Here is a 72,089-nt window from a genome sequence, read left to right as displayed (position 1 = left end):
CTAGAGGACCAAATGCTAACCATTCATTTCAAAGTCACTCAGTGCAGCTGATTAGCTGCTTTAAAAAAAAAAAAGAAAGAAAGAAATCCTGAACTGAAGAAGATAGTCCAGTTATCTAAAGAACATAAAGTTTTCTTCTGGGTTCTGGAAGAGAGGAATAATATCAGGGAATTCAAACAACGCGATGGAATCAAAGGTATCTGGTCTGCTTTTGCTCAGTATCCCACCATGGGCATGATACAAAATGGGTTCTCTGTATCATTTTATCTTTTTGAATGTTCATCTCATGTTTTAGAACTTTCTCTCATCTAGTTCTAAGTTTGAAATTGATTCCTCCTTTCACTGTATTGGGAGTCCTGAGGTTTAAAACAACCTTTTAAAGGGTTCCTTGCTTTTTTTCCCCCTTAGACCTTATTGCATCCAGAATAACATTTCTTTCTAAGAAAGAAATCCCCAAATCAGGCCTGTCAAACTGGCAGCCCATGGGCCAGATATGGCAAAAAAACATCCTGATATGTCACGATATGGCCAGGGGTGGGATTCAAATTTTTTAACAACCAGTTCTGTGGGCGTGGCTAAGTTGGTGGGTGTGGCTTTCTGGTTATGTTATTGGCTGGGTGTGGCCAATTCAATATCACTCACATCGAGGCACGCATGTCCTCACCTGGCCTCTCATGACTGTGGGGATGCTGCAACAGTCGTAAGTGTGAAAAATGGTCATAAGTCACTTTTTTCAGTGCCATTGTAACTTTGAATGGTCACTCCACAAAAGCAAAGTACTAGCAAAGGACGGGGGGAAAACTCCAGAGAAGTTCCAGAGACAGGAAGTCTAGTCCTGCCAAGAATGTAATAAGGGTTAACAGAGAGGCAGTTTCTGTAAGGAACACCAGAATGTTTCCTTCCTGCCTTCCTTACAGGATTAGATCAGTAATTTCTTCTAACAACTGGTTCTCCGAACTGCTTAGAATGTTAACAACCGGTTCTAGCGAATAGGTGCGAACTGGTAGAATCCCACGCCTGGATACGGCCCGTGATGCAATCGGGTTTGACATCCCTTCCCTAAATTATTGATAGGGCTGCAAATATGCAGTGCTTCAAAATCAATTATATTATGTTATTGTTGATACCAATGTCCATTGTGTGATATTTGTTATTGTGGTTGTATTGTACTTAAGGTATCAGCATCATAAATAAATCGGATCAAACAAAAATATCTATTACTATTACTTAGCAGTGGACTTTTTGTAGCTTGTCAGTGACTTGTGATCTTGAAGAATGCATACAAGTAAAACGCTGGCAGGTGTAGCTCTCATTGCTATTAGAATAGAGCAGTGGTACCTACTAGAGCAGGGGTCTCAAACACAATTTACCTGGGGGCCGCTGGAGGCAGAGTCTGGGTGAGGCTGGGCCACGTAATATTATACTTTATATTATACTTTATATTTATATTATACACTAATATTATACTTTCATATCATGGTGGGGGCCACAGGATATCGTCCTGCGGGCCGTAATTGGCCCGCAGGCCGCAAAAATGAGACCTCTGTACTAGAGGCCTACATCAATGGGGCCTGATGGGTTCCCCATCAGAGGTGGGATTCAGCCGGTTTGTACTGGTTCTGGCATACTGGTAGTAGAAATTTTGAGTAGTTCAGAGAACTAGCAAATACCACCTCTGACTGGCCCTGCCTACCTGCCCACCTGCCATTTTCTGTCCTATATTCCCTTGTTTTTTAGCTCAGCTGATTCGCACAGCAGAGCAGATTGCTGCGCCTCAGCTAAACTAAAAAACAGCTCAGCCCACCAGCTGAGGGCTATTTTTGAGTGCTGCACTGCAAACCGTGCTCTCATACAACCGGTAGGGGGAAAAAATGGAATCCCACCACTGTTCCCCATCCTACATTGAACAGTACCCTCTGCAGAGTTCCTGGTGGGAAAAAAAAACCCTTCCAAATGCATGGAAGCCTTTCTGCTCACACATGGGCAGCTGGATCCTGGCCGTGGTATTTCAAATGTGTCTATGGTCATTATAAGAGTCTGTGCATGGAGAGGTTGTCTAAATATGACTTTGGCTGAAGAATTCCAGATTTTAGAATAATGTAATTGAAATTAGAAATGGGTTCGTTCTGTTATAGATGTGAATAATTGCTTGCTTTGTTCATAAACGGCAGTCTATCATGGGTGGTAGAGTCTGTGCATCATGAATATGTTATGCTAGACTTTGGTCAAAGCCATGACATATCCCAGGAATTAACGAAGGGAAATCTGTTTCTCATTACTCTCTGATGTTCACTGATTTATTTGCTTTCACTAACAAAGAATTTTACCGTGAACTTGGACTATCTACTTAAGCTTGCAGTTAACCCTTCCACGCTGAGATTCCGCTCGTTTGGGAGAAAACGGTGGATTGTCCGGGTTTTCATCTTAGATCGGGTTTCTTGCATTCTTACCATATGTAAGTTAGTGTTAATCAGATTTGTACTGGTAGCATTTTTCACACAACTTCTTGACATGTTGTATTTGGAAGCCGCTATTTTTAAAAAATGTATTTTGACAGTTCTATGGCAGGTTTTTTTTTTTTTTCCTTTTACAATGCACAGACACAAATAATAGAATAAATGGTTGCCTATACCTAAGTCTGTATTTCATTATAATTATATGGGAAGTAGAAAACATTGGATACACCAAATAACTCCAACTGAAGTTTAATTTTTCAGGTAAGGGGTTAGACAACTGCAGTCAAAATCTTATGGCCATTTCTCAGAGGTTGTGCTATACAGGTAGTCCTAACCTTATGACCATAACTGTGAAACTTATGGTCATAACTGTGAAAAATGATCATTAAATGAACTATTATAAGTCAAGGATATCATATAGAAGGTAAAGATAATACATGGAAACTTTCTGATACAAAGTACTAGCTTGATACCTGTGCATCGCTATGAAACTATGTGGTCAGGCTTAGTTTTTGGGGAGGAAAATAAGTGGGGGGGGGAATTCTGCCTCTGCCTACCAGCATCCATCAGTATTCATCTGGCTAGCATCCCGTCAGTGTGTGAGAGAGAGTTGAGGGCTGTTTGGAAAGTGAAACAGTATTTGCTGTGTGAAGAAGGAGACAGCAAGGAGCCTGGGTGTGGCTTAGCTCAACTGTTCTGTATTAAAGCTGGTTGCTGCTGTGAAACTGAAACTGAAACTTGTCTCCTCTGCTTGTGTTTGCATTTGGAACAGATTTCTTTTCAGGTGGAGAAGGGGAGCAGAACTCCTTAGTATCAGAGCATGTTAATCATAATAATAGTATAGGAAATACTAATGCTCTGATGGTCATTTTGAAAAATCTTTTCTTAGTGAGCACCTAGAAGCCAAGAGGAACATACGTGCCAAATTTCAAGTTTGTAGGCTTTACGGTTCTGGAGATTTTGTGATGATGTATGAGTGGTATTTCACTTTTCATGCATGCCCCTATTGTATATATTTTGAAGGGAAGATCCATTGCTTACAACATAGACAGATTACAGGGCTATATTTTTAACCAATTTTAACAATGCCATGTTGTCCTTTATTATTTTTTTCAGGTCAGAGATTAAAATAAGTAAAACAACTAGGTCATGGCTAAAATTTGCTCTTCATTTAGTCAGAAGGAACAAAAGTCATGCCCTATTTTTCAAAAGAGAGGAAAATATGGATGAAAAGTTTATGGGTGGGACAGCTGGGACAGGCAATGTGCTTACAGCTATCTTTGTTGCTAGAGTATTTTTATTCATACTCTGAGTAAAATTGTGAGAAAATGTCATGACTTTTCCGAATTTGTTCTAAAGTAAAATACAATTACCTATAGCCCAGCTGAAGTATGTAAACTCAAGGAAGAATCTGGTTGGATCGCAATGTTAATATGCGTCTAATATCATCATAACCATCTTTTAACAATGCCATAATCGTTTGTGGGGTGGAGTTTGGGCAACCGAATGGAGCTGGCAGAGTGTTTAATGGTCTAATATCGATCTATTTAATTTAATTCAATAGATTGTAATCTAACAAGATAATTCAAATGATAATTGACAATTGATAATTGACAGTTGAAATCCAAATTCAAAGGTAGAGCAGTAGGCAATTAGCTGCAAAGATTGAAACATAATAGTCAGCAAGCAATGGGACGCCTGAAATATTTTATAGACTAAGAATTACCTGAATTTGGTAGACAAGGTATTTGTATAATTCTGCCCTCTCTTTTTAAAGTAGGTTTAATTTTATGCCTGATTTTTTGTTTTTGTTTTTTGATATCTTATTTGTAATTCAGATTATTTTCAGTTTTGCAGGCTATTTTTAGTTTTTCTTGATTTGGTTATGTAGGCTGACCAGAGAACTTCTGTTATAGAGTACCTGGCAGATTTAACATACAAAATAAACAAACTAGGTTGTAGATAGTGCTTGGAGAATGGATCTCTTGGAAATTTCAAGATGGAAAACTAACTGGAAATAAAAAAAAATTACTTCTCAAAATAAGACAATAGTAAACTACCTTTGTCGAGTTATTAAGAAAACAGTGTGGGTGCAGTCAGTAGGAATCAAGCCCACCTTTACAATGGAAGCAACACGGCCAAGGAATAATCAATACATTTGCTCCTTCTCTACCTTCCAATTTATCTTGTCATAGATAAAGTGGAGAATTCCAAAATTTAAGCCCAGCTTCAAATCTCTATAACTACAACCCTGATTTTCTGAATGGGATGGCTTTTAAATTGAGGGTGGTTGTGTGGGTGGGTGTATTTTGTTCATATTCTCTTCAGTGTTAATGGGCACATTTATACCAATCTTGTACATTTGGCATTCTTCTGGCTTGTGGGGGAGGGGGCGGAAATAGCTCTATTCCACCAAGTTTGGTCCTTCAACAGTTCTTGTGAATTCTGCAACAGGCAGTAATGAATTGCTTGAACTCAGATGAACGTTCATGAAATTTTCCATGTCTATTTGAAGCCTGAAAGAACCTCCAGATTATTCCCCAATGCTGAACAGAGGATTTCCATACTTACCGGTAGCAGTTTTCTAAATGGAAGATGGCAAAGATCTGGAGACCAGTAGATATCTAATCAGAAGTCTTAATTCTGGAATGTGCAGAGATGGATAGGTTAACCTTAAAAATCAAAGAAAAAGAAGATTCGGAATACTTCGTAACATGGGAACTATTCTATAAATGGTTAATGACAGATATTGAGGTAAGAGGAGTGGAATTAGGTGAAATACGGTTTATAGGAGAAAGAAAAACACATGATTACATATTTCTGATGATTTTATAATCAATACTATAAAGGAAGATAATATGTTATAATATGATCGATCATATTTGTTCATTATCATATTTGTTTTTATATATATATATATATATATATATATATATATATATATATATATATATATATATATATATATATATATATATAGGATCATAATGACAATGATGATGTTAACACCTTCGACACCTAGAGAGCACACTGCTCAACATAGAAAGGAAATGTATGATATAAAACCATAAAAAATATTTCAAAAAAAAGAAGTCTTCGTTAATGCCATATTTATTTAACAGAATAACAGAATAAGAGTTGGAAGGGACCTTGGAGGTCTTCTCGTCCAGCCCCCTGCTCAAGAGGGACACCTTATACCATTCCAGACAAGTGATTGTCCAGTCTCTTCTTAAAAGCCTCCAGTGATGTAACACCCACATCTTCTGAAGGCAAGCCATTCCACTGGTTAATTATGGTTAATTTGTAGACTATTTGGTTATGTTATTCCTGAAAAACAATTACTACCAACCTGCCTTTCATCAAGGACCTGTATACTGCATGAGTCAAAAAGAGGGCTGTGAAAATATCTACAGATCCCTCACATCCTGGACATAAACTGTTTCAACTTCTACCCTCAAAATGACACTATAGAGCACTGCACATCAGAACAACTAGACACAAGAACAGTTTTTTCCTAAACTCCATCACTCTGCTAAACAAATAATTCCCTCAACACTGTTCAACTATTACAAAGTCTGCACTACTATTACTGTTAATCTTCTCATCCCTCCTTATCACCCATCCCCTTCCACTTGTGACTGTATGACTGTAACTTTGTCGCTTGTTTCCTTACAATTTACATTGACTGTTTCCTAATATGATTTGATTGCTTATTGTACCCTATTACTATTATTAAGTGTTGTACCTGTTGACCAGGGGTGGGATTCAACATTTTTAACAACTGGTTCTGTGGATGTGGCTTAGGTGGTGGGCGTGGCATGGTGGTCATGTGACTGGGTGGACATGGCTTGGTGGTCATGTTATTGGCTGGGTGTGGCCAACTCAATATCACTCACATCGAGGCATGCATCTCCTCTCCTGGCCTCTCATGACTGTGGGGATGCTGCAACAGTCGTAAGTGTGAAAAATGGTCACTTTTTTCAGTGCCATTGTAACTTTGAATGGTCACTCCACACAAGCAAAGTACCAGCAAAAGAGGGGGGAAAAAACTCCAGAGAAGTTCCAGAGACAGGAAGTCTAGTCCTGCCAAGAACGTAATAAGGGTTAACAGAGAGGCAGTTTCTATAAGCAACACCAGAATGTTTCCTTCCTGCCTTCCTTACAGGATTAGGCCAGTAATTTCTTCTAACAACCGGTTCTCCGAACTGCTTAGAATGCCAACAACTGGTTCTAGTGAATAGGTGCAAACTGGTAGAATTCCACCCCTACTGTTGACTCTTGACTCTTGACTTTTGTATCTTTTCTTTTATGTACACTGAGAGCATTTGCACCAAGACAAATTCCTTGTGTGTCCAATCATACTTGGCCAATAAAGAATTCTATTCTATTCTATTCTATTTGTCAATAGATCATTAAAAGAAATCCAGAAATCCACAGTTGCTATTATATAGGTTTGGTCCAAATATTCCTATTACTCCTAACATGCATTTTACACATTTATCATGAATACAACTTTCATTGTCTATGTTTATTTAAACACAACTTAAACCTAAAATTTTTATTACTAACTTTGCAAATATACCCCAATTTTGACAATCATTTCCAGTTAAGAATGATCAACATCAGCTGACAGTCTGTTACTGCCAGTTGTGCAGAGATGGGAGTGTTTAATGAAGCACAGCTCTTGGACTGAAAACAAACAAACACAAATGCCATTTATATCCTTTGAGGATGAGAATGTGCAATTCTGCACAGAGCCAAAGTTCTTCACATACTTAGAACCCTTAAATTGGATGTATCTGAATATAGCCATCAAATAGAATAGATCATGGTTATTTGTTTCACTCCATGGCTAAAAAGTTAACAGAGTAAACACCATGATTTTTAAAAAGCAGTATCAATATCAGATGAATGGCAAGAGCAGATCTACAGTACCGTGATGGATGTTGCGGAAATGGAAGGATTGGTTCTGATAGGATGGTGGGTGGGGATGGATCATGGAAGGGATATAAATCCCCCGCCCATCAGAACTGATGATGCTTCTTGGATGAAATTCTTCTTCTTCTTCTTCTTCTTCTTCTTCTTCTTCTTCTTCTTCTTCTTCTTCTTCTTCTTCTTCTTCTTCTTCTTCTTCTTCTTCTTCTTCTTCTTCTTCTCCTTCTCCTTCTCCTTCTCCTTCTCCTTCTCCTTCTCCTTCTCCTTCTCCTCCTTCTCCTTCTCCTTCTCCTTCTCCTTCTCCTTCTCCTTTTTCTTCCCCTCCTTCTCCTCCTTCTTGCCTTTTGAAGAAAAAAAGAAGCACCTTTGAGACAACAATGACCTAGATAACTGAGAATCTTCACAGATAGTACCTGTGGTTCCTTATCAAGCCTGTGTAAATACTTTCACGGAATGAATGGATGTCAATCATGAAGTGTTATTAGCCATGTTTATATTAAGCTAACCTCATTCTCAAAAGGAAAAAAAAGCCCTACTCTTCCCAGGACTGCAGAAATGGAGGCATTCTGAAGTGTGTGGCCATTTTCTAACAGCTTGATGTTTCTGAAGGTATGTTGCATAATGCCTTGAGTACATTTGATGAAATAGGTGGAATGAGGGGATGTTCAGCATTGTGCCGGTGCATGCAGAATCACGACCCTCTATCCTTGCACATTGTAGCAGAAAAAGAAAAGCATGCAGGTAGTCCTTGACTTATGAAAAGTCACTTAGCAACCATTTGAAATTACGACGACAGACCCCGATAAAGCTACTTGCAACCCAGATTCAAAGTTCCCAATGGTTGCCCCCTTCCCGCATGGTCATGTGGCTGCCTTTTCAGCACTTAGTACTAGCCCACATTTACAGCTGTTCACAGCATCCTATGGTCACTTGACTGCAATTTACTATGTGTTTGCCGGGAATTAGTTTATTTCCCATCCCCCAAAAATTTCAAGATGGATTTGCTTAATGGCCACCACATTTGCTTAACGACAGTTGAAAAAAGATCATAGAATTGGGTGCAGTCACATAGTGAGCTGCTTAACAACTTAATACTATAATTTCAGGCTCATAAGTTGAGGACTATCTGTATGTGAAAGCAAGCACCTCTTAGGCCAGGGCTGTCAAACTCCCAGCCTACAGGCCGCATGTGTCACATGCTGGCCATGCCCACACTTAGTTTAACAAAGGGGGAAGAAGTCCCAATATGTCATCTGATGCCACCGTGATGACATGAGTTTGACACCCCTGTCCTAGGCTCATCTCATTTTTTTTAATTATTTTTTTTATTTTTCTTCTATTTTTCTTTTCTTTTTTTTATATAAATTTTATTGGTTTTTTAAAACAAACATAAGGCTCATCTCCTCATTTTTAAGCTATTCCAGCACTACAACATTTTTTTAAAATGAAAAATTAGATCCCATACCTGATTAAAACAAGAAAGGAAAAAAGAAAAAAGACAAGAGTTGCTACGTATTTGATTCTTTCCTTTCTCATATTGTAGATCAGGGGTCCCCAAACTTGGCAACTTTAAGACAACTTGTAGACTTCAATTTCCAGAATTCTGGGTGTTGAAGTCCACAAGTTGTCTTAAAATTGCCAAGTTTGGAAGCTTCTGTTGTAGATCATGGTAAAGAACTTGAATTCCTTGGGGGAGGGGAGTATTTTTAACCACTCAGCTGAATTTTCAAAAGAAATGATCCAAAATATCTACAGCCTACTAGTATTGGTTTACAAATGTCATCTTACTGAACTAGCCTGGGCATTTATAATTCTGGACAAAGGTGATGGCCATGCTTTTGGCATACAGAAATTTTAATCCTAGACGGTCAGGGTTATGGAAGCAGCTACACAACATTCACTTTCTTTGACATTTTGACCTATAACTTGCTTTAAAAAAGAAAAAGAAAAACAGTCATCACTGTATGGATATATATTTTTTTTCTTCAAGGAGCATAGGATATAGTTCGTTTCAATTCCCACACATAAATAGATTTCCTGTGCATACAAGGCTTACCATAATTTTGCAAAACAAAAGTAGCCAAATATTGATGTCAAAGCGATGCCATATTTCTTGTGATCAGTTTTCCACTTGCTTGCAATTAGACCAGACTAGATGGCAATTATGTTCTTTCTGAAGAATCTTGTGGTTTCTTGCTTGACTTTCATTTTAATACAAACCATAGATGCACATGCAGAGTGTAAAAGATTTTTCAGACTTCTGGTCCTTTAAATAATGGGTTTGTACTAAAATAAACAGTTGACCTTAGAGGAGGATAGCAACCCAAAACAATAGTCCTTGTTCAAGAATGCAATTGTTTGCTTCATGCCTAGAGAGATTATACTCCTAAAGGACTGGGGGGGGGACCCATTGTCAATGTGGTCACCATATTGACTCATTGCCAAATCCAGACTGTACCAATGGACTACCAAATAATCCAGAATTTCTTCCAGATGTGACTGAGAATTGATGCGATCACATTCTGCCTCTGTACTATATATTTGATTCATTTTTAAAACACCCAGATGGATAGAACAGCTTTATGGAAGAAAGTAGGCAAGAAATAGTATGCATTCACACATCTCTATTTGGATTTTGCATCACACTCTCTCTTGGGGAAACCACAGCTCAATCATAGAAATATGCATCATATGCAAAATTTGGTAGGTACAAACCTGGACTTTTCCAAGTGTATTGATTGGAAACACTACATGAAAGAATGGGTCATAACTTTCAATTAGTATAAACAACCATAGGCTAGATCAAGATTCTCCAAAATGATCAATATCAACCCACTCCCAAGGGGACTATCCATTATTATTGTGATTTGTCACACTATTAAAGTAATATTATTTTCAAAAAAAAATTGGAGGTTGATGAATAATCTGAGACTTCGTGAAGGGGTTAATGAGCTGAACAATTTGGGAACCCCTGGGCTAGATGGATCAATGGCAGCTTCTCAAGTACTCTCCCTCCACTATAATGTCCGGTATCATTGTGCTGCATTTCTGTATTTGATGAGAACAAAGTAGCTTTCTTTTGAACAATATAGAAGGATGCCAAAGTGACAGTGTGCTAAGCATTCCTTTTACTCTGCTGCTTATCATTTTGACAATCTGGAATGAGGTTCTTTTCAAGTAGCCAGAACTATTGCAGTCTCACAAGGCCCTTACAAAGACAGCTCCGGCCTGGTTTTGTGTGCACCCTGCTGCTCTCCTGAAGTCAATCCCAGCCCAGGATTCAGGAGCAGAAATGGCTGGCACCAATTCTATTCCTGCTAAGAGTTTGCAACAGGAACTGTCAGGACACATTGCTTCAATGAAGAGTAGCATATGGTAAAGTTCCGTGTCAGCAGCCTTCATATGGAACCCTTTAAACCTTCTTAAAAGATCCACTGGGGCTTCTAATTATTGTGAAACATCTCCTAGCAGAGCCAGTCCTACCCCTGCAAGAATGCACTGTAAAAATAATTAGATGATGAGATTTAGATCAAAACCACTAACTGGTGATTTAAGAGTTTTACTTGTTCCACATATATGGAGCTCAAGAAAAGGAAACACTGAGGGGAAAAGGCCTTTCACATAAAAGAAGAGCAATCTTACTGTGGTTTAAATTCTGTGGAGAACCCAAAATACAACCCCCTCCCGACTGTTAATATTTGGTTTCCTGTGGTTAGCTAAGAGGAGAGAGAATCTCCCCCCACTTTATCCCTTACTACAAAAATCAAAAATTACTGCATTTGAGAATCTCCCCATTTCTAGAAAGTCCTGCTATTAAAAGAGGAGCTCACTTTAAAGATCATTTGAGGAGCTTGCTTTAATCAAGCTGAAACTTGTTGTTTTTTTTTAAAGAAAAAGAAAAGGCAGATCACATTTTAAGTATGTCCTGGGCAAGCCAACATGTAGTCAATTAGGTGACATCACTTCTACAAAAGAAGCAGCACATCTTTAGTCAATCAGACACAAACAAACCCGATTACAAGCTTAAAGCTAAGGGAGGGGGAAGAAAAGAAAAAGGGAAGAAGTACAAAGAAAAGAACATGCATTTCAAATGCATAGAAACAGAAGAATGGATAAAACGGCCATTTACAGAGAGAAATGTGGCTGAAAAGCTAGAGCGGGGAGCAGAAGTAAGCTTAGAATAAATCAGGGGCGAGCAACTCTTTAAGACAGTGGGTAACAAAATTAGAACTATGATTGTGTGTACTAGCCAAGTCCTTATATCTTCATCATGTTGCCAAGGTTGGGAAACAGTATTCTTAAGTTATTGATAAACATAGATAAAATAAAATAGAGTTATTGCTGACCCAACCATTACCATATAATGCAGTCAAACAGTATGAAATATAGTCAGATCTGAACAGGTAAAAATCCACCTGACAATTCAGTGAATTGCTGCAGCAAGTTTAGTTGTGCCTACATGGTGCCTTCATTCCTACATGAGCACCATTTGGGGATACAGCTGGTGCAGACTTTAATGTGTTTATTTCTCTAGTGTGGTTAAGGTGCTGGACTAGGAATGAGTGGACCCAGATTCTATTCTATCATGAAAGCTCATGGGATGACATGAAGACAGCTCCTGACTCACATACCAATCTAATTCACAAAGTTGTTGATGTGGGGGGGGGGGGGGAATAGGAGGAAGAATTGCTATGTACTCTTCTTCTGGGGGTAAGGCAGGAAATACTTATTACTAACATCAATAATAAATACAATAGTTAAAACCTTTAAAATAGCATGAATCCAATTGGAAAGTATTATACTTTTTTAAAAAAAAATAGATTTAATTGATTCTCTTGTATTATTTAATAACTTTGAACTTAAGAATTGAATAGTTCCAACAAACAATTTTAGCCAGATTATTAAATGAGATTCTTTCTCTTATTGCTTACCCCAATTTTCAATCAAAAGCAATTAGCAGTATTAAAGAAATGCAATGTTTGCAAGTGAAAAGAGAAACATTCCTGCTTTCTTTGTGAAGTTGTGGAAATCTGTATTAAATTTTTTAGCATAAGGAGAAACTACCTGAAAATTGTAATGTTCATTGATAAAAATTGAATAGATATTGATAGTAAAATAGTTGGACAACCAATTGTTTTGTCAGCATTATAAATTATTTTATTATATTTTTATATCAGTACAGTACAAATATGATTATAAAATCATATTTTAGCATATAAGACTTTAAGGAATATGATAGTTCAATAGAATATTCTCCTTTTTAAAAAATTTCTAAACCTTGAAATATTTTTTTATCTTTCCCTCCATATGATTCATGCATGCTAATTTGAACCTAACTTCTGTTTGCAAAGATGATTGTATTCTGCAACTGAAATAAAATTGGAAAAGTACTGTTACTAGATCCTCCCCTCAGGTTATAATTATTAATGAAGAACATTTTGCACTAAAAATAGGCAGTATTTTTTTTAATGGTGACATGCTGTCATATGTTAGGTTTCTATCTTGTCTAATGGGAGTCATTGCTTTTAAATATGTGTGTGTGTGTGTGTGTATGTATGTATATGTATATGTATATGTGTATGTGTATATATGAGAATAGTGACTTATTTCCCATAAAGATATATTCAGCATTTCATTATAAATGCATATACTCACCACAGTTTACGTTTGTGTTTCTCAGGAAAATGGGAATATTTAATGGAAGCAACTACCGTATTTGCCGGCGTATAAGACGACTTTTTTGCCCTGAAAAAGATGCCTCCAATTGGGGGGGTCGTCTTATACGCCGGATCGTCTTATACGCCGGCAAATAGTAATTGGGAAGCACTGCAGCTGCCCGCGGCTGAGGCACTTTGCGACTTTTTGCCCTGATTCGTGGAAGCGAATCCCGTGAAGCCGAAGGAGCAGCCAGCCTTCTCCCAGCTCCCAAGGAAACGAGGCTCGCACCGCCCGAGCTCCGCTGAGGTATCCAGCTGGGGCTGTCAGGAGTTGTTACCGCTGGCGCGGCTCGCGCTGCTCCAGTCCCGCGTTGCCTCGGGAAGGGAAAGGCAAAACCAGGAGCCGCTGCTGCCATTGCAAAGCGCCGCCGGCTCTTCCTTTTGCCTTTCCCTTCCCGAGGCAACACGGGACTGGAGCCGCGGAGCCGCGCCAGCGGTAACAACTCCTGACAGCCCCAGCCGGATACCTCAGCGGAGCCCGGGCGGTGCGAGCCCTGCTTCCTTGGGAGCTGGGAGAAGGCTGGCTGCTCCTTTCGGCTTCACGGGATTCGCTTCCACGGTAGACAAAAGTGCCTCAAAAAAAAAAAAAAGTGCAAAAGTGGAAGGCGTGCGGAAGAGGGGCGAGTATATAACAAACTATATTTTGAGTGGAAATGTTGGGGGTCGTCTTATACGCCGGGTCGCCTTATACGCCGGCATATACGGTATTAATAATTACATAGTAAAATACCTAGATTTTTTCAAGGGCTCAATTTAGCCTAAAGTAATTAAAAATACAATATTGGAGCAGAATCATGATTGATTGTCCTTAAAAAAAACTGCAAACTTCTTGTTTGCAAAACTATCCTTTGTTTGTTTGTTTGCTTAATTTATGTATCCAGTTTGTGCTTTATAGCCACTCATTTTAAGGCCACAATTCCTGGAGGCACTTCAGGTTCGCACTCTTGAATTGCCAGCACAAAACTTACTCCAAATAACTTTATAAGTCATTTTTACCTTGCACATGAGAAATTACCGTTCTCAATATCATTCTCAAATACTTTCACTGATATCGTTTAGCAGAAACCCCGAAAATTAGTTCTCCTTCACTCCTTCAGCCAAGGAATAGTTTTAATTACTTGATTGGTGTTGTTTTTAGAATGGAATGTTTAAGTCTACAAAACAGATTTGGCAGGTTTCAAAAATTCCCACCCCCGAGTACCACAATGTGCTCTCTGTTAGACAGACTAGATTTGTTTATGTGATGGTCATATTCTTTTATGCTTATGCATCCTCTAATTGTGCTTCCTGCTTGAATACTTTTAGTCCTAAGGATAGTTCGGCTGTCTCTGTACCCAGATCTCTATCAACATCTTAGAACATGTACATCTCACATGTCTACACTAGCCCCCTTAGTTTGATTCAGGGATGTGCAATGTAATGTTCCAGGGCTATGTGTAATCTGCAAACTCTTGTCAGTTGTTTCTAAGGCTCCTCTCAAAACTGCTGCCAATCTGTTATTGTTAATGTGACTACTATGTAAAATGGCTAAAGGTATTGATAATGATCATATTATTATTTTTTTTGAAAAAATGGCACAACGATATTTTAATTTATTTTTTCCAACCTTGCCTACTTTTATAGCATGCTAGTCTAAATCCAAAGGGCCACAATGGCTCAGAGCTTGTCAACTGGATAGGTGACAGCCTGGGTTCGAGACCTGAGCACTGCATAACAGGGTGAGCTCCTGTTCTTGCCCCGGCTCCTGCCCACTTAGCATGTAAATGCAAGTAGATTAATAGATACCACTTCAGTGGAAAGGTAAAAATGTCCTATGCAGCTTTGGCTTATAGCTGGCCACTTGACCACAGAAAATGTCTTTGGACAACAGTGGCGGTTGCCCTCAACCAAGAAACGGAGATGAGCACTGTGTCCTAGAGTCCAACATGACTGGACAGGACACATGACTGGACCATTTTATCTAGTCTAAATTCTGACATAGGCCTGAGTTGCAGGCCCTTGCTCTAAAGTAAGATACATCACCAGGGTGGGATGGTACCGGTTCTGCCCAGCTCTATAGAACCGGTAGCTCTGAAGAGCAGCAGACACCAAACTGGTTCGGTGTCTGTTGCTGTTTGGCCCACCTGCCCGCCCGGGCTCTTACCTGTCCTTTATTTCCTGCTTTTTCAACCTCAGCTGCTTTGCGCGGCATAGCTGAGATTGAAAAAGCAGGAAAAAAGTGACTTTCAAACGCTGTGCACCCACGTGCAGCACTTTTTAGCTGTCCGGGCGGCACAACTTATTGTGTATTATATGCGCGTAGTAACACCGATTGAATCCCACCCCTGGACATCACTGTACATGCAACCCTTTCCCACACATTCTTCCCTTTGCTGTAGAGATGCTCCATGTGGATGGAGGAACTTCATATGTCCATCAGAGTTCCCACATCTGCTAACAGTTATTGGATCAGGATTAAAGAGTTCATTTTAAATTGGTAAAATATGAGCTATTCTGCGTAAACTTAGGTATGGCTTGCATTTTAAGTGATTCTACGTAGTTCACACTTTCTGGACCAATATACAGATTATACGGTTCTCTGAATTTTGCATGGCCAAAAAAATATTTCAAAAGTATGTATAGTAGAAAAATACGCACACAGGTATGTATATTTAGATACATACCTATGTACATATACACATATATAAAAAGCTTTTTTTATTCTGCAAACAGTGATATATCTTTAATTTACAATACCTAATCAATTAATAATTAACAGTTTTCCTGTTCTCTATATTAGACAGAAAGATATGTTCATGTCATCTAACATGCAAATATCCCCTAAAGTATAGATTGTATGAATTATATTAATACATGTATTTGAATAATTGGAATTTTAGCCAATATATCAAATTTGCATGCTGCATGACCCCACTGATATAGTTGGCTCAACAATTGCCCTTTATCTTTTCCAAATCAGTCAAGAAAGGAAAGAAACTAAAATAATAATAATTTACTACTATGTAAAAAATAATAGCATAAATAATAGTTTTCTTACATACCGTGGATCAAAAAAAGCTGCCTAAACTGATCAGTCCTTGAAGCTCAATACTGTTTCTAAATTTGGGACGTCATAATCAAGTTCAAAAGTTGAGTTGGTCTTGTCTGACCTTGAAAACAGAGAGTTAAATGTGGAATGCGGTTTTCATTTGGAACCATGGATTGTGGTAGTTTTTAAAGATTTTTATTCTATATTTGTCTTTTTTAACCATTGATTCTTTTGTGATTAATTATGATGCTGCATTTATTTGTTTTGAATATGGATGTATGAACATGGGACAGAGGCACAGAGTCAGCTTCGATCAGAGCAGCATATAAACCTTACAAATAAATGTTGGGAGAAATAGCTTCAAAATAAAATATTGGTAATCTATTTTCGAGTTTGATAGAATTAACGGAATAACAGTTGGAAGGGGTCTTGGGAGTCTTCAAGCAGCAGACCCTATCCAGTCTCCCCTCAAAAGCCTCCAGTGCTAGAGCACCCACAATTCTTAAGGCAAACCATTCCATTGGTTGATTGTTCTCACTGTTAGGAAGTTTCTCCTTAATTCATGGTTGCTTCTCTCCTTGATTAGTTTCCATCCATTGCTTTTTGTCCTACCTTTTGGTGCTTTGAAAAAACAGGTTGACCCTTTCCTCTTTGTATGAGTCCCCCAAATATTGGAACACTGCTATAATTGTCACTCCCTAATCCTTCTTTTCACCAGACTAGATGAACCGAATTTCTCCAACCCATCTTCATATGTTTTAGCTTCCGTTCCCTTAGTCATCTTTCTTGATCTTCTCTGCTTTCCTTCCAGAGTGTCAACATATTTTTATAATATGGTGACCAAAACTGGATGCAGTATTCCAAGTACTAAGACTTTAGGAATTAAATGACTCCATTCCATGTTTACTCTCAACTGTAAATTCATTAAACATCCTGATTCACATTATTTGTGACTTCTTCATATTCAACATTAACCCAGATTTTTCACCTTCCATTTTCGCTTTCCTAATAAGCTCTGCTAAATCTTTACTTTCAGCTTCCAAGGGGTGTGGTCTACAAGTATGAAGCTACCATTGTTTCAGCTTCCAGTTCTGAACCCAACCTCTCATTTCTTCTTACCATATTTAAGTGTGCTGGACAATGAAACGTGGTGAAAACATGCATCCTTCTGTCACCAGCCTCTTGGTACTTCAATATTCACATCTTCTTGTCCGTTGTAAAGGTCCTTTTCTTCCCATAATAACTGACATAATTTAAGTGTATCAATCTATTCCTTACACTGTTTTTACATTCCAGCTGTAAGTCATCCAGAATAAAAACTGATGGCACACTTATTCTGTTGAATGTTCTAAGTTTAACTCAGTTATCATGAAACAGTAAATCATGATCTGTTTCACAATCTACTCCTTGTAGTTTCCTGGCTGACTGGATTGCATTTCTTCACCTGCGGCGTCCTATTATACAGTATGATCTATTTGGTTCCACTCCAAGTGCAATTAGTTTAGTTTGTGCTGAAGAAGGAGATAGAATAGACAAGAAACTTGCTTCAGAAAATTCTACCCAATTCCAATCTTCCTATCCTTCCAGGCTTCACTTTTTGCCATTCCAAGCATTTATTAACAGCATTTTGCCTTTTCTAGATGTCCCACTTTTTTTGGTCATTTGCCATAGAATTCCCCGGTATCTTTTATTGCCGCACCTAAAGTATAGATATCAATCGTCTTGTGTAATTTTAATATTCACTCATGCAGGTCTGCAGTATTCTGATCAAAAGTGGAGAATATCCATTGGATTTGACATGGGTGTATTTGTTCTGCCTCTCAGGCTTCTGAACTACAGCTGGGTGGCACAGCTACCTTGTAAGATCAGAAAAGTGTACTGAATCTAAAGCACTGAATCTAAAGCAGGGGTCTCCAACCTTGGCCTCTTTAAGACTTGTGGACTTCAACTCCCAGAATTCCTCAGCCAGCTTTGCTGGCTGAGGAATTCTGGGAGTTGAAGTCCACAAGTCTTAAAGAGGCCAAGGTTGGAGACCCCTGATCTAAAGCAATTTCTCCGCTTTTGATCCAAGCATCTGCACATCCCTATTGATTAAATTCCCACTGATTTTAATAGACATGTTCTTCTCGTGTCTTGGGTTAGAGCCAAGCACATAGTTAGAGATTGTTTTTAAAGTATTGTTTCTATTTCATTCCTTCATATAGTCTCATGTCCTGAACAGTATATTATTTGATAAGCTCGTTAAAAGTATCTTAACCTAGCTTACTTAAATGCATTTAGTCCTAAAGGTTTCAGTGTAGCATGTTTCCATTCCACTTTGTCAGTTTCAAGTGTTCTTTAGTTTATGCCCTTTCACATTCTACTGGCCAAATCAACTGCCAAACTTCTTGAAACTGTGGTCAGGCCACATCATCACTTCCAGACCCATTCATGAAAGTTCAGTGTTCTTTTTCCATAGCTTAAGAAGTGTCTTCTGGTCATCTGGCACCCAAATTTGTCTAAGCAGTTTTCTTGACAACATTATGGGAGTGATTTTCCACTGCTTTCTTTGATTCTGGAATTCTTCCCGATGGATTGGATTCCTTTGCCTGTAAAGACCTATTTACCTCCATTGTGGGTCAATCAGAATAGAACTGGAAGGGACCTTGGAGGTCTTCTAGTCCAACCCCCTGCTCAAGCAGAAGACCCTATACTATTTTAGACAAGTGACTGTTCAGTCTCTTCTTAAAAACCTCCAGTGATGAAGTGCCTACAACTTCTAATGCAAGCTGTCTACTGGTTAATTGTCCTCATTGTTAGGAAGTTGCTCCTTAATTCCAAGTTGCTTCTCTACTTGATTACTTTCCATCCATTGTTTCTTGTCCTGCCCTCAAGTGCTTTGGTAAACAAGTTGACCCTCTCCTCTTTGTGGCAGCCTCTCAAATGCTGGAATACTGCTATCATGTCACCCCTAATCTTTTTCACTAGACTAGTCAAACCCAAATCCTGCAGCCATTCTTCATATGTTTTGGTCTCAACATGTTTTTGTATAATGTGGTGACCAAAACTGGATGCAGTATTCCACGTGTGACCCAGTGGTGGGATTCAATTTTTTTTACTACCGGTTCTGTGGGCATGGCTTGGTGGGTGTGGCAGGGGAAGAATACTGTAAAATCTCCAGTCAGAGGTGGTATTTGCCAGTTCTCCGAACTACTCAAAATTTCCATTACTGGTTCTTTAGAACTGGTCAGAACCTGCTGAATACCACCTCTGGTGTGGCCATATTAAAGCTTTATAAAGTGGTACTAATACTTGATGTGATTTTGACTCCTCTGTTTAGTCCTAGCTTCTTCCTTTTCAAGTTGATCTTGTCAGAAAGAGGGGAGGAACTCATGTTCTTCCACACCACACATTCATCCTCTCATCCCATGAAAACACAGTATTATGTTAGGTTTGCTCTGTAGACATTGGTCAACTGAAACACTTCTATTTAGAGCTAGGTTTTTCTACTCTTCCTTCACATTGCACATTCATTGCAGCTGCTGTAGACTAACAAAGGAGTTAACCATCGAAGAAGATGACCTGCAATGCAACTCTTATTGATATGCTCTCCTATATTGCTATTTACATGTCACTGGGAAGTCAGAATATAAATTGCTCCAAGCAGATAATGGGTAATATATTTACAAAATATCAGTTATATTAAAATATTGCATTTTGCCTTTTCTTCTGTATCACCCCTTTACTTCCCTGCATGCCCAATATTGAAAAATCATAAAAAAGAGAGATAGTACCATCTGGTACTATGAAATTAAACTTCAGGACATTCATTGTGGTCAGAGTATTAATGGGCTTTTCAAAAGAAAGGAAAAGAAAATCTAATGCTTGTAATTTTTGAAAAAGCAGCACTTTAATGAAAGGTCTACGAGTGCACTTGAAAAGACTCTGTAAAGAGAATAACACAAATATGTAAAAACAAAATTGCCTGATATAGTGGATGAAGGCCGAATATTCCCATTAGAGCAATGGAAATGGAAAAACACAGCGATAAGTTTGAAGTGCAGCTGGGGAAACATAGATTAAGGATTATATAAGAATTTGATAGACAAAGAGTCAGGCTGAGCAACAGGTTGCCAAAAGAGCTTGAGAATTTCCATTGCTGGTGACGTTCAAGGCTAGGCCACCCATCCATGTAGGAAGAGGAATGATTTAGTAATCAGGCATAATCTATTTTGCCACAATGCAGAGAAAGAAAATAGATGCTTGAGCAGTAGCTACTATTCCAGCTTTGCTAAGCTTGTGATTCATGGGGATAATAAGTCATTGGAGAAAACTTCTGGCAAAAACATGTATTTAGAGAGTATTAGTTTCAAATCAGGCACTGTTTTCATCTTCTTGCTATACCTGTTGACTCATAAATATCATTTTAAGACTTTTTGAAGAACAGGGAAACTTGGATATAAATTTTATGTCTAAAACTTTCTCTTATTGTGCGGCCAGCAAACTGTGGTCCACATGTGGATTAGTAAGACTTATTTCATCCTTCATGGGGGCCAAGATAAAATCGGGAGTATTTAGTAATTCCTTTATAAACTTATTATGATGGAATTATTCCTATTATAATGGCATTACTCTTTCCCCTTCTTTATATAATAATTATTTTTGTATCAATCATGTCCAAATGAGATGCAAATTCTGAAAAATGGAGTTTATAAATACTCTTGTCAACTATTTCAATATGAAAAACAATCGTTGAATGATAAATACTATTCTAAATTTATAAGATATGACCCTCGGTTAGCAATAGCAATAGCTCTTAGACTTACAAACTGCTTCACAATGCTTTACAGCCCTCTCTAAGCAGTTTACAGAGTCAGCCTATTGCCCCCAACAATCTGGGTCCTCATTTTACCTACCTGGGAAGGATGGAAGGCTGAGTCAACCTTCAGCCAGTGATACTCGAACTGCCAATCTGCTGGCAGCTGGCAGTCAGCAGAACATGCAGTATTGCATTCTAACCACTGAGCCGCCACGGCTATTCTCTTAAACCTGTTCTAACTTACAGTTGTTTAATAAAATTAGGATAGCACTTTTTCATTTTGTAAATACTGAAATTAACTGAAGCTTGAATCAAAGTGGAGGCCAGCACTCTCTATATCCTGCAGTGTTTGTATACAGATACAAAGCTATGTTTGGATGTTTTGTAGATTTAAAACAAATTGCATCTTGTAACTTGCATCTGTTTTGTCTTGGCATGGCAGTGTTCTTGGGTAACTTATTCAGGTTCAAGACAGTACCATTTAAGGGCTGGTAAGCATAGGCTTATTTTTTCATGAAAATGCTATGCTTTGATATTCCCTAGTTGGAGTCAATACAAATCCATCATGGAAGCAAATAGATGGAAAGTGATTGCTCTCCTCCCACCAAGGCAAAGATCTCCTTCCAAAATGTCTTCAAGGATCGGGATACTCTACTGAATGATCAACTCAGTAAAGTTTCAGGGTCAGCTTTTTCCTTTCTTCAGGAAGTCATCTAAATCTCAACCTAATGATATATATCTGGAAGAACCAGTAATTCCAATAGAAAACCATATATATAGTCCAGAGTTGAACTGAGGAATCTTTGTTGCTCTCAGAGCCTGGTTGTTTGACTGCAGCCATTTCATTAACCCGACTAGGTAACATTGCTAGTGAGTCTGGCATTTGCTCCTTGCTTATATACAGTAGCTTGCTTGTTAGTAGTTTGCCCTGCCCGGCTGATTTGACAGAGACATCAGCCATCAATAGACACATAGAAATAAACCAGGGTTATACATCGTTAAAAAAAAATATGTAAAAGCTAAGAAGGAAAAAAATGTAGTACATCCTCTGCAGCAGTCGATAGCCAGATAAGCAGGGATTAACACCAGGCAAACAATTCAAGCAAAAAAACAATACCCTAATCAAGGAAACAACGAGAAATATCACACCAACAGGGCAAGCTTCTGATGATGTTACCTACTTGGGTAATGAAATGTCACAATCAAGTTCAGAGAGGGACTGAGTGTTAGGAATATTATTTTAGGCTAGGATAGTTGCTAGTTGCTATGACATGTTAGATAGCAATATCTAGCTGTAGTTGAGTGAACTTTTCCCATAACCCCAGGGCAAATTACTTTACACATGCACACATACACACACACACCACACACACACACACACACACACAATGCATCTTGTGTATGGTGAGACTATCAGATGAGAATATCCCAAATTAATTTATTTATGGCACAGTCATAAATAAATCCTGATCTATAATGAGTGACAAGGAATGGGCGGGGGTAGAATTTTGATAGTAGGAGTCAAACAAGGTTACTGTGTTTGAAAGTGCATTCATATTCAAGCAAGAGAGTATTAACTTTTCCAGAAGTGCCTCTAGGCCTCAGGCTTGCTGGTTTATGGTCAAAGATGAACGTTTACAGCTAGTGAATATCATTTGTCTTGAAACTGTTGCAAAAATGCATCTAATGTTCAGCCATTTCTCCAACTCTTTTACCATCCTGTCCTGCCAGCAAGATTGAAAGTGATAGAAGGCTTTAGAGGGATTTCAGCAATCTTTCAAAGTAACAGTTTATTTAATTCAAGCAGAACCATTAAGAATAGACAATATTTTCAAAGTACCATAGCAACAGGTGATTGAATCAGTGCCCGGAACTTAGAGAAAGAGGTTGGCCAAGGAAACTGAATTGTAGTGATATCTTTCTTACAACAAATGGAATAAATCTAATATTGTTTTGGACACACAACACTGAATTACATCATGACATGAAATCCTTTATGTATCTTTCACAGTAGATGATGCATGGATGTGTATGCATCTTCCATAAGCAAAATAAACAGTTCTCAATCTCTTTTATAGCTTGGTTCAGAGAGAAACTGAGATGATTAACTGAGAATACATGCTTAAGTTAATCTCTTCTTCTGAATGTGAGGGATAACAGAGACATAATAGGACATTGACAATTATTAATGGATACATGCAGTGGTGGGATTCAATAATTTAACAACCGGTTCTCTGCCCGAATGGTTTCTTCCAACAACCAGTTCACCAAATTGCTCAGAAAGTTAACAACTGGTTCGCCTGAACTGGTGCGAACTGGCTGAATCCCACCACTGGATGCATACAGTCTCTCACGTCATAGGAAAATTTTTGTACTAATATTTTGTTTGTCTTATGAGCACATCTCAACTGCCTGAAATTGCAGTTATGCGCAAACTGTCTCCTGTAAAAATGTTGTTCAACTCAGGACCCCATTTTGCCCTTTTTCTTCTCCTAGTTTTCCTCTTTTTTCACAATGAGAAATGGCCACCTCCGAAACTTCTAACTCTTTTTTCTAGAACTTATTCTATATCTTGATCACTAGTTTTGCAACTGTAACCAAGTACCTGTTACGAATGCAGGGAGTTTTCTACTAGAACTTTTTCTGTTAGGAAAGGTAAGCTTTTCTCTAAAACCTGTGGGTATTTTTTTTAAAAAAAAAAACTGTTAACTGACTAAAGCAGTCTGGATATCTAATTCTCCATTAGAAGTCAGTGCAATGGAAGGGATCAACTTACTTCCTGGTGTTCTTCAATCACAACAGTCACAATTCTTCCGCAGAGAACAAAAGGTCATCCTCCTCTCTCCAACCTGCTAATGTATCTTAATTATAAGGATATTTGAGACTGGCCAAATACATGAGGCCCAATAACTATTTAGACATTTATGCCTAAAGCTATGCTTTAGGAAAACATTCTTCGTGATTTCATTCTCCATTGACCGCAACAGGCTTTGAATCAAGTCTTCTAGGACTTAACTTCCTTCGTTTAAAATCCGGCTGGTAATTGTATAAATTTATTTCCTAAGAGCTAGCTGCCTCATTTCCATTTCATGCAATTATGGAAATCAAGAGCCTTTGTCGCAGGGATCCTTCAGGGCCAAAGTATTTTTGAGATGTCATTTATTTGTCATGCCGATTTTTTTTAATGCTAGTTATTGCAAGTTCATGTCTCACACAACAGCAACAGAGAAACTCTATAGCCTTTCCAATTAAAACAATGCTGTATGGTGGTTTATTGCCAGATTTTTGTCATCCTTCTTTAATTCTGCCTTTTGGTTACATGATACCTCTTATGGGATATGTGCAACTTCTGATGTTAACAAGCAACTTACAAACAATATTTATACCATCTGTATTATTCCAGGCATAACTCAACACTGAAGTGAAATCCTTTTCTCCAAAAACAGCAACAGAAACTCTGATGGCATCTTAAAGAGTAACATATTTAGTGTGTCATGAGTATTTATGAAGTAAAGCTGCCTTCACCAGACCTGCTTATAAAGTATATGGTCCACAAAAGCTTATTCTAGAATAAATCTAAAGTGCTGGAAGATTCAGGATACAGATAGGGAGATGCAACCATTCTAACTGCTTACCATGATTGTCTTATCTTCGTAGAGAAAGGTAGAATTTCCCAGCTTAACAGTTGCACAGGATATCTGAGGTTATCTGAGAGACCATCTCTTGCTGGTCACATACACACTAGAACAGAGAGGCAATGAATGTTGTGGGTCCCATCCCCTAAGGAGATAATCTGGCAGGACCCAGAAAAAGGGCCTTCTCCATATGGCTCCCTTCCTCTAGAACATTGTCCCTCTGGAAATTAGACTGGCCCCCACTCTGACACTCTTTCAGAAGGCCCTGAAAATGTGGTTCTGTCAGTGGGCCTGAGGAAACCAGAGCAAGATGGAGTCCATTTAAATGGCTGGTATGAGTGTGTGTGTTGTGTGGGGTGTGTGTGTGTGGAGGAGGGTTATTATTTTATTATTTTTATTTCTTTTATGTTGTGTTTTTATTTCCTGTAAGCCGCCTTGAGTTGCCTTGAGAGAATGGGCAGCAATGTAAAATTTCCAAATAAGTAAATAAAATATGTCTTTTCAAGTACACAAAAAAGGGTGATATGCTTGTTCACTCTTTGAAACGTATCACCAAGGTTATAAAATTCAGAACCCGGGAAGAATCACAACAGAGAAGAGAGGGTGAAGCAGAACGATGATAGAAGTGATGGTGAGGGAAAGCAGATGTTGGCTGAAATGTTTCAAAATTCAGGAAAAATTGCTCTATGAGTCAATTTTCTGTAGATGAAGCCGCATTACCTTGCTCAAACAATAGTTGTAAATCAGAGATACATAGAACTGTCAACATGGCATTGTTAACCAGGACAGCTTTTTTCTTGATAAAAGGCTACAGAGGTATAGAAACTTTTATTGCATGCACAAAATGGAAATGTAACATGAGAGAGGGCGGGGGGAGAATATGTTGATAAAACAAAATGTGAAAAATTGCCTTATGATGATTCAGACTGCTATAAATTGCATAGCTGAGCAGCCTTACATTCAAAGTGATTTTACTGGATTTTGAGAACATTGGATGAAGTGATGCAATATCTCTGATATAGTTGTAAGTGCTTCATCACTGGACGTGTTTAAGAAAAGACTGGATAACCACCTGTCTGGGTGTTCTGCTTGAGCAGAGGGTTGGATAGAAGATCTCCAAGATCCCTTCCAGCTGTATTCTGGTTAATTTCAGAACAGAGATTGGGATGTGACCAGTAGCCTGAATCATGTCTAGGAAGGACTAAAAACATCTACCGAGATGAGATAGGAATAGGGCAAGAAGCAGGTAACAAAGATAGCCAAAAAAAGAGGTGGTTGTAAAAACAGCTGGAAACTGACAATTCCTCTGACTTGTAGCCAGTGGGATGCTAAGAGTAAATCCAGGTCTAAAATCTCAATAGACCTACCGTGTTTCTCCAACAATACGCCCCCCCACCCATAAGAAGACCCAGCATGTTTTCTAGGCATAAAATGAAATTAAGCCCCTCCCCCCAAATTTAGGCCTAGTTTAAAACATGTGAAATTGGGGGGGAGGGGGGGAACTTGCCATTAGGAGTGCCCCGCACGCAGCTACGCCTCACCATCAGCCGCTCCTAACAGCCAATCATGATGGAGCACAGAGGGCTCCCTTACCCCTCCCTTACCCGGGTCAGCAGGTGGGCGGCATTGGCATGGATGTCCGGCAGCGTTTCAGCCGCTTCTCAGGCCTCCGTAGCTTCCACGGTTCCCACCGGTGCTGGTGCCTCTCTCACCAGTGCCGTCTCCAACAACAGCGTCTGAGTCGCTCCCACTTTCCCCCCGTCCCCGTAACAACAGGAAAAAAAACATTTTGAGGTACCTGGGAGCGCCGTGCGCTGCGTTTTGGTTTAGTCCCGAGCGGCTGGGTGGGCATGAGAAGAGCCAAGTGAGCATCTCTGCTGCTGCTACCCTTGGTGCTCCAGCCTCGTGCTCTGCAAGTTTGCAAAAGTCCCGGTGTGCAGCCCGTTCCTACATTCAAGTGCCCAGGCCGAGCTGCAGCTGTCCCTCTCTCGCCAGCCGCCATCTCCAATAACAGTGGCAGCAGCGGTGGGAACCGTGGAAGCGTTTCAGCTGCTTCTCAGGTGGGGGAGCCACCTCCATAACTTCCACGGTTCCCACCACTGCTGCCGCTGTTATTGGAGACGGTGCTGGTGAGAGAGGGACACCTGCAGCTCGGCCTGGGTGCTTGGAATGCAGGAATGGGCTGCGCACTGGGACTTTTGCAAACTTGCAGGGCCCAAGGCTGGGGCATGAAGGGTAGCAGCAGCAGAGACGCTCGCTCGGCTCTTCTCACACCCACCCAGCCACTCAGGATTCAACCAAAACACAGCGCGCGGCGCTCCCAGGTACCTCAAAATCTTTTTCCTGTTGTTACGGGGACGGGGGGAAAGCGGGAGCGACTCAGATGCTGTTGTTGGAGACAGCGCTGGTGCGCAGGGGTGGGAGAAATTAATTCACCCCTGAAAAGACGTCCTAGCCGTTTTTTCGGGGCTCAAAAAAAAAAAAGGCCCGGCCTTATTTTGTGAGAAACACGGTAGAACTAAGTTGACCAGACCAGTTGACGTGATAAGGAGATAGAACTTTTATTGAGACTTCTATGTGAAAGAATGGAAGATAAGGTTCAAAGCCATGTTGTACCTCAGGAAGTTTCGCCCCACCTCCAGTTCATGTGTCACATCAGTGTCACATCCCTAGGGACCAACAATGGAAGAGCACAATCGCTCTCTTATACATGTCTGTGAGTTTCTTGAGTAAATCTCACAAGTCACTGCTCTTCTGATGGTTTAGCTTAACAGTGATTTTTTTTAGGCCTCCCAGCCTCTGGGAGCTCTGTCTGAAGGCTGATCTTAATCTTAATATTTTGGAAAAGCTACTTTCATTAAGGTTCCAAAGCTATAAAACCACCACCAGGAAATTTTCCAAATGTGCAAGGGGGGAGGGAATTCTACAGTACAAAATTGCAGTTGCAGTTTGGGATTAACAAAAATGTAAACATGATTTAAGAATTGGGGGGCGGGATTTGAGCACTGAAATTGGACTTTACAGAAAGAAAACCCAGGTTTCAAAAAATTATTTTAAGGGATTGGTAAATTATTTGTTGGTTGTTTTTTTTTAATTTGTAATATTCATTTGAAAATAATGAATTTCACTTGAGTGAAATAATATTCTGTAAATTCCTTTTTAAAAAAACAGCGAAGTTAGCTCAGGTAAAGCGAGTAGTGAGGATATCAATACTTCAGCAAAAAAGATCTCTCTGAATTGGTTACCTTAGAGTCAGCAAGGTTTAAAATGTGATGGAGATTGCCTCCTTGACAATGAATTCAATTAATTATTAATAAATTAATCACACAACCTCTGATATATGTAATTGTTTCAAATTAAATGAATGTACTGGTATTACATTCCCTGTTCCAGTTAGAAGTTGACCACAAAACCAACGGGAAAAACTGTGGCTGAGTACAGGGGCTGCCCAGCCATATAATGTCATTGGTACCTACTTAATTCTTCTCACTTTGGACCCCATAGGCTGATAACAAAGGAATCATTTCAGCCCAGAAGTAAACCTGTTAGATGATTTTAACACTCACAACCTCCTGCTAATGAGCTACTCTGCAGATAGAGAGGCAGAAAGAGCTTTGATCTGTCAGAGCAAGGAAGCAGAATCAGCCACAGTTTTGGAAAAAGGCATCTGATTAGGCTATTCCCTCCCTAATCAAAGTCACAAGCTACCCTTTGTGAAATTCAGATAAAATCGGACACAGGTTTTATAAGCCATTTTGATCAATAATAGCTCATTTTATCTTAAGCAAGGGGAAGTGAGATGGCAGTAAAATGCAGCACCCTATTTTTTTTTTTTTAAATGAAAACTATGGCCACACATTTAGAGCTTAATATAAATTTTCAAATTTAAGACACCACTAGCCCTAGTATACAGCAGCTAGTCTTATCTGTCAACTTTAATTTAATGGCAATTTGATGTATTGTTGGATGTATCTGGGAACTAAACTTAGGACTCATATCACTACTAGCACATTTTCACTGAAATCATCATCAGCATGCAAATAACAACATTTGTGGTGTAATTGTCAATCACGTGGTAATAATGATGCAGGTTCAAATTGAATGCTTTCTTCTAAAAAGGTACCCTGAAAACCTACAAGCTTCAGAATATGCTTCTCCAAGGGGACCCATCATCATTTAAAGATGATGAAGATGATGATATGACTTGGCATCATTTTATTTTGACTCTTTGTGACTACATAGATTTGTTCTATGATGATCTGTTCTTTAGCTGGTCCTTCAGCTCTTCCAACAATCGGTCAACAAAACTGCTACCTGTTTAGCCTCATGGTGCTCAAATTTCAGAATGTGATTCTTAGATTGGGGGCTGGTCTACATCAGGGGGTCAAACTCGTGGCACCACGGCAGCATCACGCAACATATCACAACTTTTTCCCCTTCACTAAACTGGGAATGGGTATGGCCAGTGCGTGATGCATCCAGCCCACAGGTCGCGATTTTGACAGCCCTGGTCTACATGTCTTCTGACTAGAGGTGGTATTCAGCAGGTTCTGACCAGTTCTGGAGAACTGGTAGGGGAAATTTGGAGTAGTTCAGAGAACCAACAAATATCACCTCTGACTGGAGATTTTACAGTATCCTTCTCCTGCCCACCAAGCCACGCCTACAGAACTGGTAGTAAAAAAAATTGAAACCCACCACTGCTTCTGAGGATCCTTCCAACACTATGTTTCTATGTTTTTACCACAGAGAACAGCAATATTATTTATAGTCATAGTCTTTTTAGCATAAGTCAAGCATTCCATATCTGAAAGTTTATCAGTTGCATTTAACTTCCATCCTTATTTACTAATCTGTAAGGAGATGCTAAGGCTGGACTCAGAAATTACTCTGATAGGTGCAACAATAAAAATATGTATTTGCGCTATTTGGTAGCTCCTCTATACTGCTGCTGTTGCCAGTCCAACTTCTTGAGAATTGACCTTATGGAGATACACATCACTACAAAGCTTCTGATCCATCCGTTGTTCTTTTTTCCTGGTTTAAAAATATGTGAAAAATCTACATTTGTCTTTGTTCACAATGTTCTCTAATGTACCGTATATACTCGAGTATAAGTCGACCCGAATATAAGCCGAGGCACCTAATTTTACACAAAAACTGGGAAAACTTATTGACTCAGTATAAGCCGAGGGTGGGAAATGCAGCAGCTACTGGTAAATTTCAAAAATAAAAATAATTAATTTGGGAAACGATCTCACTATCATGAAAGGTTTAATTGATTCACTAACCCAAAAGAAGAAGATGATGATGACAACGGGAGGCAGGAGTCACTCTCTTCCCCTCCCTCGGAGGCCCCCTGAGTCAGGAGTCGCTACCGCCGGGCGCAGCCCCAGTCCCGCGTCGCTCGGGAAGGAAAGGCAAAAGGAAGAGCCGCGGCAGCGCTTTTGCAACAGCAGCAGCGGCACCGGAGGCTCAGGCTTAGCGGCTCCTAGTTTTGCCCCACACTTCCCGAGGTGACGCGGGACCGGAGCCGCACCGCCGGCAGCAACTCCCGACAGCCCCAGCCGGACACCTGAGCGGAGCCCGGCGGAACTGCCTGTTGCTGCCGTGGGCGCCTTGTAGGGCGCCCGGCTGCCCAAGTAAAGAACAGGGCCGCGCCGGACCATCGGAGAAGCGAGCAAAGCCGGACACCAGCAGCCGCTCCTCGAGCGCAGAAAGCCTCCCCAACCAGCTGGCGGGTCTCCTCCTCCTCGGCCACACAGAACAAACAGGCAGAGAAGGAGGAGAGCAGCTGGCCAGCCGGGAGGCCTCCGTGCTGCGAAAGAGGCAGCCAACGCATCTCCGGCGCCACCCTGCTCCACGCGCTGGCTGCTCGGACTTGCCGGGCCCGGCACATAGAACAGGGCGGTGCCGGATGTTGGAGAAGCCGAGCGGAGCCGAAGCCACATCGGCTCGCGTTGTTTTCTGAGCCTCGCGAGCCTAGAGCCAGGGCGCTCATTGCACGGCAGAGCTTCTTGTCTCGGGAAAAACCGGGCGTCGTTGCTGCCCCTGAGGGAGGTCGATTCTGGGCTGCGCGATTGGGGACTTCGTGGCTTTGGGTGGGAGCGAGGACGGACAGAGTCCGTGAAGTGGGGCTTGCCTGCCCTTGCTGGCTGCCTCTGCTTCCTTAGGGGCGGGAAGGGGGCTCATCTGGACCAAGGGTGAGTCTCCCCTCAGTTTCCCCTGAAGGATCTTCCGTCGCTTTTGCCTTCTCCCTACATCTTCCCTCTGTTAAAATCCACCACCCCCCACACACACACTTATTTTCGGGCAGATAGATTTCGTGTCTCGAGCATTCTCACATGACGGTGGGTCTTCCCCCAAAAAAACAGTTAAAAAAAGAAAAAACAATATGTCCTCATGCAAGAACTTTTCTGCTTCCGATTACCCCCATGCTTAAAATTTGCAAAGGAAACACGGAAGCAGGAAGCGCCTGCCCAGCTCCGGAGCTCCACACCATTTGTTTTTTTCAGAGGGATTTGACTCGAGTATAAGCCGAGGGGGTTTTTTCAGCACAAAAATGGGCTGAAAACTGGCTTATACTCGAGTATATACGGTAAGTCTTTATTTGGGGGAGAGCATGGGGAGGAATATATATAGAGAGACTAAATATATGTGGATTTGTTTTTCATGTAAGCCTTCCATCTATCTGTTTATATAGGTGTATATTCTGTATGAGAGCTAGTTTGGTGTAGTTGTTAAGGTAACAGTCTAGAAATTGGAAGACCTTGAGTTCTAGTCCTATCTTAGACACAAGTCATCTGGGTGACTTGGGCCAGTCTCTGTCAGTCTCAGCCCTACGTAGCAGTCAAAGGCCAATCAGTCCTGTAATCTTGCCAAGAAAACTGCAGGGAGTAGTCAAGGCAGTGACAGGAATTAAAAACTGACTCAATGGCACATACCAACACACACACAAATATATTTATCTCTATATGAAAAAACATCTTTAGGCATCTTGTCTTACAAAGTAAGAAAGCTAGACATGCTAGATTCCATACAGTGCTGCCATTTGGGATAAGTTGCAGTTCCCTTTAATGGACTTTGAAAATCCAATTGCATGTGGTTGATTTCTTTTATATCCCGAGCTGATATCAGCGTATGGAAGAGGTGAAGGACAAAAACCTCCCCAACAGTTTGTGGTTTCTCACATTATCCCAGAGATAGAAAAAGGAGTGTTGTTATATTAGCTCTTATTTTCATTGGAGTGCCATCAATATCTGGTTGAAAGGTGTTGTTCCTTGAAATCCCCCTGCAATATTGTTACTATGGTACTAGAAACTTAATATTTGTTCAGATAACTCAGAATCAAACCTCTTGAATTAAATCAAGGCTACTTTTTTTTTCTGCAGGGCAAGTTGTGTGGTGCCCTTGTTATTGTAATTGGGGACAGGTGGAAGCTGTTCTTGGCACTTTCTCTTTAGCTTAGTTCAACCCTTTTCTAAGTTGGCAATTATTATAAACAATCCTTAAATAACACAGTCATAATTAAATATGACTCTTATAACCAAATGAATATGTATGTATGTACTGTATCTCTGATTTTTCTATAACCCACTACCCTCTCTCCGTTCATTTTTTGCTTTACCTTCCTTTTTGTTTCTTTTTTGGATTTCACCTTTAACTCTAGAAGAATATTCTACATCTCCAATTTCTCCTTCTTTCATCATTGCCACGTAGACAACCTGGTTTCCCTACTCATCGATCATTTAATTACACTTCTAGTCTAAGCAAATATTCTTTTTGCTGCATCTCCATGAGCATATAATATACAAAAGTCATTAGACTTATCATGTTTCAGGTATCTGTGTAGGCAGTTTAGCTCCTGGTGTCAGAAAAATGCATCTCTGGGTTCAAAGCAGCTCATAAACCAAGTCTAAAGACAAATTGACACTTTCTTATATTGCAGTTGAACAAACTGTGGATTACTGCAAGTTCCCAGATGTTATAATTATTTGCAGAAGATTAGGAAATTACTATTGAATATAGGTAGTCCTCGAACTTACAGGCACAATTGAGTCATTTGTTAACTGAGTTTTGTCCCATTTTATGACCTTTCTTGCCACAGTTATTCAGTGAATCATCACAGTTGATAAGTTAGTAACACCGTTGGTAAGTGAATCTGACTTCCCCATTGATTTTGCTTGTCAGAGTGCAAAGGTGATCACATGACCTTGGGACATAGCAATGGTCATAAGTATGAACCCATTGCCAAGCATCCCAATTTTGATCACGTGACCACGAGGATGCTGCAAAATTCGTAAGTGTGAAAAACAGACATAAGTCACTTTTTTCAGTGCTGTTGTAACTTTGAATGGTCATTAAATGAACTGTTGTAAGTTGAAGGCTACCTGTGTACTTTTAATTCATCAAATACATTGATACGAAATCCAATTCTAAACATAAAAGTGATGTGCATATTAATAGAATTTTTTTAAAAAAGCTAGATTTCAAATTATTAAAATCATGAAATGCCAGCATGAAGTGCTGCAATCGATAAAGGAGAACATTTGTAATGGTTGAAACGAAGGGTCCTGCAATGCTGTCATAGAAATTAACTGTATTCATAGTTAAATTTTATTCTGCCAGAAGACACTGGTAAGTTTGGGTAATCACTATTTCACAGTCTCCCAATATTTTATGGGAGTAAACCTGGATAAGGATACACAAATGCTGCCTTGAGGTCTTGAAGAAAAAGCAAGATATAAATGCAATAAATAAATGAATAAACTAATTGAACCTACCTTTAACTGCAGAGATAACTTGCATAAAACTATATTTTTGGACATAGGCATGCTTAACTTTTTAAGAAATTGCTTTTCCTCTGTTTGATGGACAACTTTTTTGTGGAGCAAAGCCATTCAGCTCAATATGTTTCTTGAAAACATCTCAACATTGCCCACAACAATAAAACAGTCCATGAGGAGTAAAACAAAAACAGGTCTCAACTTCTCATATAATAGAGGTGGTCATATCTATGAGCCATCCTTATAGGCTATCTTCTTCCAACATGATTTTTCTTTAACAGACACTTCATTGTGTAATCAAGAAATAAAAGAACTATAAGGAGGGAATGTAACTAAGTGTAGCAGAGTTTACGGCAGAAGGACTTGACTTTCACTTCTGGCATCTCAAAGAATAGCTGGTGAAGCTTTGCTTGAATTACTGAAAGACTTTTGCAGATCAGTTTTGTCCTCAAAACTGGGTGGCATGGATAATTGATTAGGTTGGGTATATGGTAACAATACCATCTAACCCTCTCATCTAAAATGGAGCTGGGAAGGCTTGATTCAAAATGGTTCATGTCACGAAAAGCAGAAACAGATTTAGGCCTAGCCTAGTGAGATATCAACCATGCCCTTTTATACATAGCTGAAATTCAATTCTCTGGAAAGATTTAATACTTCTGCCTTGGAAATCAAGATGTCTTCAGTGCAAAATTGATCCAAGAGTATCCTACTGCCACTCACTGGCAAACATTCTGCTCAGGGATTAAGTGCTTCTCTGTGCAAGTGCTCCAAAGAAATGCATTTCATTTTCCAAGGAGCCTTGCCACACATTCTCTCCATAGGCTGCATTCGTATGGTGATGGATACTGTTTTGATAGAGTTTAGACTCTTAAGATTTGTTTTTCATTCTAAAAGGAACAAAATCTGCCCTTGAACTTGGATTGTGAGAGACAAATGTAATTGTAAAAAGAAATTGAAGGCAAGGAAATCTTGCTATAAAAATCAAGGAAGTATCCACTCCCTCCGCCGTTGCTAAGTAGATACAATATATGGCCGCATGCATGGATAAGACAATATTTACACACTCATGGATAAGACAATATTCACTAACTCATGCCACTTCCTGACACCTCTTTTGTTTGTATCCTCTCTCTGACTCATCCCAGGAAGAACAACCTGTTGGATTTCAGCTTTTCTGGCTAAAATTTGGCCATCAGACCAAGCTTCTACAGCTGAGCCAGAGAGGGAAGGGGAGTCTTCCAGGTGTTTGGCGGAATGCCTGCAAGCCATTCCCTCTCTCTGGCGTTCTCAAGGACCTTTCGTATTTTGAATTTAGCAACCATTGCAACTCCTGCTTAGCAGGTCAAGCATAAAAAGAGTTATTCTAGAAAAGCATTTTATGCTGTTCATGAAAATGGCTGGAATCTTCAGTAGTGTATCATAAAAATAAATTTATGCCATCTATAATATACTCTTCTGAAAATGACCTCCTCCAATGCTACTGTAATATCTCAGAAGCAGGGACAATGTTCATCAGCAAATGCGTTGGCTTAACAAAAATTCAAGGGTTCTGTCATCATCCCCACATTCTCTGCTGGGGAAACTTGATGATATCGTCTGCCTGGGCAGCGTAGGAATCAAAATAGTGAGGTTCTGCCTTTATTTATGGTGCATCAAATAGCAAAACACATCCTTTGTTGTCTCTCCCTGACATTCTCATAACACTTGAAACAGATTTCAAGAGGTGGGGAGATCAAATGACTTGTTTTAAACTTATCACCATTATTTATACTAAACTGGAAGCAACTGATAAAAATATTACACTACAAACAGAAAGAACAAGGGGGGAAGAATGAATAGGGGACAACAACACTGTTCTACTTGTGGTAAATGAGTTTCCTCCTCCAAATTGTAGCCTTGAAAATTTAATTAAAAGCAGACTAAATGCCGTCATTTAAAGATGTTAGCTACCTTGATGATAAATGATTCAACAAATGGTACTGTGGAGATGTGGAATTTTTTTTGTTGATTGAATACTATGTAAAGCTCTCCCTACTACCACTATCACCATAGGCTGAGTTTTTATAACATCTGGGTATGTCTTTAGGCTGTATGATAGTAGTAAACTGACAATATTTATCTTCTGATAAGCTTTTTAGCTTGAAACATTTACACCTAAAACGTCATATAATTCAAGCAATACTCAAGATAATTCACCAATAATGTATTGTATTAATGCAACATTATATAGTTATAGAATTCACTTAGAATTCACTTAGACAGGCATTTGTCTTCTCCAAACATTGGGCCATTAGCAGCAAATTTCAATCTTAACCCCATTGTGTTCTTCATATTTGGATGGCTGCCATTGGGTTTCAAAAAGGAAAATAATGTGCCAAAGCAGTGATCAATGCTGGGAAGCAAAGAGCTTAGCTCTTTATATGTTACACATGGAGAAAGCCCATCCTAGATTAACAAAAAGGTCAGATAGCATGTTGACAAAGACTCAGAATAGATAGTATGAGGATATAGATAAAAATCTAATCAAGCATTTTCTTGATTACTATGACATGATGCTATATGCATGCTGGTTATGTTTTTCTATATCTGCATCTTCTATCTGCCCCTACCTACTGTATTTTTTATTTTCAACAAATGTGGTACATTTGACTAGGGTAAGGGTCCCCAAATTTTTCAGTCATTGACCTTGCTTTGAAGTTTCAACTTGTTCATCACCTCCCCCCTTGGGGAATTTATTATAGAAAATAATTTAATAAATACAAATAATACTTTTGTTTTGTTGGCTTTCAAGTCACTGTTGATTTCTGGCGATTGCTTGGAATAGTCCCTGCAATTTTCTTGGGAAGATTTCAGAAGTGGTTTCCCGTTGCCTGCTTCTCAGGGTTGAAAGAGGGTGACTGGCTTAAGGTCACTCAGCTGACTTTGTCCCTAAGTCAGGACTAGAACTCAGAGTCTCCTGATTTCTAGCCTAATGTCTTAAACACTTCACCAAACTGGCAAGAACAAGAACAACAGTGGCTAGTCCCACCACCTTTGAGGGTTGATATTGATCACTTTGGGGGACCCTGAACTAGGAGATCTGACGAAAAGCTATAGTTGCTTGATTGTAAATACAGCTCTCCCCATGACTTGGAATCCTGCTTTATCCCAGTTCATGTCCAACTTTGGATTCAGGTGCCTTTCTGACCCAATGAAAATATCAGGAAGATCAGGAAGCAGGCATGATCTATAAATATAGGAGATTTGAGCCAGTGGGGATAGATTTGTATTGCAAATGTTCTTAAGCTCTTGAGCATTTAGGTGAGTGCCTGAGCAGAGTTCAAATATCTATGTACTAACTGAATCCTTGAAAAACAGATGTTTTTATCAGTCAGCAGTTGTCTATATAAGCCAATAGCTTGTTATGACCCATGAGTCATGGATGCAGTTACTACAGACTGTCACCCACACATACATGCTTTTGCCAAAACTCCAAACAGTACAAATCAATAAACAGAGAAAAGTAAATAAAATAAAATGGCATCCAAAGGGTTGTTTGAATTTTCCCTTTTGCTTGAGTTCGCCATTTTATTTGTCTCCTTCCTCAGCTTCAGTTTGTGCATGGCCAGCAACTTATGCTAATTTCTGAGGTAAAGAAAAGGAAAGGAGTGTCTTTCCGACCAGGTAAGAGTTATATCTAAACCATACCAGTTTCATACCACCTGATCTCAATTGTGCCTCATCAGATGTTGAGTTCTACTGATTTCAAGGGCACTTATTTTTTACATTTAAAGCCCCTTAAAAAATAATTTGCTTCTTTCATGCTGTTAACTGATTCCCCTCAAGATCAAATGCCACCTGTTATGGTTTCAGAAACCAGTATGGATTGAAACCAGAATAAAATGAGCTATCATTCAAAGGACAAAGCTGGAGACTGGCCAGTGCGGTTGAAGCAAATCAAAACTCATACGATTGCAGTGACTTTTATCTTCTTTGCCAAGGAGGGATGATATAAAGATGATGATAGACAAACTATTTCAAATTCCCCAAACAAAAGAAATGGGAATACTGTTTGTTTTCTTTCCGTGCTTTATTACATTTGCCGTTCTTCATATTCCCAGAGCAAAGTCCAACAATCTCTGCAAAAGAAAGCTAATATTGTACAGGCAAGAGTCTTGTTTTACATCAAGATGAATTGTCTAAGTTACTTGTTCTGTCCCTCCTGCCTTCCCTCAAGCCACAGCCTTGATCCAGATTTGTTCATTGGTTTCCTCCATTCCTTTAGCATAAAATCTCTGGTATCAAGATGAAATTTCACTAAAATAAACGCTCTCCTATGGACTTCAACAGCATTTTTTTCTTCAAATGGCAATATATGCTAAAAGAGAGGGGAAAATATATATATACAGGTAGCCCTTTGCTTACAATCATTCATTTAGTGACTGTTTGAGGTTACAATGGCACTGACAAAAGTGATTTATAACCAATCTTCACATTTAAAATTATCACATGTGATCAAAAATTGGGTACTTGGCAACTAACATATATTTATGATATTTGCAGCATCCCAAGGTCATGTGATCACCATTTGTGACCTTCCCAACAGGCTTCTGGCAAGTCACATGAGGGAAGCTGCAATCATTTAATGACTGCATGATTCACTTAACAACTCTGACAAAGAAGGCCATAAAATCAGGTCATATCAGTTAACCACCATCTGGTTAAGCAATGGAATTTCTGGCCCCCGTTGTAATCATAACTAAGTTTGATTAAATGATTTCACAATTACATATTTGTAGTGAGAGGAATCCCAAGTTAGAAATGAACTATGTAAGAATCAAAAATGCATGGATGATCTTTCCTCCTTCCTCCCTTTTCTTCTCCCTTTTCTGCTCCCCATGTGGTGGTTTTCAGAAGAGGGAACACCATTCCTGTAAGAGACTTGAATATACACAAACAATTTACAAAATGGTTCCAGCATCTTCCTTCATTCTCCCTCTTCTTTTTTCACTTCCCTCTTCTTCATAAACCCTTTTCCAACAGTGACCTCAACATGATTGACTTTTGTCTCAACCTACGTCCACACAAAAATCATCACAACAACAGAATCCCCAATTATAACTTCAAAAAAGGCAACTATGATCTTATAAACAACGATCTCTCATCCCTTGGTTGGCAATTTCTATTCTCTGGATGTAATACTGTAGAAGACCATTACAACATATTTTTACTTGAAGTCAAAAGAGTCATCAAACTATATGTACCATTAACAACTCCCAAAACCAGAAAAAACAAATTACCCAAAACAATAAGGAAGATTCAATCCAAAAAGAAATCACTTTGGCAGAAAAAAAAATCTGGTCACGTTGCCAACTTCAAAAGCTGATACAAAAATTTATGCCACCAGATAAAAAACTGAATGCACCAATTATCACATTAAACAAGAAGAAAACCTTCTACGCACCAATTCCACCCACACTTTCTACAATTTTGTAAACAACAAACTAAAAGACTCAAGGTCCATCCCACCCCTGAATAAAGACTGCAATGATGACACTATTAAAGCCAACCTCTTTAACACATTCTTTGGCTCAGTATTTGTAAACAGCAATGGATGATGCCCAGTATTTCCTAGTCGAACCACAGACAACTACAATGATCTAATACATATCGATTTTACAGAAGACAATGTTGAAAAAGCACTACGCAATCTAAAACCATCTCTATCTATTGGACCAGATGGAATATGTGCCAACTTCTTAAAAAAGCTACCCACTGCCATAGCCAAACCTCTAAGCATAATCTCTGAAAAATGTTTCAGGACCAGCTCCTTGCCAAAACTATGGTCACAAGACAGAGTCATCCCCATCTTCAAAAAGGGAGACCCCAGCCTAGCTGAAAATTACAGACCAATCTCTTTATGCTGTGTCACCTGTAAAGTCATGGAATCAATTATTAACCAATCCATCATCCTCCACTTAGAAACAAACAACCTACTTTCTAATAAACAATTTGGTTTTAGGAAAAAACTATCATGTAATCTGCAACTCTTACACTGCAAAAACATATGGACTACACATCTCGATCAGGGCAAAGCAACAGACGCAATCTACATAGACTTCTGTAAAGCCTTTGATTCAGTGGTACATGACAAACTACTCCTAAAAATAAAATCTTACGGTGTCTCTGGACACCTGCATAACTGGATAGAAGCATTCCTGTCAAACAGACAACAAATGGTCAAAATTGGGAGTGTCCTATCAAATTCTGTACCTGTCAACAGTAGTGTCCCCCAAGGCAGTGTTCTAGGGCCAACTCTCTTCATACTCTACACAAATGACCTCTGTGGTCATATCAAGAGCAGCTGCGTTCTCTTCGCTAATGATGTAAAGCTATTCAACACCACAGACAATACTGCTACCCTTCAAAAAGACCTTGACTATGTATCAGAATGGTCAAACAAATGACAACTTCAAATCTCAACAAATAAATGCTCTGTCCTACATATTGGCAAAAAAAATCAGAAAATAAAATACAAGCTGAATAGTCAAGACCTTGTTGATGATCCAAAACTCTGTCAAGGATCTTGGAGTATTCATCTCAAATGACCTAACTGCTAGAGCCCACTGTAACTACATAGCCAAAAAGGCGTTAAGAGTTGTTAACCTAATCTTACGTAGCTTTTTCTCTGGTAATATTACACTAATAACTCAAGCATACAAAACATTTGTTAGACCAATACTCGAATACAGCTCATCAGTCTGGAACCCACATTACGTATCTGATATTAACACAGTTGAGAAAGTCCAGAAATATTTCACAAGAAGAGTTCTCCACTCCTCTACTTGTTGCAGAATACCTTATGCCACCAGACCTGAAATTCTAGACCTAGAAAATCTAGAACTACACCACCTTCGGTCCGATCTAAGTATAGTATATAAAATCATGCATTGCAATGTCCTATCAGTCAATGAATACTTCAGCTTCAACCATAACAACACAAGAGCAAACAATAGATACAAACTCAAGGTTAATTGCACCAAACTTGATTTCAGGAAATACGACTTCAGCAACAGAGTGGTCAATGTCTGGAATACTCTACCTGACTCTGTGGTTTTTTTCACGAAACCCCAAAAACTTTAACCTCAGACTGTCTACTATTGACCTCACCCCTTTCCTAAGAGGTCTGTAGGGGAGTGCATAAGCGCACCAACGTGCCTACCGTCCCTGTCCTATTGTTTCTTTTATATATATTTTTATTTTTCTTATATGTATCCATGTATTCATAACTATGTTTTTACTTATACCTATTATCTTGTAAGCAATTGACAAATAAAAAATAAAATAAATAAAAATAAATAAAATAAAACTTAAAGTGACAAATGGCCCAGTGCTAGTAAAAGTAGCGCTGATGAGTTCACAGGTTCTTCATTGAGCTGAGGGAGAAAAAAATCTGTAAGTTCTTTTTTTTTTTTTTTTTAGATGAAAAGCACAATAATGGTCACTTATCATGAGGTGAATTTGTGGGCAATTCTGTAATTTTGGCCTCCTTCGCTTAAGCAACATGGTCTTGAATTAGTGGGTTAAATAGTCCTGCCTCTAAAAGTCATGTTTACTTGAGACAGAGAAGAATGTTGAGGTTAGAAGGTTATCTAGAAAAGAAGGAACAAGAATTCTGATATTACCTGCCTTCCACAATGAAGAACTGACGGAAATATGAGCCGAAAAGAGATGTCTTAAATTTTCCAAAACTAATAAACTTACTTTAAAATGTTCCTGCTCTGTGCAATTCCTCTTCATTTCAACCAAACTCCTGGGGAAAGTTATGCTTATCTTATCCTTTTTATCGCCTCCTTTACTCAATCATTCTTGCTATGAAAGTTTAGAGTTCTTTCAACCAGCCACTCACACATACACCCCCAGAGTAGCCCAAGAACTACTGATCCTCTTGGCTTGCATGTTGAAGAAAAGAACAGCCTGGTACTTGCAAATACTGCAAACCTATATTTCTTAATCAGATCTCTCTCTGCCTTGCCATACATATCTATGAGTACATATCATAGACGTGCACAAGGTTGGCCAAACATTGAAGTGACTCAGATTGGGGTAATTCTCTGCCTGTCTGAATCTGAGATGATTTCTATTGTAAAACACCCAGATCTGAATCACTTTGTGACTGATAGAATGTTTCGGAGAAGGTGTTGTGCTTGCAAAAATAATTAGTAGCTTACATTCACTTTTTCCACATGTAGGAAATATCAAGAATGGAAAAGGGGAAAGTTGAGTTTTATATGATGTTCAAGTCTGTTTTGGATTCTAGTTTCACCTACACAAATGAATTTTAAAATGGCGAGGGTGTCAAAGAGAAGCTGTTTGTCATTTTGATTTGTTACTCTTCTTCCAAATCAAACCTCAGAATTTCATTCTTGTTCATATGTTCCTGGTCCATCTCTTCAAAACCATTTTTCCCACTCCAATTTGTTGTTCATATGTTTCTGGTCCATCTCTTCAAAACCATTTTTCCCACTCCAATTTGTTGTTCGTATGTTTCTGGTCCATCTCTTCAAAACCATTTTTCCCCATTCCAACTTTCCAACAGCAAAAAAAATTAGAACTTACCTTCGTTATAGCCTCTCCAGTTGGTGGTCAGGCAAAAAATAATAATGATGATTTTGCTTTGTATTGAAAGAAGAAAGCTTGCCAATTAAAATTGGCATTAATAGTAATATTTTACAAATAGTAAAATTGGCATTAATAGTAATATGTCATAATCATGATTATAATGGGAAAAGACTTAATGATTGCAATACTTTCTGAAGGAGTGCTGATTTTTTTTTTTTTCAATATTTAGGCATATTAAAATGGTCCATGTGTCTATTTAAAGTAATAAACAAGCATAGGCAAACCATCCAGGCAAAAACTGTGAAACCCAGTTGTAACACATATGAGGGGATAGGCAAGGAATGTGTTGCTTTTCCTTCCTCCCCGAGGTATGTCAACCGCTAGTCAAAACACTTATTGGATTTTGTTCCTGATGCACTGAATCCAAGGCTGGACAAATAGCAGAACTGTATGTATTCCATGAAGGATGCTTTGAGCCAGACTTCTATGAGGAACAAACCCATAACATAGGACTGTCTTCCAATTTCCATACAAAAAAATGGCAAACAACTTTATTAAACGTGCCTGGGAGATGTCCAATAAATATGGAATAACTGTGTTGTATTTATTATTATTTTAAAATATTATTTTAAAAGCTGGGGATTGTTTTGCCTGTTGTTGATTTACACTAGGTCATTCAAGCTTGTTATTCCATAGACCCGTGATGGCGAACCTATGGCACACGTGCCAGAGGTGGCACTCAGAGTCCTCTCTGTGGGCATGCACGCCATTGCTAGCTGCTCTTCTGTTTCTGGCACTTTGGTGCATGTGAAGACCAGCTGGCCGGCAGGCGCAGGCGCACTGGCCAGCTGGTCCGGTTTTGGCACTCCAGCATGCATGAAGACCAGTTGACCGGTGCACACATGCTGAAGCTGGTCTTCAGGTTCCAGTGCTCCAGTTGAATGTGGATGTTCAGGTTTGGGCACTCAGTGCCGAAAAGGTTCACCATCATTGCCATAGACCATGTTCATATTAATGTAATCTACTTCTTTCAATTTCTAATAAAAGTTGCCAGTTGTGGGGTCCCAAGAAAAAATTACAAGCTTCCAAGAAGATGAAAGCTATACAGCTGATTATGCCCAACATAAGATACCATTCTTCAAGTCTTATCAGTAATGGCAAGACTAATTGTCTGAGTAATTTCATTATATTTCAGCTGAGGTTCCAAAGTAATAATATTCTGAGAAGTTTGGTTTACCCTCAGATTTTCTCTTATTTTTAAACTACAATTATCTCATAAAGGAAGGTTTTTATGAATAAAAGGTTCTAAGTTACACAATATTTGTGACACAATCTTTTCCATATAAATCTTGACATTACATTCAGGTATGAAAACTGAGTTTCACAGAAATAAAGATTCTAATATTTGATAAAACTTTGGTAAAACTTCAGTGGGATCAGATACATCTCTCAAACTGAGCACAAAGAACAACTGGATTCTGAAGTATTTTATGCCAGCCAAGCCTAATAAGTCTGAATATATGTATGATTTCTATATTTGTATAAAGGTATACAATTAAATCCAACTTTTCTAATAAATAATTACAATTTGTATAGGATACCCTTGCCTGAAAAAAAAATTATGCAATACTCTGTAAATTTGTTTTAAATATGTCCACTAATCTGTTTAATTAATTAATTTGTTTAAAATTAATAATACAATGTAAATAAAATAAATATTGGGGTTAAATTCATTTTAATTTCATTCCTCTGATCTGAAGTACTTGAAATAATTCTAAGCAATGTAGATTTTTTTTTCTGTTTCAAATCGAGAATAAATTCAAATGTACCAGTTGAGAAAGCTTTCTGGAAATTCGTATCCTAGATAAACAAAGGAATAGGAACATGTCCTAAACTTCCATTTTAATACTTGTCAAAATTATTGCTATGACCCAGTCACATCAACTAAAATGTACGCCATTTGGTGAAATACTCAGACAGAACAACAAACACAGATATTAATGCACTACACTTCCAAGTATAACGTTTTGGTATAATGATAAAATATTATCTGCATAGTATTGTTTCTTATGTTCCCTCTATCCCTATATATAATTGCATAACTGTTTTCACAATTATATTTATAATTATAAAAATAAGACATTCTAATATATTAAAATGAAAGAGAGAAAGGGGATAACTTTGGTGTGTAGTCAATAGAAAAATAAATTAAGGAGAGAGTACACAATTAATATTCAGCAATGATCTGAGCAAATTATGCTATGTCAAACTGAAATATAAAACTTCTGGGAATCCCAAATTAAAACCCACCTTCCAAGAAATTGTATCAAAGGCTTTCTAGCAAAGAAACTACAACTACTGGTCCTGTCCATTCTGAGCTGGGTCAAAGACATTGAATAAAAGTTCAATACTATCTGAAACTTGATACAAATGTTGCTTAGGATAGGTCCGTGGTAATCAGAGGACTGTGGACTAAAATATATTTTAGCACCTCATTTATCAAATACACATTGTAATATAAACAAGGATCTTGCCAGTTTTACAAATAACTGAGACATTTTCCCCTTTAAACCAAGAAGCGGTATTTATTTCTTTTATTGGAGTCAGTGCCTGAGATGACTACTTCCAGTTCTGTCATTCTGTGCTATTTCATTAAAAGGTATAGTATATGAATATAGGCATTGACTGAGCCTTTGGCCCTGCAGAGGATGTTTAACTACAGTACCTAGCATCCTTATAATTAATCATTCTGACTGGTATGCTCATAAAACTCCACCATTCTGAGGACCACCTGTCTCCAACGCTACATTGGAGCCATGGTGGCACAGTGGTTAGAATGCAGTATTGCAGGCAAACTGTGCCAGCAGTTCAATTTTCACCAACTCAAGATTGACTCAACCTTCCATCCTTCCAAGTTTGGTAAAACAAGGATCCAGAGTGTTAGGGGCAATATGTTGACTCTGTAAACCACTTAGAGAAGGCTGTAAAGCACTAGGAAGCAGTATGTAAGTCTTACTACTGTTGCTACATACAAATGCACACATTTAACTATTGTGTACATTTAAAAAAAAAACAAAATTTAAAAGAAAACTGTTAACATTCCAGTATTTTTACAGCTTATCAAAAACTTTCTTTAAAAGTGAATCCATGACTAATTTCTCAACCTCATCTTGACTTTAGAGATAACATTATTGTTTCATAACTAAATCTAATTTTTTAATGTGTCAATGATTTCTTCACAGCTAAGAATAGACTCTAAGAGACAATGAAGTAGATGTCAAGTAAGGAAATGATAGGGATTTCTGAGTCAAATATAAAATATGTTGTTGAAATTCACTTTCTCAATTATGTTTAAACAAGCTCAAAATGCTTGTTTTAGTAATGAAGAGCTATTTTTCCAGGAAACAATTTCAGCAGAAGGTCACAATGAAAAACATTTGTGTGCATATTATTGAAATATCACACTTCCTATTTGAGAAAGATAGATAAGTGCAAATGTGCCTAAATAGCTGCCTATAGGCAAGTTAAAACACAATTAACCAATGTTAATAGTGTTCCAATATTTTTTTGTGATGTAGCTTCTGAATCAAAGTGTTTAAGGCTGGATATTAAGGAAAATACAAAGTCAATTGCATTAGAGAAATTGTTTGCCATAGTATGCACATTAATAAGTATTATACGTATTTGATCTCTTTTTTGGTTTCTTTCTAGTGCCATCAAGTTAGAGACTCTTAACTAATGCCTGGACACATCCAGTGGTGGAATTCATCTGGTTCACACTGGTTCAGGCGAACTGGTTGTTAAATCCCCCCACCCGCCCACTATTAAAGTGGATCCTGGGCACTGCACTGCATTGCAATGGAGAAATGGGCAACGGAGAGGCCAGCACAAGGGAAGGAGAAGGCTGCTTTCCCTCTTTCTTCTCCCTGCTCCTCCTCCTTCCCTCATGCGGCCGCTCCATTTCCCATTTCTACATTGCAGCACAGCACTCAGGATCCACTTTGATAGTTGGGGGGGGGGTAGGTATTTTAACAACCAGTTTTCCCAGGTCAGGCTGGCCATCACAGGAGGCTCATCTCTCATGTGTAGCAGAGCTAGAGGAAGGGGATGCCTCACACAACAGCCAACCTGACCCTGGGTGAACCAGTTGTTAAATTATTTGAATCCCACCACTGGACACATCCCTGTAGTTTACTTGGCAAAATGATCTGAAGAAATTTGCCATTGTTTTTTCCCTTAAAGCTGAGAAAGAGTGGTGGGCTCAAAATATCCTGTTTTCTAGTCCAGTTGCTTTGACCACTGCACCATACTTAAGGTCCCAAAGGTGTTTTTTCAAGAGGCAACTGGACTTTCATTGTTTTTCCTTGAAGGTATATCGCTTCTCGTCCATGACTGAGATGACTACTTCCAATTCTGTCGTTCTGTGCTATTTCATTAAAAGGTACAGTATATGAATATATAGGCATTGACTGAGCCTTTGGCCCCGCAGAGGATGTTTAACTACAGTACCCAACATCCTCATAATTAGTCATGCTGACTGGTATGCTCATAAGACTCCACCATTCTGAGGACCACCTGTCTCCAACGCTACATTGGAGCCATGGTGGCACAGTGGTTAGAATGCAGTATTGCAGGCAAACTGTGCTGATTGCCAGCAGTTCAATTTTCACCAACTCAAGGTTCACTCAACCTTCCATCCTTCCAAGTTTGGTAAAACAAGGATCCAGATTGTTGGAGGCAATATGTTGACTCTGTAAACCACTTAGAGAAGGCTGTAAAGCACTAGGAAGCAGTATGCAAGTCTTACTGCTGTTGCTACATACAAATGCACACATTTAACTATTGTGCACATTTTTTAAAAAAAAACAAAATTTAAAAGAATGAGAATCTCCATAGATACCAAACCAAATTTGTTTAAACCCACACATAGATGCAAAATATGCATCTTGGGATAAATATGCATTAAACTGCATATTAATTTCCGTACAGTTGAAATGAAACTCTTTTAGCTGTGTTATAAATTTCTCAGTGTTTCAGCATTGGTTTTTAGATGAACAAATTTCCTCTACTTTTTACAGAACATCTAAATTTCATCCAGCAGTCTAATGTAAATCGGGGATTGAATTTGTTAGTATTCTTTTATAAAAGGACTGGATGTGCTGAATAAAATGTAACCTATTCACCTATTTCTGAATAGACTCCCAACCAAATAGCTGAAAAACTGTAGGTTTTTTTTCTTTCTTTCAAAGTATGATGTACATCTGAATCAGCATCTCACATATCTGCCAAAGTGAAAGGGGACAATAACTTGTACAGATAAATCAAACAATGTTGTCCTTTCCATTATCATCTTACTAAAACTTGGATTTTGTACCTGGTTAGATAAGTTTTATTTTTTTTCCTGACAGATGCTGTAAAACATTCTCTACAGCAAATGAAAAGGAAACTAGTAATATTCCATTCTTAATTCTGGAGGTGGGTGGGAAATGTCAAAATTCGTTTCCAGTCCATTTGGTTCCAGGGTTGAGTAACAGTTTGGTAGTTTTTATTTTTTTAAAAAAACCAGCAAGAATACAACTGAATCGAATACCCATTTCCCAAGGAGTAATGAATAGAATGCAAGTTGAAGGAAATGGCTACAATTCAGATTGGAAATTATGCCCTTGAAGAAAGTCCCACAAAATAAGAAAGTCATCCCAACAGCATGCTTTTGCCAACTTTGCAACTTTGCATTCCTCATTGCACTTAACCATAAAAAGAAGAGATCTATGTTCAATGTAGTAAAACATTAAATTAATGTTACAGCCTACGCACTACAGATCGGGCATGTCTAAAGTTTCCCTCCTCAGAGGCCATGCCAACAAAATCAGTGGAAACTTTTTTGTACTTAATATTGAAGATAAAAGAAGAATGCTGTAGATGATGGGTGTCCAACCTTGGCAACTTTAAAGACTTGTGGACTTCAACTCCCAAAATTCCCCAGCCAGTAATGCTGGCTGGGGAATTCTGGGAATTGAAGTTCACACATCTTAAAGTTGCCAAGGTTGGACAGCCCTGTTGTAGATGCTTCTCCTCCTTCACAATACATACTGATATAGATACATATTACTAATTACTGGTTGCCATTGAAGCTGGCTCAACTCATGATCCTGAGCTTTCTCTAATAATAAATGGTAGCTCTTCCAAGGATAGTCATTTTATTCTGTCCATCTATTCATCTCTTTCTGCCTTTTTTTCCTGCTTCCTTTATCTAGGGTTGCTATTCACATTACCAAGCTATAATTTGGAATATCATCCCTGTGGAGATTAGACTGGCCCTCACTTGGACACTCTTTAGCAAGGCTCTAAAGACCTGACTTTGCCAAAAGGCCTGGGAACTCAAAGTGGGATGGAGCCCATTATGTGCTTATTGTTTCCAGGTGTGAGGTTATTGTTTTTACTTTTTTATATTGCATTTTTTAATTGTTTGTAAGATGTCTAGAGTCACTGAAAGTGAGTGAGTGACCATATAAATTCTCTAAACCAGGGGTCCCCAACCACCGGTCCACGGACCGGTACCGGTCCGCGGAACAAGTCCTACCGGGCCGCGTTGTTGCTGGCGCCGCCATCTTTTGATGAAAAAGTGCTTCCGGTGAGCTTTTCTGGGTAGAAAGCTCACCGAAGCACTTTTTCATCAAAAAAGATGGCGGCGCCCAGCTGATCCTGGTACCGGGCCGCGACGCCCAGCTGATGCCGGTATCAGGCCGCGGCATAAAAAAGGTTGGGGATCACTGCTCTAAACCAATAAAAATAAGATAAAATATATGTACAATATATATGAGTTTCTGCTTGCTAATCACTGCTTGAAGGGAGGAGCCAGTCTTTATGTTTTCCAGGACCATCTGCTTGCTCCTGCTTGCAATCAGTGGTATCTCTTCCTAGTCATCTCCAGATTCATAATTCAAAAGGCATCTTCTCTCTTACTCTTACCTAGTGTCCATTGTTCACAATCGCTCATTACCAGTGATGGGATTCAAATAATTTAACAACCAGTTCTCCACCCTAATGATTTCTTCCAACAACCAGTTCACCAAACTGCTCGGAAAGTTAACAACCAGTTCTCCCAAAGTGGTGCGAACTGGCTGAATCCCACCACTGCTCGTTACATGGGGAATGATCACTGTTTTAACTATTCTGACTTCTTTTGTCACAGGGATATCCTTGTCCTCTGCCATCTTGTCTAAATTTCTCATTGTCTTTGTCCCTGTGATTGATCTTGTTAGTTCTCTAGCACACTGTCTATTCTTAACGGTTCTTGAACCCAACAAAAAAAAACCCTACAATCTTCACTTCTCTGCCATCAATTGTGAATTCAGTAAGCATTGTGATTGATATTATCTTTGTCTTTATATTTAACATTAATTTAGATTTTTCATTTTTGATTTTCTGATTAGCATCTCTCTATCTTCAGCTAAGTAAATGGTATTGTCTACATATCTCTATATGTCATTGTCTCAACTTCATTTTTTTTTATTTCGGTCTCATTTCTTCTAATTCTATGTGTGCTGAGCTGTACAAGTGAAATATATTGGGGTGGGGATATGTGTTTCTTCTCTATTCTGAACTACTCCATTCTTTCAATAACTTCCAAACATTGCTTCTCTGAAGAATAAGCAGGGGATCTCAATAAATTCAACATTCTGGCATGATCTTGGCAGTCAAAGGAATTGCTGTAATCAATAAAACAAAAATACATTTTCGTAAATTGTCTTCCCCTTGCCATTATCCATTTTAGGTTAGCTCTCTGTCGTTTTGTCTTTTCTAAAACCTAGTTCTTTCTTTCCTTGTATGGTTGTATTCTTCTTTGAATACTCTGAAGCAGGGGTCCCCAAATTTGGCAACTTTAAAACTTGTGGACTTCTACTCCCAGGATTCTACAGCCAGCATAGCTGAAGTCCACAAGTCTTAAAGTTGCCAAGTTTGGAGATCTCTGCTCCTAAGCATAAACCTAACCTATTTTCAATCCCTCATAGCTTTGTTGGACTTTCCAGGGCAACCTTCCCGAATCTGACATCCTCTGGATATGGGGTCTTCAATTCCTGTCATTCTTCACAGATTCAGATTTTGCTGGCATTTTGATATAATTTTCCTGATATTTACAAAATTTATAGCCAGTAATAATTATTCCATGGCAAAGTCTCACTTTAACCAACCACAGGATCTTAAAGCATAGTGCACGTGGTTTAAGAACACAGAAAAAATGTTGCAAATTATTGGAAATCACGGAGATGACCATCTTAAAATGGCTGCCAGGGAATTTTGCTTATTTGGTTTTCATAAAACAGTGCTGATACATATGGTGTGTAACATAGGCCATTGCACTATTGGAAAATATTTTGGACAAAGTACTTCCAATCTTGTGCTAGCAAAAGCCCACCACCTCTTTACTATTTATTAAATCTGCTTGCTGTATCTCTGGCTTCTGCTGGAATTTGAAAAAAGAAAAGGGAAAGTGGCTCCTTTAAGAGCTGGATGAATTTTGATGAATGGATTTCATCAAGAACTCACAAATTTTTGCAAGCATCTTAATGCTATGCCAGTAGATGTCTGTTCTTCAGTGGAAAATTTTTTTTTCTTTTTCTCCTCCAGCCTCTCTATGCTTTCCCCAAACCATTCTAGGAATTCCTCATCCCCCACAAAGCAGATTTTGGAAACCTGCAAGGAGGGTGTTTTTACAGAGGTATAATGTACCATTCACAGATAATATAAATGAACAACAGGCTGCCATAAAGGATTTGCATACCAAGACAGCTGGTGGTACTAATTTGCCATGAAATGTAAATATAGAAATGTTAGAGTCTGAAACATGTATCATTGTCATGTCTCAAGGATTGGAGGAGTGAAAAATTAGATTGTTTTAAAAAATGTATAGCAGATCCTTCTCGCTGAAAGCATTAGGTCATTTTCTGGTGCTAAGCAAGGTCAGATGTCATTCTTAACAGATAATGCTCTTTTTAAAAAACCAAAGCCAATGCAGTTGTTAAGTGTCATACAATCTACTGTACCCCTGCAGTACTTCCTGAGCAGCATTGTACAGGACATATTTATAGACAATAAAATTCTTGGGATTTCATATGGCTATACCAAGTCAAATGGTTTTTCTAAGCTGTGTGGGGATAAAATGCTTTCTGGGAAATAAATAGCTCATGACAGATTTATTACCTTACAATAAAAGTACTATTAAATGAATTATTTGGAAGTGAGAGAACATTGTTGGAGTACGGATGACAGGGGATTACACTAAGAAGGTGCACACTAATGTAGAATTTAAAACATGGCAGAAGGGATCACTCCTAGTGTAAACCTAATTAGAGATCTCCATGGATGCTGCCTAGCAACTGTGTGGAACTAAAATCTCTTATATCGCTGTGTAGAAATTTTGCCTGGTGTTCTCAAGCAACCTCTGGTCCAGTTGCTGAGAATTCTGAAATTATTTGGTTAAGTTTGGATTTTTTTCCCCTCAACCTGTTGCCTTCAAGAGATGTAGAAATTTACCTCATTCTTCAATTTACCAGATTCTTCTTCAGATGTTCTCTTAACTTTAAAAGAAATGTTTTTTTTATATTGGGGGAGAAAAATTTACCAGGGAGAGGCTGTTATCAAGTATTTTACAAGAGCCATGGTGATGCCGTGATTAGAATGCAGTACTGCAGGCTACATCTGTTGACTGCTGGTTGCTACCAGTTCAGCAATTTGATTCCCACTGGCTCAAGGTTGACACAGCCTTCTGTCCTTGCAAGGTTGGTAAAATGAGGACCCAGATTGTGGAGGGCAAGATGCTGACTCAGGAAACCACTTAGAGAGAGCTGTAAACCACTGTGAAGTGGTATATAAGCTGAAGTGCTATTGCTATTGCTATCATTAATCAGAAGAATAGTAGACTGCCTTGCCGGTAGAAGTACAAGTGAAGAATGTTTGACACATATATATTGCAATACAGACTTTAATACTAAGTAAAAAAAGAGCCTCGGTGGTGCAGTGGTTAGAGTGCAGTACTGCAAGCTACTTCTGCAGCCAGCTGCCTGCAATTTGGCCGATCAAATCAGGCTCAAGGTTGACTCAGCCTTCCCTCCTTCCGAGGTGGGTAAAATGAAGTCCCAGATTGTTGAGGGCAATATGCTGACTCTGTAAACCGCTTAGAGAGGGCTGTAAAGCACTATAAAGTGGTATATAACTCTAAATGCTATCGCTATTGCTAATCGTGAAAATCAAAACCTTTATCATCTAATGAACTTTGGTGCAATTTGCTGTGCTTCTTTTTTCAATGTTATACTCACATTTGTATGAAAAGGTCAACTAATGTTATGCTTGGAATATTGCCATCCTAAATTGTAATTAATATTGATATTAATTCTAATTTAGGATGCCAATATTTCAAGCATAACATTATTAGACTTTCTTATCCAAACTTGATGTTGAAAAACACTGAAGTATGCCTCATCTATCTGTACTTTGTTCATCAGAAGCTATAGCTGTAAACCCTGAAGCTGACCTGACTGAATCCATTTTGAAGCTTCAGTGTTGCCACACAGGAACAGAGGGATAGGGAGTGGGGGAGATAAAGATAGCTGGGGTTTTGTAGCCAAAACAAAATACTTTTTCCTGGGAACCAAGGTCATTTTCACACCTGGTCAGAGAGAGGAGGAGTGATGTTACCAGGCAACCGGATGGCACCTTGATTGGACCATGTGGCTGATTGTTTGGGGAAAGAAAGAAAAAACTTTTACTTTTAATTAGATGAAAACTGCAGGAACCTTCAGAGTCAGTTTTCACCAGAACTGTGCTAATATGATATGTCCAATAAAACTATTCCTTGAGGAATCTACCTGACTCAGAGTTTTGTTTGCTATGGGTGTATTACATGGAACCCTGACATTGCTAACTTTGGTAGAACATACATTAAATATGCCTTGGCCAAAGTACCATGCAAAATATCTAGGTGGCTGGGTTTTACTTTTAGTTATTACAGTAACACTTAGAGCGGAGTGAGAGAACATCTGCTCTTTAGAAAAGGAAAAATCAGAAGACTCAAGGGATTGAAAATGTACATCCCTTTTGTCTAGGTAGGTTCTTAACAGCCAAGTCTAGTTGTGATGCATGGGGAGAAAGTGGGAGAGGGAATGCTGGCTTGGGTAGGTGGAGAGCAGATGAAAGAACTATGTGAAGCAATAGTTTTGCTACTTTGCATCAGATCCAATCACAGTCCCTTTATTTCCACCTAGCATTCTCAAGTAATAATGGGATTTTCTTGACCTTGGAATTTTAGCAAGTTCTTTAAACAATGGAACTAACATATGGTCTGTATCCTCAACTTGCTTAACCACAGAGGTAACCTTAACCTTCCTCGATATAGCCAGAGGTTACATTAATTTCTTTTAATCCCCTTTTCTCAACAGAATTCTCTTTATGGATCTAGCCTGTGTTCAATCTTTTATTTGAATTTAAGGACCATGGCCTTAGTAAAAAATTTTGGTATGGTTTATATGACATCTCACCTGATCAGTAATAGAAGTTGAAGTCTTTGGACGGTGCTGGCTCAATGGCCTTGAAATGGAGTTGGCAATGACTAGTGGAGTAAAATTGCAGGGATTCCTCTTTTTTTTTTTTTTTTAACTTCTGATTAATTATTTTGCTTGGGTTTATGCATCAACGTTATTCACTATAGTGTTTATATAGAATCAGCATTCCCAGCAAACTGGATCCAAAGTTGCTTGAGAACATCAGGCAACATTTCTACACAGCAATATATGAGATTTTAGTTCCGCACAGTTGCTAGGCAGCATCCATGGAGAGTTCTAATTAGGTTTCCCCTAGGAGCAATTCCTTCTGCCACATTTTAAATTGATCATTAGTGTGCATCTTCTTAGTGTAATCCCCTGTCATTCATACTTGTACAGGGGTATCAAACTTGCATCATCATGACATCATCACGTGATGTATCATGACTTTTTTCCCCCTTCACTAAACTGGGTGTGGGTGTGGCCAGCGCATGACACATCTGGCCTGCTGGCCATGAGTTTGACAGCCCTACTATAGTAGAATAGAGTAGAGTAGAGTAAATACATATAATATAATAGAGTAGAGTAGAGTAGAGTAGAGTAGAGTAGAGTAGAGTAGAGTAAATAAATAGAGTAGAGTAGAGTAGAGTAGAGTAGAGTAGAGTAGAGTAGAGTAGAGTAGAGTAGAGTAGAGTAAATAAATATAATATAATAGGGTAGAGTAGAATAGAGTAGAGTAGAGTAAATAAATATAATAGAGTAGAGTAGAGTAGAGTAGAGTAGAGTAGAGTAGAGTAGAGTAGAGCAGAGCAGAGCAGAGCAGAGCAGAGCAGAGTAGGAATAGGAATAGGAATAGGAATAGGAATAGGAATAGGAATAGGAATAGGAATAGGAATAGGAATAGGAATAAGATAGAATTCTTTATTGGCCAAGTGTGGTTGGATACACAAGGAATTTGTCTTTGGTGCATATGCTCTCAGTGTACAGAAGAGAAAAGATACATTCATCAAGAGTCAAGAATCATCAGATACATCATAAGGTACTTGTTTAACTGCAACTTGTTTTTTAAAGTTATCATTATAAAACTGTTGAGCTGTGAGGCAGGACAGGAGCATAGGCTGCAGTAGTGCAGTAGCACCAAGTAAGACTTTTAGCCTATTTAGCTCTGGAAACCTACTTGTCGTGCTTCTCCAGAGTATCAAGCCATATTTCCCAGCTCTTCCTGGAGATGCTAGAGAATGAACCTGAGACCTTTCCACATGCAAAGCCTTACGTTTATTTTTAAATGATTTTATAAACAATCATCAAATGTCCATATTCGTTTTCCATCATTTCAACTCTTCTGTTTGATTGAAGCAGGATAAGCTAAAATATTAACATCTCTGAACTCCCTCTCGACCTTTTTTTTCTTTCTTTTGCAACGTGACTCTATTTTTTTTTCAAGCAACATCCCCCCCCCCCCCAATGAATAATTTTTAGGTTGTCTAAGGCCAACAGTCAATCTTCCACTGTGGCATGATTTTTGTGTGGCTAACACAGCAAGGGATCTTTTCGCTTGTTAAAAAACGGAGTCCCATTGGGATTTTAATAAACATCATGAAACCATTTGAGTTGCGAAGGCCCTTTTTATATTTCTTTCTCAAGAGAAAAAGTGGAACCTAATTTGACCTGACACTGCCCCTTTCATGTCTGGAAGTGATGTACAGTAACTAAGTTTGACATCATGTTTAGCAATAAGTTTCACTCTTTTCGGTATGTCCTTCACATTGGTGTTAATGCTAACTACCACACGCAACCCATTTTCCCCCAGCCATTTGCAGAGTGTCATGCTGATACACTAATCTAATTTAGAAGCTCTGCAAGCAGTCATTACTCTGAGTTGTTCAATACTTAGCCTCTTGCAGTGTAAACTCAAAATCAACTGGAAGAAAAAAGGGCTTTGAAACCAAATTTATACCCGCTCTTTAACCTCAGTGCCCTGACCCAGAACCCCTTCTGTGCACAGGTGCCCTGTTTTCCAATCCACTTTGTTTCAAAGGGAGTAACAGATGCACGGATTTCTTTGCATTATGGGCACCATAATAAAAGGATTGCAGAAAACACAGGCGAATGCAAAGCTCTGTTAACAGAATGGGGCGTGCATAAGTGCACCAACGTGCCTACCGTCCCTGTCCTATTGTTTCTTTTTTTTCTTATTCGTATCCATTTCATGTATTCATAACCATGTTTATACTTATACCTGTTATCTAATAATCGCTTGACAAAATAGAATAATTAAAAATACATAAAATGAGCTTTGAAGGAAGGCTTCCCTCTGATAAAAGCTTCTCTCAAATCAGTGCAAGGGAGGGGATTCATGAATCAATCCAGGGGCTCTGCTTCTGTGCAGTGACCTGAATCAGGTGTCTTCCAAGCATCTTTCAAAGGATTTTGCAGATGTTGTTCTAATGCAGGGGTGCAAACTGAATTTCTTCCAGGGCCAGATCAGCATTGTAGTGGGCCGGGGGGGCAGGGTGAATGCCTCCCGCAGGACCCTGCCAGCCAAAATGGGGTGTAGGAGGCACATGCAGCCCGTTTTTGGCCCGTTTTCAGCTGGCAGAGTGCTGCAGGAGGCCATGGAGGGTGAAAATGAGGTGCGAGGGGCTGCACGTGGCCTGTTTTAGCTGCCGGAGGTACCGCTGGTCGGTTCTTTGATATTTCCAGGCCGGCCCCATGGGCCGGATTTAAGCACACACACACCCGGGCCTTGAGTTTGATACCCATGTTCCAGTGGTGGTATTCAATTTTTTTTACTACCAGTTCTGTGGGTGTGGTGTGGCTTGGTGGGCGTGGAGAAGGTTACTGCAAAATCCCATTCCTTCCACATCCCACTAACCTGCTTTCCAGCTCCGTTCTCCTGTGCAGGGCAACAAAAGAAGACCCAGATGATCAGCTGGGACTCGGGAGGCAGGGAATAGATGGGGGCGGGGCCAGTCAAAGGTGGTATTTGCTGGTTCTCCAAACTACTCAAAATTTCCACTACCGGTTCTCCAGAATTGGTCAGAACCTGCTGAATACCACTTCTGGTGTATCTCCTTTTAGGCATTCCATCACCGTGATATCAGAAGCTGGTTTATCAGTAGAAGTCACTCATTAGGTGACCCAATCCCCTATTCCTCCAAATAATCAATTGCCCTTCAGGTGGATCTAGAATTGTAAGGCAGCCTCATCTCAGCCACTTTGAGTGGAATAGTGGAAGTTACATTGCATATTTAAGAATGTAGGCTTAATGTAGGCTCAAAATTTCCGCTACCGGTTCTCCAGAACTGATCAGAACTGGCTGAATACCACCTCTGCCCTGTTTCACTGCTTCGTATGAGATTGGAGAAAGTATTCAACCTCCATACAACTACAGTTTGGACCAGAATATCTGTTGCTAAGCAAGGATTTATTAAGTAGTTGCACCTGACTTTGACCTTTTCTGCCATGGTTGTTAAGCAATTATTGCAGTTGTTAACTGAATTGTGTGGTTATTACATGAATCCAGATTCCCCCATTGTTAACTGAATTGTGTGGTTATTACATGAATCCAGATTCCCCCATTGGCTTTGCTTGTCAGTAGCTAACAGGAAAGGTTGCCAAGAGCATGATCCCAAGATGCTACAACTCTCATAAATACATCCCTGTTGTCAGGCATACGTTGTGGGGATGCTGAGACGGGCATAAATGCAAGAACCAATTATGAATCACTTTTTTAAGTGCCATTGTAACTTCTAATGGTCACGAAAAGAATGGCTGTAAGTCAAGGACTACTTGTATGAAAAACATGAAGGGTGGGTGGAGAGATGTGGTATGTTTTTTGACAGTGATATGAGTAGCTGGTCAATTTGTTTGTCTCCTCATTAAAATTTGGATCTTTTGAAATAGCTAGGATAACCATGCTGTATATTTTGTGCATTTACTGTCAACACAATGGGTTTTCAATTTATTATTTGTTCGTTTGTTACATTTATTTACCAACCATCTCCCCGTGGGGCTAATCTGGGTAGGTTAAAACAATAAAATGAGAAGAAATGATAAAAATGTAAATAACAAAGGAATAAAACAATAAACATAAACAATGGATGTACAGTAATATGATAATACCTATTAGTAATTATTAAAGCATGACCACTGTTAGTAAATAAGGTAATTGTAACTAGTCTCACATGTAACCTGCACCTCCATAACCAACTACTCTTTCCCTACCTTGCCTCACCACAATTTAAATTATAGTCATTTTAATCACTCTATGGAGCTGATAAAATGATTAGCAGTTTTGCCTTTACATAAAATACGTTAATCAGAAACTGAAACTACCAGATATTTTCCCCCTCTAACTCTGTTGAATGTGACCAGTCTTAACTCAGTTCTTTCTAGTATTAATGGAATAAGTGGAAAAATAAGGGTTTACTCTTTAAACAATTTTTCATGGTTTATTTTTAAGTTGAGTTAGATGCCTTATATATTTGTTCAGAACACCTTTTCTGGAAACTCGTTCCTTTTGAAAGCAATTTGATGGTTGCTATGTAGCCTTTACGTCATTCCTGATCATTTGGTCATAAAAGAAATGCAGAGGGAAGACATCCAAAAATAATTGCAGTGAAAACTTTCAAGATGGCCCCATGAATGTATACAGAAGTGGCATTCTGAAGTGTGTACCAGAAGTTATGCTATTTTCATCCCATTCTGCCCAAACAATGAAGCAGCTGTGTATATTGTGACACCTTCTCCAAGTGTGGGATTCCACCAGTATAACAACTAGTTCGGTGATCACGCACGGCACCTGTTGCATCTTCCAGATGTCTTTAAAGGTAGTGTGTGTACCATTTGCCATGATGATTCTTATTCAGATTGATGAAAGGGAATTTGTTGCTGAAATTTGCTTCAAGGGAAGGGAAAATTTTGGAGAAATTGTCATGCTTTGTGATATCCATCCCCTTACGCAGTACCAAGTACATAGGTGAATGTTTTCTCTTTCACTATACAATCATCCTTTGATAATTTGCACCTTGCCCTCTCTTCCTAGGTAAGGTGAACATTGCAGCAAACATCTTCTGCCACCAAGTAAATTTTAAAATAGCACCCCCCAAAAAAATCAGAAGGAAACTCTCAGGTACACTGTGTTGTGAATCAATCAAAAGTAACTAAGCCCAAATGCAAAGCGGGTTTTGAAAGCCTGCACACCTGATTGGTCCTTAAACAACGAACAAGGATTGGTCCATAACAAGTCCCTGATTGGCCAATATTAGGACACTTCTTATTGGGTATTAGATAAACTTGTTGCACATATTATTGGTTAATAAGGTAGCAGCCAACCCTATAAAAGGGTTACTGCTGCCCATAGCCTTGCTCTGTTCTGTTCTATCTACTGTTATTAAAGAGTTGAAGTCACTGGTCAGATGTCTGGTCTCCATTATTCTCCAAACTTAACACTGGCGACGAGGATGGGATGCGGAGACCGAAGAGCTGACTGATCTACAGAGCAACCAACAGAGCACGTGGTCGAACACGCACTATCAACGGCAACATGGCCAGCGGTGCCGTACCACCCGCTCCATTCGACCCAGAAACCGAAGACTGGGAGTCGTACATGGATAGGTTCCAGATGTTTCTGGAGACCAACAACTTGAAAGATGCAACAGCCAGCAAAAAGAGCTGTATTTCTAACCCACTGCGGGCCTACCGTGTTTAAAATGGCAAAATCACTTGCCAAGCCAGCCGAAGTAAAAGCGATAGACTGGGACGTCCTCGAGCCTTTGCTACGGGCCCACTACACGCCCACCGTGCCAACCTTAGTCAGAAGGCACAAATATTACCAGAGGGTCCAGCGGAAGGCGAAAGCCTTGCCAACTACGTCGCAGACCTCCGCAACCTTGGAGGCCTCTGCGGATTCTCTAACTTTGAAGAAGTCGGCAGCCGAATACACCGCACCAGCGCACCGCTACGTCAACTCGCCAATGATACCTCGCCTCGCTCAGAGAGACACCCGGTATCGACTCACCACGAAGACCTAGAATCCCCGTCAGAAAGTGATGAGGAAGAGGTCAACCGACTCGAACGGAACGAGACCAGTTCACACAACGCTCACTTCGACCTTGTGCAGGATGTAGAGCGAATCACCCACGATCCAGCTGTAAATTCCTCTCACGCACTCTGCCGTGTTTTGCGGGAAAAGAGGTCACATCGCAAAGGTTTGCAGAAGCAAACAAAACTCCAACTCCAAACCCCGACAGGCCAAATGCCAGTCTTCAGGATTCATCGGCACACCCCAAGACAAACTGAATCACCAATGGGGAAGCCACTCCTACAGAAACAAACCGTCCACCACTTCCACCAGGCGGGAAGAAACCAGGCGGGAAGAGACCCACCAGACAATTACCATAGGCCACGCTACATCCCTAGATGCCGGGAAAATCAGAGTGAAGGTCGCTATCGAAAACAAACCTTGTGTGATGGAGGTGGACTCAGGATCATCCTCTCGATGGTGTCCTGGAAGACGCTCCAACAGCTCGTTCCGACGATTCGCCGCCAAGACCTCAACCTCAAAGGGTTATACTCAAAGATTACCAGGGTAACCGAATTCCCGTTGTCGGGTCCCGCTGATTCCAGGTCTCTTTCAAGGACCGCACCGTCGCACTGCCACTGACTGTCGTTGACCGTGACCGGCCTAGTCTTTTAGGCCTGCAATGGTTCAGACCGCCGGAATCACTGTAGCCGGAGTCCACCATGCCGAGAGCAACGATTGGGAGGAAGCCCCGTGCAAGAATTCCAAGACGTTCGCGAACGGACTAGGCAAGTACAAGGGGACCCCGATCTCATTTAACTTGAACCCTGAGGTAGCACCCATCCGCCTTAAGCCGCGCCGGTGCCGTTCGCCTGAAACCTAAAATCGACGAACAACTCGATAAGCTAATAGCACAGGGCGTGCTGGAACCCACCGACCACGCCTGGTGGAAACCCCAATAGTGACGCCTATCAAGCCTGATGGGTCACTGAGAATTTGCGGAGACTACCGGGCCACCCTAAACCACGCACTTCAGCAAAGTGCATATCCAGTGCCAGTAGTGCAACACCTGCTCCATTCCTGGGCGGCGGGAAAGTTTTTGCTAAATTAGACCTAGCGCAGGCGTATCAACAATTGCCTGTAGATCCGGCCACCGCAGAGGCGCAAACTATAATCACGCATAGAGGCGCATTTAAATGCAACGGCTCCAGTTCGGGTGAGCGTCGCTCCAGGAATCTTTCAGAGCTTAATGGAAAGGCTGTTACAAGGAATAAGAGGGTCGTACCGTATTTCGATGATGTACTCATCGCCGCCCTAACAGAGACATTCTAGAAAAACGACTCCGAATGGTCTTACAAAGGTTCCAAGGCGCCGGCCTCAAAGTTAAAAAAATAAATGCCAGTTATGTACCGAAAGGGTGGAGTTCTTGGGATACCTCCTGGACAGTCAAGGAATCCATCCCACTGAGGACAAATTAAAGGCAATTAAGAAGGCCCCCACTCCAAGGAACAAGGCAGATCTACAGGCGTTCCTTGGACTTATCAATTTTATAACGTCTTTTTACCCAATAAAGCAACGGTAGCTGAACCATTACATAGACTCTTAGACAAAAAAGCAACGTGGGTTTGGGGACAACGTGAACAATACGCTTTCCAACAAGTAAAGAAATTGCTAACTTCTGATTCTGTACTTATGCAGTACAACGAGACTCTGCCGTTAACTATTACTTGTGACGCCTCACCTTTTGGGGTTGGAGCAATCCTGGCCCACGTATACCGAACGGAGCAGAAGCTCCCGTCGCGTTTTTTTCGCGAACTTTAGCTAAAGCTGAAAGAAATTATAGTCAGCTTGATAAAGAAGCTTTAGCTATTGTGGCTGCAGTTAAACGATTTCATGAATATGTGTATGGGCGTGCGTTTACAATAATTACTGATCATAAACCACTACTGGGGATTATTGCGGGTAATAAACCAACCCGTATATATTGTCCCCCAGAATGACCCGCTGGTCTGAATTCTTGGCGACATACAACTACACCTTGCAACACCGCCGGGAAATCAATTCTCCACGCTGATGCATTGAGCAGAACACCGCTCCCAGAATCGGTTGAAGATCCAGCCCCAACCATCACAACGCTGCAAATTGAGGCTCTACACGCGCCACCATTGACGGCGAGAGACATTGCCCTCGAAACAAAACGAGATCCGGTCCTGCAACACATCTTACGCTGGGTTGAACGTGGTTGGCCAACAGAACAACTATCACCTGAATGGGCGCCTTTCAAAGCCCGCCAAACCAAACTGTTTTCCCAAAAGGGCTGCATCTTGTGGGGCGATAGAGTCGTAATCCCGGGCAAACTGCAACGAACTGTTTTAGCGGTATTGCACGACGGACATCCGGGCATCGTGCGAATGAAAGCACTCGCACGGAGCTACGCCTGGTGGCCGGGAATCGACAAAAGAATCGAGGCCTGGGTCGCTACTTGTCAACGTTGCCAGGACGTCAGCAACGCCCCACCTAAAGCAAGCCCAACCGAATGGGAAACTCCGAGGGGACCATGGTCCCGTATTCATATTGACTTTGTGGGGCCTACAAAAGGGCACACTTTCCTTATTACAGTCGACGCCTATTCAAATTGGCTCGAGATCCATCGAATGAACACAACTACAACGGACTCAGTTATCAACAAATTAAACAGGCTATTTGCCACACATGGTTTTCTCGGACGTTCTGGTCTCAGATAACGGCCCACAGTTCACAGCATTACCATTTGAACAATATCTTGCTGACCGGGCATCCGCCATGCGCTAACCTCGCCCGCGCACCCTGTGGCGAACGGACGTGCAGAGCGCATGGTACAGTTTGTAAAAAGACCCTCCACAAAATGGAATTCGGCGACATCGATGAAAAAATCAATCAATTTTATTGTTGCAGCACATCACGCCCACAGCGTTACCAACAAAACGCCCGCCCGAACTTCTCATGGGGCGGAAACTACGATCGCACCTTGACCGGCTCCACCCGCATACGCACCCAAAAGCCTTTCGGCTCCAGCAGCAAATGCCGGGAATTTAAGGTAGGCGATTTAATCTTTGCCAAAAACTTCTCCGGCGACCCTTTATGGATACCCGCAACCGTCACCCACCTCACAGGGCCTAGATCTTACCACCTGCTAACAGACGATGGGAGGGTGTGGAAACGCCACATAGACCAACTCCGTTCGAGTTTACCACCCAGCGCCCATGGCTCCCGGGTTCACCAACTGAGGGGAGGAAATATCGAGGAAATTGACTTCGATATGACAGATAGCAGGCCAACGGAAACCCTACGGCCCAGCGAAGTACCGGGAATCGAAGCAGGGAGGAGTTGACTTTCCCATGGGACGTGAACACGGGGAAACCGAACTGCGAAACTCGAAGAAACACTGATTGGTGGGGACAACCACAATGAAAGCAACACGGAATTTCCGTGCAGCGAAACGGAGCTTAACAGAGATCATCCAAACGCTCCACGGAACCGGACTTTAGGCCAAACCGGTGGAACCACAGAAATCATCCAGACAGACCAAACAGCCTGTCTATCTAGAGGATTTTGTTACAGCTCCCTCAAACGGAGCCCAAGGGGAGGGGTGTTGTGAATCAATAAAAAGTAACTAAGCCCAAATGCAAAGCGGGTTTTGAAAGCCTGCACACCTGATTGGTCCTTAAACAACGAACAAGGATTGGTCCATAACAAGTCCCTGATTGGCCAATATTAGGACACTTCTTATTGGGTATTAGTTGAACTTGTTGCACATATTATTGGTTAATAAGGTAGCAGCCAACCCTATAAAAGGGTTACTGCTGCCCATAGCCTTGCTCTGTTCTGTTCTATCTACTGTTATTAAAGAGTTGAAGTCACTGGTCAGATGTCTGGTCTCCATTATTCTCCAAACTTAACACACTGAGAATCAAATTAACAGACACCTCTATTGAGGGAGAAAATTTGTAGAGCAGATTTCACTAGAGCAGCCCTCTCAAAGTGGCAGCCTGCAGGCTGGATGTATCATGCGCAGGCTTTGCACATCCCAGTTCCATAAAGGCAAAAAAGTCACGATACATCACATGACATATCTCTCCGGTAGTTCCACAATGAAATCCATGGCTATCTCCTCCCACGGCTAGATTGGGTCGGCCAAGGACTGTAGGAGGCCAGATCACATGATGCAGTCGAGTTTGTCACCTTTGCATTAGAGCATTAATAAAAATGTTGGTCATTTCGTTCTCACCAGGCTGAGGTGCTATAAATGAAGCACCAAGATCAGTGCCAACAGCGGGTATCATGCTTTGTTCAAAAGGTGAAATAAGTTCTGCAGAAAATTGGAGGATGTCAGGGGCAGCAGGTGAGGGATGGGTGGCTCTGAGGATGCAAAGTGCCCATCCAAGTTTAGCCCCCAGACCCAACCTGGAATGAAATATATATGCCAGGGCATATAACATGCTAACAATCACCCTTTATGCCCCATCCTAAAGAAAAACCCCTCCCCATATTTTATAAGGAGAAAAAATGTCAGCCAAACCTGCCCTGCTTTGAGTCTGAAGCAATATATAATATTGATGTTCCTTTGGTGTTCATCCTGAGGAATTTTTTGGTGGATACCAATGCCTTGTGGTTTGAATGGTAAGACATTAAAAATGCTCCCTTAACTCTTCTAGCAGATTCACACATACACACACCCAAAAGATGCCACCAAGTTTAAATGCAATGTGAGAACTAGGTGTCATTATAGAACAAAATAGAGGGTACTGCGAATGACTGGTTTTCAGCCACTCTGAACAGGGATTTCTTTTTTTTAAATAAAGTTTTATTTGGGTTTTCACACATACAAAATACAAGCAAAACATCTTTTTTGAAAATAGCATGGTCCCGGGTTGAACTTCTTTATACAGACACAAAACTCAATTTCATGCTCCTTTTTGTATTCTATTCCATATCTTATACTATTTTACATTTTCTATACAGTTTTTCCCCTCTTTTAATTTTCTCAATTTTATTTTGATTATCTCATCTCAATTCAAATCATTATATTTATACTTTTGTCTGTTCCGTTTCAATTTCATATTATCTTTTCTCATTAAACAAATTTTCTCCTGTAGTTACTAATTGGAGTATGACACCTTTATATCTTTTAATTACATCCATTCAACTCTTATTTAAACTTCAATATATACCTTAAGGTTATGGCCTTCAATATAATACATAATACATAACTTCCAATCGAATTCTGCTTGGTACATTCTTATAATACACACTATATTCTTTTTTTAAAAAGATTATAAATATATGTAATTATAAACCCTCATTCCATTCCAATTCAGTTCTATCATTAATAATCATTAAAATCTTAACATCTTTAACACTTCTTTTCAATTAAATATCATACTTCCTCAAAGACACATATAATCTCCTTAATTAATTTTTTCCCTTATTTCTCTTCACATGTTTTGTAAATCATTAAATATTCATTTTGTTACATTTATTTATTGACAAGCATTCCACTGAATTACGATAGCTATTTTATAAAACATTTAAATCATACATTATTTCATATTTTCTAAACTTATTTCTGTTTCTAATATAACAATACTATCTTATGTACCTTTGCAGAATCCCCTTTTCCATTAAATTTTCACCCATTATCTCTAAATAGGCCCTGTTTCAATATATTTTGTTTCTGTCCTTTATAACTTCTTTTCCTTTCTTTCTTCCCTCTCATCTTCTCCCTCCCCTCTTTACCCCCTTGTCTCTCTACTTCTAATTCTCTCTTCTGCATTTCCCTCTTCTGTTGCTTTCTGATTTTATACTTATTTTTCACTCTAATTTTTTTTGGAGTTGTTTTTCCCAATCTTAAACTTTCCATACTCTTTCCCCCCTTTTCTTTTTTTCCCCACCTAAGATTACTTGTTCATTAAAGATGGCTTCTTCTTTGTCGCAATCTTCTTGTTCTGCAGGCATTTCTTGTTGTTTCTCATAATTCCAAATCTCCATTTCTAAAAACTGAAATATGAAGCCAAAAGAACCTCTCCCTTCTTGTGCATCTTCTTTGTACTTTTTAAGTTCCATTTTCAGTTCTTCTAAAAGTGGAGCCATTTTAAACAGTTTTAAACAACCACCCGATTGATTTTAGTCATTCAAATACAATAACCAAAAATCCAGAAATCATCAAGTAATCCAAATAGTCCCAAGTTATTTCTTCTTATTTCTTTTTCCACTTTCTCTTCCTGGGGTTTTTGTTGCGATATTTCAGTTAAAATGTATCTTTTGGAAGTCTTGTTGAGATTTTGCTGTAAGTTCTTTTAAATTCCAGGCAGTCTCCTCCCTTCCAGATCCTTGCCCAGATTCTTTTTCTCTCCTTTCCTGTTTTCAAAAGCTTTTGATTATCCAGAAATCTTTATTATCCCTTTGACTTTTTATTTTCAGCATTAAATGCCTATTAATGTCAAAGTGGATTTTTTTCCAATTTCTTGCTTAAATTAGCTGTCAGTATAGGAAAAGGAGAACAAAAAACCAAATCTTTTCCCTTTTCTCTCTCCTTCGCAGCTTAAAAATCTTCTTAGGGAACAATGTTATTGTGTTTTTTTTAATAGTTTCAATTCCAGGGTACCTTTTTTGTTGCTTTTGTTGTTTGACCCGGTCAACCAAAACTTTCTCTTCTTATCTTCCTCCTGCACATTCTTTTCCGGTCAAGTTCTTCTTTGTGGTGGCCATTTCTGACCACCGCTACAACCGCCTTCGGGAAAGGGAGTAATGGCCAGCTGGGGAGGAGGGATGCGGCTCTCCACAACCCTGCAGGCAGTCTCCCCCTTCTTCACCACCTCTATGGGGTGGCTTAGCCCCGAAACCAGCCGGCTTGGGGTGCTCCAGCGGCGAGCATGGATCGAAGCCTTGCAGAGACGAGATTTCGGTCTGTAGCCGAAGAAGCTCAAACCGGAAGTCCAGAACAGGGATTTCTGTGTTCTTCCATTTTCCCACTCCTGCCTTGCGTTTACCCCCCTAGCTGATTATAGGAGCTCATTGTGGCTTCCAAGGTGAATTCCTTGGAACTTTCAGTCTATGCCAGAGTTTACACTTCTTGCGCAAGAAAAATTGGCTACAATTCTGCTTTTACCCTGCAGCCCAAGAGAAACAGCCAAGCTTAGGCTTCACTAATGCTCCTTCCATTCTGCTGAACGAACTATCCAGTAATCATAGCTGTTGATTACATTTCCAATGCATGCCAAGTCTTGTCATTTCCATTGTAATTAATTTAAAGAAAACATTTGTGTGTCTGAAAACAAAACACATTGTTGCCTGTTTTCATTTACTTGAGTCCATGTCTCTATTATTCTTGCTCTTTCGCTCTCTCACTCTCTCTCATGCACACACACACACACACACACACACACACACACACACACTTTATTACAATTAACTGAGAAAACATGACCTAAGCAAAGTTATCAAAGGAGAGCAATTATGGGAGCATGAGCCATATTATTTCAATTAGGTAAGTGGTTTTGCTCAGGACCAGCACAAAACTACTGTTCATCCCATGATTCCCACTGCTAACATTGATAAATTATCCCAACATCGCCTATTCATTCAAGGCAGGTTTGTTTCTGGACAAAGGCCAGACACAACAGAACCAAAAGATTTATAAGCACCACAGTAGAAAGGCAAAGAAGAGTTGGAGGCCTGACCCGTCTCTTGTTTAAATTGGGAATAGAACAAAAGGGGCGGACGGGAATACAACCCTCAGTGGCCAATTTCAAGAATCTTAATGAATGAAATGCTTTGCCTAAGTAACATCTCTGTGGCCTCAAATGGAATTATTTTTAAGGTGAGGGTGGCTTTGGTCTATGAAAGCAAAGCACCTGATTATGAAATTGTTATCGATTAAGGAGAAATTTCCTAACAGTGAAAACAATTAACCAGCGGAACACTTGCCATCAGAAGTTATAGGTGCTCCATCACTGGAGGTTTTTAAGAAGAGACTTGACAGCCACCGGTCTGAAATGGTAGAGGGTCTCCTATTTGAGCAGGGAGTTGGAGTAGAAGACTTCCAAGGTCCCTTCCAACTCTATTCTGATTGATTGATTGAAGGAAAGATGTTAGAAAGTGAACTATAGCACTGAAGACCCCCCCAAAAAATAACCAATCTGTTCAGAGATGCTTCTCTTTGAGTTCGATAAAATTAACTCCCCAATATGAGATGGCAAGATTTTCTGTTAAGGTTAGAAGTACATTTCATGGACAGCAACCAGTCGTGAAATGCTACCGGCTTGGACCGGTAGTTAAAAAAAAAAAAAAGCTCAGATGATCAGTTGAGAGGGGAAAGAAGAGAAAAGCGCAGGATCGGCCCTCCCACCCACCCCTGCGCTTTTCTGTTCTTTCTCCTCCCAGTTGATTGGCATGGCAGAGCCTCAGCTGGTGTTTGGAAAGCTATTCACGCACATGCACAATCACCGAACCGGTAGGGAAACTGGTAGAATTCAACCACTGGACAGCACGTTGGTGTAATAAGGGAGCTTTGTCAAAGACAGCTCAATCCTGGATAACTGGCATAGAACTGTGAATAAAGATGTAGGACTGGTGACAATGTGGTAAAGAGTGCACCTCTAAGTCTGACATAGCTGTTTTTCTTTGTATTTATTTAGTTTCAGAATCTAGTATTTCGATATTAGTCTTTCTTAGAAAGAAATAGAAAACATTATAATAATATACCAAGCTACAAATCTGACCTTTTCTTTTAAACAAGAAAAAATTGTATGTAAAAGGACAAGGTATGAAGCCAACTGGGTAACCTCGGGCCAGTCATTCTCTCACAGCTCTAAAAAGCAGGCAATGGCAAATCATTTCCAAAATCTTGGCAAGAAAACTGCAGGGACTTGCAGGAGGCAGATGGCAGGAGTCAAAATTGACTTGAAGGCACACAGAGAAAGAGCGGGAGGGAGGGGGGAGGGAAAATAAAAATACTAGTGGAGAAAGAGAGAGAGAGTTTTATTTTTTTAGTAGAGATGCACCTGAAAAAAGTTAATGTAGCAACACTTCAGCCAGGAGAAATTCCTTCAGTAAGAAGTTTGGTTGCCTTGGCATTACCACCATAATAATGGCTTTCCGCCTGCGATGCTCCTCATTCTTATTTCCTTTATCTCTTTACAAGAGATTTCTTTGCTTGTCATATTTATTCTCAGCCCTAGGCAGAGCCAATTACAGTGACTTAAGCAATTTTTCTGACGGAGTCCAACGGATAGTGGAATGTTTGTGATTTAAGCCAATGAAATCCAGGATTCTAGAAGTAGACATCATGACATCTAATCCCAAGACATAAATTGGTTGGCTGGGAAAGGCAGATTCTGGGCAAGGAAATGAAAACAGCATGACTATGCTTCTATTCAGGCAAAGAATGTTAAGGTCGGTGTTAACATTTATTTATCATAGTCTGGATCTAAAGTCGTATTTCTAGAAAACTCAAACCTCTGGACAATCCATTGTGGTACAAGGCTGCATTTGTTCTGAGTGCTTGGTCTAGGAATTAGATGTTTTTTTCATAAAATCTTTCTCCAGGTTCATACTCTTCCAAGAGATGAAGTGTGCTGTCATGAGATCTCCAAGAATTATTGATTATTTTAAATATATCTTCACATTTCCTTCCTTTTATAGATTGCTAAGCTCAGGAAGCTCTTGTGTTTCTTCACTTTTGGCTTTGAGAAAGTTCCATCCATAAGAGGTTAATGTAATCCAGGACAGGATGGACAAATAATGTGGCCTGAGAGAAAATAGCATTTTATATTCCTAAATTTTTACTCATGTGCTAAATCACTTGTATGCAGCAAAATGCAACAAAAGTCTACTTGAAATCCCAGCTTTAAATCTGGAGGAATAGCTTGATCTACATAGAAGGTAAAGAAACAATTAGCTACTTTTTAAATTAATGCTATTCATAATATAGTACTAATTACTTCGCAGTATGATTGGAGGAATTTATGCTCATCTTTTAAATGCTTAAAATGTTGTATAAGTAAACAAAAGAGCCAATTGATTTAACCAGATATAACCCTGCAATTTTGTTTCAATCAGGGTGGCAGAGATATTGAAAAACATATCAGGATTGATTGATTTATGAAACATCTGCACTGTCCATCTCTCCTAAGTGACTTTGGACAGTTTACAAATAAAAACCATGAAAAGCGACATAGTTTAGCATGGATGCATAGGAAAAATTGTGGAACCACACCCAAGATGATATCATGAGTCAGGCTTCCAGTCTGGGCTGCAAAAAAAATTAATATATCAATAGATGACAGCAGAGATATTGTTTTTTTTTTTTTAAAATAAATCTAGGCCAGATCTGAAAGCCCTACATCTAAAGAATAGATTCAAATCTAAGTATTTTAGGAACATGGATTCTGGACACCTAGAGCTATATACATAAAGATGCTTATGAAAAATATTGTATGTACTGTGACACTCTGCTATGTATATTGATATGAACATATACAAACATATATTTTTCTCTGTCTTCCCTTAGGGTTTTTCTACATTGCCGCCTTAAGCTCCCATGTTTCCCTCAATTCGCTGAGGTTGTCTTATGAAATACCTTTCTGGATTTCAACTCTTTTCCCCATTTTAAGACCGCATTTGGAATATTGCATCCAGTTTTAGTCACTACAATATTAAAAAAAAAAAGAAGAAGAAGTTTTGAGACTCTGGAAAGAATGCAGAGAAGAGCAACAAAGATGATTAGGGGGCTGGAGGCTAAAACATATCAAGAATGGTTGCAGGAATTGGGCATGTCTAACGTAGCAAAAAGAAGGACTAAGGGTGACGTGATAGCAGTGTTCCAATATTTGAGATCACGGTGATCAGTGTACTTTACAGAAAGAAAATTCCAGAAGAGTTTCCCCCACCCCAGCCATTTGAAGTAGAGTGGCTTCTGGTAATCTTTCAAAGAATGTGGCTAGGGGTGGTGAGGAAGGGAAGATAGGTAGGCAGAATAAAAAGGAATTGGATAAGAAATTGGTGCTATAAAGGAGACATGGTCTTACAATTAAAGATATTTACCAGAGAAATGTGAACCCCATTATATTTTGGCTTAGGCTGGGCAAAGAAGAACTGTTTTACATCATCCAGGATAAAAAACAGGTCTATAGGTAAGCTTTTAGAATAATAAACATCCTGCATTCAAGGGAAAGAAAGCCTGTCAAATGAAGGAATATTGATTTTGGAACAAGAAATATTATGTCAAACAACATTAGTTTAATTGAACTGAATTTGGTTTAAGTATTAAAAGCATTTATATACAAACAGCGAATGAAAATTAACTGCAGCTGAGTCCTGTGGCCACCGCTTCAGTCTTGAGGCAGGTTTGTTGGCATTCTCCTAGGGTTTCTTAGTCTGCCTTCGATTCCCATTGCATGACTCAAGAGAAAAGCAATATGCTTTCTCTCAGAGAAAAAGCCAATTGAAAGTTGTGTTTTGACTTTTCAAAATACACAAAAGTTTTACTTTGTGAAGAAGAATTTATAACCAAAGGGAGGAAGTGAAGGTAATGCTAGAACAAGCCCCTCAGTACTGGAGTTCTGTGGCTGGAGCTGCGGGAAGGGTTTTCCTGCGCTTTCAAATTACAGTTAAATTTATTTGCCTTCCAGCTCCTGTTTACAATACTTTGCAAGTCTCCCTGTCGGGGGGTATGTGCTCAGGTGCAAAACACATTGGCAGAAATGGGCTACTCTGGGGATACATAGATTTTACAATTGGCTTGAAGTATAAGATGACTACCCGTTTGGTCATCAAACAAAGAAGCTACAACTGGGCTGTAACCACTTCATTTTGTGTGGAGGGGGAACTTGATAATGCTTCTGCACACCGAAGGTAAATTAGCATGTTAGAAACAAAAAAATTCTAAACTGCTGTTCTTTCTGATGTGTTAATTCTTCTTCTGTGCAGAGATATATTCACGTCTTTGTTTTATCGAGGAGCAATTCTGTGTTCATGCTTCTTACATTCCATGTTCCCACCACCCTATTCCATTTATCTCTTCCAAAGAGCACCTTTCCAACACAGCACCCAGCTGATGCAATCCATGGCCTATAGAGCCCACCTCACATGAACCTAGAAGCAGGCGCCATTCCTACAATATCTCAAGAATCCTTGCAATCTCTCAGAAGAAAATTATGCAAACTGGAAAATCACACCATTCTGAGAGACTGTGAGAATGGCAGGTACTTCCAGATTGAAGGTTGTTTCTGGGATGTCACAAGGTGGTCTCTGGAAAAGGATCGAGGTGTGACAGGGTGTGGATGAGGTCTAAAACCTGTATGGGTCCCATCCAGACAGGAAGTAGGCCCGAGGCCTGTGGGACCCAGCAGGGAGAAAAGTTGTGCAAGGGGTGCCTCAGAGGGAGGGGGAGAGGCTATGGGAGCAGGGTTGCCATCTGGCCGTTTTTCCGGCCAAATTGGAGAAATCTGGTCATATTTCTATCTGTTTGGCCATGAAAAAATGATGTCTCCGGCCAAATTTATTTGGCCGGAAATTTGGCTGTACGAAA

The sequence above is a fragment of the Notechis scutatus genome, chromosome 1 (genome assembly GCF_049901735.1).
Source record: "Notechis scutatus isolate UNSWTSFEM ecotype Mainland chromosome 1, rNotScu1.2, whole genome shotgun sequence".
Taxonomy (NCBI): Eukaryota; Metazoa; Chordata; class Lepidosauria; order Squamata; family Elapidae; genus Notechis; species Notechis scutatus.
This window is presented reverse-complemented; position numbering follows the sequence as displayed.